At 37.7% G+C, this 72,089-nt stretch overlaps 3 protein-coding genes across 4 annotated transcripts; 1 reads left to right on the top strand and 2 right to left on the bottom strand.

Moving 5' to 3' along the window:
• Positions 1-7,488: 7,488 nt before the first annotated feature.
• LOC125178429 lies at positions 7,489-11,796 on the bottom strand. The gene is made up of 4 exons (XM_047882146.1): positions 11,661-11,796; positions 11,128-11,283; positions 10,195-10,374; positions 7,489-9,648 (listed from the first exon to the last, which is right to left on the bottom strand). Exons 1-4 carry the CDS (start codon positions 11,794-11,796, stop codon positions 9,413-9,415), a joined length of 708 nt encoding a protein of 235 aa, XP_047738102.1. The 3' UTR covers positions 7,489-9,412.
• Positions 11,797-23,021: 11,225 nt separating this feature from the next.
• LOC108664799 (snake venom 5'-nucleotidase) lies at positions 23,022-57,037 on the top strand. The gene is made up of 11 exons (XM_018151492.2): positions 23,022-23,562; positions 29,445-29,595; positions 30,124-30,321; positions 40,095-40,296; positions 41,114-41,311; positions 49,190-49,353; positions 49,735-49,834; positions 50,492-50,653; positions 50,789-50,992; positions 51,236-51,343; positions 54,850-57,037. Exons 1-11 carry the CDS (start codon positions 23,324-23,326, stop codon positions 55,590-55,592), a joined length of 2,469 nt encoding a protein of 822 aa, XP_018006981.2. The 5' UTR covers positions 23,022-23,323; the 3' UTR covers positions 55,593-57,037.
• Positions 56,766-70,085, bottom strand: LOC108664797 (transcription factor E2F4). 2 transcript variants are annotated; one of them, XM_018151490.2, is made up of 10 exons: positions 69,752-70,085; positions 65,428-65,649; positions 64,848-65,006; positions 63,722-63,850; positions 62,852-62,966; positions 62,361-62,467; positions 61,268-61,382; positions 59,492-59,629; positions 58,803-58,868; positions 56,766-58,522 (listed from the first exon to the last, which is right to left on the bottom strand). In XM_018151490.2, exons 1-10 carry the CDS (start codon positions 69,857-69,859, stop codon positions 58,380-58,382), a joined length of 1,302 nt encoding a protein of 433 aa, XP_018006979.1. In that variant the 5' UTR covers positions 69,860-70,085; the 3' UTR covers positions 56,766-58,379. The 2 variants fall into 2 exon arrangements, with proteins under 2 accessions (XP_018006979.1, XP_018006980.1); XM_018151491.2 differs by having other exon boundaries at positions 62,361-62,461.
• Positions 70,086-72,089: the final 2,004 nt, after the last annotated feature.

Genomic DNA, 72,089 nt, shown 5'->3' with positions numbered 1-72,089 from the left:
TATTTATAGCTTTTAGAAATGGATACGCGTGATATTTACATAGTTGAGGAAGAAGTAAAATCAAGAAAGTCGATGCTTAGCGTACACGGGCAGTTTTTTCTGAGAAGTATTACATATTAAATGACAGCAGGAATATGTGCGACTAAAACTTGTTGTACATATAAGCTCAGCGGCGACAGCGTATTTTTAGCGCTGCGATAAATGGGGCGTAAACCCCATTAGCTCAGTGCACCCCATTAGCAGGGTGCACCCCATTAGCTCAGTGCACCCCATTAGCTGAGCGCACCCCATTAGCTCAGCGCACCCCATTAGCTCAGTGCACCCATTAGCTGGGCTTACCCCATTAGCTGGGCGCACCCCATTAGCTGGGCGCACCCCATTAGCTGGGCGCACCCCATTAGCTGGGCGCAGGTACGGTTCAAATATAGACGCAAGTTGATGGTAGGCCCACTTAAGGTTAGCTAGGTTATTGAAAGCAACCGCACAATTATCCATGTAAGACAACTGATAAATAAGCTTTTTGAGATCGCGCAACTTAGGCGCGTCTTTCTGAGAGTCTAAAACAAGAATTTTGTAAAGAGCAAGCATCAACAGAGTTGGTGAACACCTTAGCCCAAATGGGAGTCTGGCATTCTTGTAACAAACTAATGAAAAATTGCTTCTCTCTACATTGGCAAACCACAAAAAGAGCAATCTATTTTGATCCACATCTTCCAAGGCAATGTTATTGAATGCCTTTTTTAGGTCAAAGCACAAAATGAATGATTCAAATCGCAAATGGAGAAGAGCTGAAGTGATTTTCTGATTGAGATTGGGGCCACTGTGGATAGCCTGATTATGCGAGACATTGGAGTGACCGGGTTCACACAAATTAGATAGAAATACTACCCTACACTTCGTTGTTTCTCGGTCCATTTTAAATACAGGCATATGTGCCAGGAAATAACATTTGGGATGCTCACTTAGATATTGATCAAAATTGTCTATTCTCTCGATAATGCCTGCCTTCGCCTGTTCTCGAATTGCTTGATCCAGAAGTGCAAGTTTCTCTGGAGATTTACGTAATTTTTTCAAATTTGAAAACAAAATTTTCTCCGCGAGACTACGATTAGTATTTAATCTATCAGCAACTCTGGGATCCCAGAGCAAAGGCATAATTAAGCGGCCATCGGATTGACGTTTTGTATGATCGAGAGCAAATTTTAGCAATTTATCATTCAACTCAAATGAAGTTTCATCGTAAGCTTGCTTATCGACGTTAAGGATATCATTACAACGGGTCTCAAGTATCTCCACATCGGCACGATCTAATTCAGACTCAGTTATTTTATCACATTTAATTACTTCTGCGTCATCGACATCAGAGCCTAAAGCGTGGAGATTGACCGGTACTAGTCATGATTTCTTATTAAAAGCAATGAATGAAGTATCAACCGATGTTGCGGTACTCACGGAATCCCTGTGCGGTAAGCAGGGCAAATCTCGCATAATCTGTCTCACGTCTCCCTTTAGCATGATACCATGGGGAGTCCGAGAGAAGAGCGAGTAACCTTCTGTTCCAAACACCACTTCCGACTCCGGCAAGCAATGTCCACTCTTGGTTCCAAGAATGAACTGCACATTTGTTATACAATCGCTCCCTGAGAGGAGAAAGTCATCAGCCTGTCTCTTATACACATCTAGATGTGTATAAGAGACAGATGTGATATATAATGAAGAGAAGTGTGATATGAGATATATAATGAAGAGAAGTGTGATATGTGATATATAATGAAGAGAAGTGCAATAGTTTTTTTAAACGACGTTCATAGAAGAACATGTGTGCTTGTTGATTTATTCGTTTCTCCATTTCCTGAATGATAAAGTTGTTGACGGATTTAACATGTAAAGTATCAATAAAAAGGCTTTGTTTGCATAGTTTTATATTAATCGTCATACTCGTAAAGTTTCACTGATGTCTTACCGAACCGCGATCAGGTCGTCTAAAAGAGCTTTCTCGGGTTTAAAATTAATAAATTATCTTCGTTTATTTCGTGTAATGTTCTTATAAATACATACTATGTTAGGTGATTCGCTTGCATGGCCGTTGATTTAAATTTGATCTTGATTCATCATTTTTGCCTTTGATGGTTAAAATTGCACTTCGTTGTATGTCACAAAGTTCATTCTTCGTCACGACCACGACAAAAGAGAGTGTTAATAGATTCGAAGATTGCTTGCGCTGAGTGATGACGTTGAAGAAATTATCTTGTGAAAGAGACTCGCAAACAATTATTAATTAGGACGTTTCGGGAAATAAAATTATATTGTAATGATCTATATGACATTGAGCGTAAAATTTTCAGGCTTGCTCGGAAATTCTCTCGACTTTAACTCTCAACGCATCCTTAGAACGTATCCTTGGGTGTGGGTTTAATGCGTTATTTTGTAAATCCATTAATAAATTTCCTGAAAAACATTCGTGAAGAAATAAAGAGCTGTATATTTCCGAAATCTTTTGTATAGTGTTGCATCCTCTACAAAATGGACCCTCAAAAACACAGTTTAAAATTGGCTAGTTATAAGCCTGGAATAACTTTGGAAAAATCGAGCTATATAATCAGAACAGCATGAATCGGGCATAACTCTGCTATAACAACGCATATAAAATTAAATTGATTTAAAGATAACGTTTATTTCTTCTACTTGCGTAAGTAGCAATGACGTCTAGCACGAATTGAGTCGAAATTCGAATAGGAATTTAAACGTTCCTATTCCTAATATAGACAATGGAACTAAATCACGATTATCTTTGAATGAAAAACTTTACTTGTTTCGGATAAAATCTTGAAATTTAAAGGGATTCTATTGCGAAACGCTAATTCTTTCCTCGAAACGGAAATTTATAATCATTTTTTCAATATACGAATAATATTATGCTAAATTTATATTTAAAACCACCTTCAAGGAATGGCCTAATATCAGATTCAAAATTTATTATGAGTTTGCGAAGCGGGTCTGAGGTTCGTGTCAGGTTCACTCAAAACTCTGCGGACTCTGCTACCACACAGTCAAGTATACATCAAGACACATGGTTGCATGAGTGACACAGCAAAGGGAGTTTTGTCAGAGCATTTTATGCAATAAAGCTTTTAAATATCGTTTCTGATAACTTTTTATTGTTTCACCTCAAATGTACACGTTAAAACTGTATGACGCGTCACCCCAAATAAAGCACAGAGTAAGTGGCAATGAGGCTATGACCCGAAAAGCTTTAACTATTCAAAATTACCGAAAAACTAATCTTAGTTTTTTGTTTAAAAGCTAAGATATTTTGTCCAAGTCGTTCTCACATATATTATGAAAATTTCTGATTTAAAAAGATACCACAGAAAATTTTCTTTATACATTTTTTATACGAATAAATTTTTTATGAATACATTTTTTTATAAAAATAGAATCCATAGATTCTTCGCATTTGCAGGAGCTCAGGCTGTTCAAAAAACTTATGTTTCTATAAAAATATTTAGCAACATTTTTTCAATACTGCGCGCTGTACACGGGAATATAGACTTCGAGGATCACGAAAAATTGTCGATTGACGCCAAATTCCGCCTTATTGATCAGAGAAGTACGAAAATCCACGATTGTGGGTGGAAATTTTTCCATCAAAATAACAAAGTCACATCATTACAGGCCTTGCACTGTTTTTGGTTGTTATCAGTTTGAGAAAATTCTGCATACAAAGCTGGAAGAAGAATTTTCGGTTGGAATCTAGAAAAAATATGCAAATAAACTTGAAGTTCATCTATCGCAGAGGTTTCCAAGTGTTTGCACAATGATTGCGCCGTCAGTTAAGCATGGTGTAATAAGCATGTTCTTTCTTTCACAAATATTTTCCACATATGCTCACATATTTATTTATTCTATCATCCCATCACAAGCTTCGGTAAATTTATTTCTTACTCCCATTGGTAATTTGATTTTAGTTTGAGAACAACTGATGCACTGGGTGGACGTCTGGATTTTAATCCCATGACTTTAAGGAATCATAAACGTTTGCGCTAAGTTTGTTTGAAAGTTAAGATCCACTACAAAATCTATTTTAAGTTTGTGATCAATGGCAATAATTATTTTCAAAGTCACAAATTGAACAGAGGAGGAAATATTCCCCCAACGAAATAAGAACTCGTCTTGTTGAAAATGTGCCTTTATTCTTAAGATCAAAATATTCCGGTTGTCCGATTGGTTATAACTTAACAGCCTATTATCTTTAACTTGAAGTTTGAAGTTGACACCATATAGTTTAAAACCAAATTCGTTAATTAATATACAGTTGGGAATTTGGAGCCAGATTCATAAATTTCAATTAATGTTAGATGTATTAATCGCGGAAACCCTGCTACCACTATCAGTACTAATCATTTTTACATTCCGAGCAAAGAACCATCTACCCGGCCACAACGTCACGAAAATACGTCTGCGTCTAAACCAGTGGTTCCCAAAGTGGGCGATATCGCCCCCCTAGGGGCGGTGGAAAGATTTTGGGGGGCGATAAGGAAGAAGAGGGCGGTTGGGGGGCGATAGGGGGCGGCAAGTCGAAGTCAGAAGTTTGAACGTTTCTTTGACGATTTGTACACAACACGTGAAGCACATTATGACTCCCAGCGATGGTTTTTTCACCAAGATCTGTTTTTTAACCTCTCCTGGGTTTACGTCTCGGACAAATTAACGGCCGAACTCGTAGCCAATTTCCAAATTCAATGATCAAGGAATATCTCTCAAACTAATAAGCTCGATGGAACTTGGTACACGTATTCATAAGGACCGAACGGTAATGTTTAGCTCCTGAAATTTTTTTGAATAATTTGCCTTCATTTGTATTTGTCATAGTTATATGACAATACGGGCCGAAATTCACAGTGATCAAGGAATTTCTTTCAAACTACCGAACGGATTCGAATGAAATTTTGAATTTAAAGTCCTAACTACCGGACGGTAATGTTTGGCTCGGAAAAATTTTTTCGATTGTGCCTTCGTTCGCTAGTTTTTAGCGTATTTTCGCATTTATAGAAAAAGCGGCGCTATTGTGCTCGTCTTGTCCGTCTGTCCGCCCGTCTGTCTGTCCGTGACTTCATGTTTTCGTCGACGAGAAAATGCGCTCTCTGTCACTCACTGCAGTGAATACTGAGTTATATATTCTTCTTCATTTCAATTTCATTCGCGATTTTAAACAGCAATACGTGCTTAAATTCGCAGTAATCAAGAAATTTCTTCCAAACTGCTGAACATATTTGAACGAAATTTAGTACCTAACTTCAGCAACGGTGATGTATAGCTCGTTTCAATTTTTTCGATTTTGCCTTCGTTTGCGAGTTATACGGCTATACGTAAAGGGCTCTTGCATGGTTAAACCGGGCGGTAGAAAAGCTGGTCGTTTCTCCTATATTTGAATAATTCGCGAACGAAAGCAAAATAGAAAAATTGTCACGAGCTAAACATCACCGTTGGGAGGTTGGGTATACAAAGTTTCGTTGAAATCTGTTCAGTAGTTTAGAAGAAATTTCTTGATCGCCGCGAATTTGAGCCACAAACTTCCCGTCGATACGGGCCGAATATATGGAAGTGTGAAATCAAGATTGACGGCGAAATGAAAAAAATTGCAAACGAAGGTGAAATAAAAAAAATTATAAGCTAAAAAATCACCGCTTGGTGGTTTGGAATGCATATTCAAAATTTCGTTAAAATCTGTTCAGGAGTTGGGAAGAAATTCTTTGATCATTTCGAACTTTGGCCTGTATCGCAATATAACTCACGAATGAAGGCGAAATTTAAAAAATTTTCACGTGCTAAACATCACCATTAGGTCCTAATGAATACGTATTCCAATTTTCATTGAGCTGCGTTCATTAGTTTGGGAGATATTACTTGATAAATAATTGAATTTGGATATTGGTATTGAGACCGGCCACGAGTCCGGCCGCAAATTTGCCCGAGACGTCCTAGGTTTCTAGTGCTGAAACAGTTAAAACAGCTGAAAAACAAATTGGTTCACTCAATGAGTTCTATTTGTGAAATACACATTTGTGTTTAACCTCTATCTTTTAAAATTGCAGAGTACTAAATTTCAAGAAAGAGGCGCATTTTTTATATGTGTCTGTGGGGGGCGCTAGAAATTCAATAGGGAGCCAAAGGGGGCGCCAGCCTGAAAAAGTTTGGGAACCACTGGTCTAAACAATCAGTCTCTAGCAACAGATGCTGAGGTCAACAAGTGCCTCCATGCAGTCATTTCCGATTTGTCACGTTCGACTCCTTTGCCACTAAACATCTTGGCCAGTCCCTATGAAGAGATAGGGAGTTCGGTGGAGTGACTGGCGGCGGGATGACGGAGGCCTTCTACGTTGCTACCTTCGGCGCTACCGTCTTTGACATCTATCGTTCGGACTAACGGCGGTGGAAGTGTGACGCGACAGCAATGACCGCACGGCAAAGATCCGATGGACGTCTGAGGTGGTGGCAGGTGATAGTCGCGCATTACCTTGTTACTCTTAGAGTCTAATCCGGCACCAACACCTCCACTTGCTCCTTAAGAACCTACATTTTACCGGAGGATTTGAAGAATGAACATACTCCAAATTCCCAAATGACTATTATCAATTTCGTATTATTACCTGATTCTTAATGTTACCTAATTCTTGTCGTTACCTAAATCTTACAATTACCTTATACGTACTATTGCCTAGCTCGTACTATTGAACTATTACCTAAACTATCATTTACCCAAGTAGCCATTACCTTAATTGTTACCTTAACGTTTTACCGACTAGCTCCAGTGCTTGTGCTCTTTCTTACCTAACTTTAAAGCCTTACCTTACCAGCTAGCAATGTAGCACTGAGCTTATTACCTAGTATCATTACCTCGAGAAAATATTTCTCTCCCCAAGATATTGAACGGTTTCCATTACCTCGTGTACTTGTCATTACTTATGTATATTTTCTGATTTAATCAAGGTTTAATATTCGGGTTCAAAATTCTTACCAATTCAAGTTGTTTTGCGTCTCTCATTATTTTATTATTTGACAGTTGCGCTTCATCCTCCTTTTCGGAACCGCGGGTGGCGGAGGGTCGGGGGGAGCGCCACCGACAGGCTTGACACGTTGTCCTCGCCGACCGTCATTTTCACTATAGCTTCATTCGTCCGTTGAATAAACATTCTTTGAATTGAAACTTGATTTATCCCCACTTGCCATAGTCGTCGAAACGTCTTGCATGGTTTACAAAGCAACATGGTCTTTGAAATACAATAATAGCTTTTCTGCCAATGTCTTATTATTTTTTGACATTTTTATGTAGGTAATGAACCTATATGTTTGAAATGTGAACCTTGTGTCCAGCAGCAAATTGAAAAGTAAAAAAAATTGACGTTGAAATTCAATTTATTAATGAATAAATAATAAAAGAATATATGAAATAAATAATTAACTGATATACAGGAATAAGAAGTCGATGAAATTTATCTTTGCTATTCTCCCAACAAATAACATGGTAAAGCTATGTCTGCAGTATTTATAATAATATTGGGAGGTATAATGATATATTAGTTTACATTATAAATGGGTTCGCTGGCAAAGTATTCAAGACACGAACCATGACTGAAACTTTGGTACTTGCCTGTGCGGTAATCGACGTGCAAGGTCACCTCAACGATCGACATATGTCATGTCTGCACACTGATCGACATGTCATGTCTGCACGCTGATCGACATGTCATGTCTGCACACTGATCGACATGTCATGTCTGCACACTGATCGACATATGTCATGTCTGCACACTGATCGACATGTCATGTCTGCACACATAATTGGTCTGTTCATTCCAATGCATCGGGCAAGTCTCAAGTGTTCCAAGCAGTTGATAAATATTTCGTGTATACTTCGCCTGATCGCACTGTGAAATACTTGAGAAAATCCGGCTTTGCATTTGTGTTGTGAGGCAATTCCTCACTCATAGAAAGGTGCGATTAATTGAAACATGTGATTATCAAAATGTCTGGAAACGGACTCCTGTCAAAATTGTGCATATAGAATTAATATTTTAAGACGAACAATACTTAGTGCTAATCTAAATAAAAATACTGCTATGCAACACTAACGTATATAGATATTACGTATATATAACGTAATAATGCTAAGCAACATTAACGTCTTTATATTTAGAGCGTGTATAATTTTAATACGATATTTTTCGTATGATGCCGAACGCTCGTTTTTCTACGGAAATTGTCAAGATCCTACTACACTGAATTGTATAAACATTTTAATTGTGATTCCTTGATTATAATAACTATCAATATTATAGCTTATTATCAAAATAAGGAATTCCTTGCGATACATATAACATGAATAAGCATAAGACAGACGAAAATAATTTGAATTTACAGCGAAATGTTGATTTAATTAATCAATAAAATCCGACTAAATGATGTTGGATTAAGTTTATACTCCATAAAATTGCCAATGAGCTCGTCATAAGCAACGGCCTATATGTTATGCACTTTTTGCTCACCCAAGGATCATTTCCAATCATAGGACAAATTATTCCTAAACCGAATTACTTTGATACCTGTGAAATGGGTTATCGCAATCATAAAACACACAAAAACAAATCTATATGCTCCAACTAAATTATAAACACGGGAGTAATTGGGAGATAACGGTAAGATAGTAGCGAGATGAAACTAAATTCTTCATGATATCGCTCTGTATAAGAAAACTTCGACTGATGTTATAATGAGACATCATAAATATAAGGTCGATTTTCAAAATTCAATATTCTGAAATTTCCAGAATTTATTAATTATCTACTCATGTATCGGAGATATTCACTGCAAAATAAGCAAAAAGTGCCTGATAATTACTAGAATTGGGAAGAAAAAAACCTCACGAAGCAAGTATTTTGCTTTGCTTTTTCTTGAGCCACCACGGTCCGTTTCAAGTAGTTGGTGTTGTGCCAGATACATTTTGGCAATGAGTTATAAATACAAATGTTGAATTCCGACCTTTGCCGAGACATAAATCTTCAAACACTCCCGAAATGGCATCCTATAATTTGCAAATAAATTCTATTTATTTAGTAAAATGCTGATTAACTATTAAAATACAAAGAGTTATCTGATTAATGTCACAATAAGTCATCAATTTCATTTCCCGCGTTGGAGATTGGTTGCAGTAACAGCATTAACATATTAATATATTTTTCGCAAGGACTGACAAAACCAGAAAGACATGTACCGACACGCTCCAATTCAAACTTTCTTGCCTGTCTTCGAAACCCGCTCTGTTTGTAAATTCAAGTCGCGACAAAATATATGTACCCTATTAGAGATTCACAAACGGCAGAAATGGCTGCTTCACTCAATCAAGCTACTGTCCTCAGTTTTGCTTACACAAAAACTGCATTTGACCTGCACACGACGTATCGGCCACATCGTAGAAGAATCCAGTAGAGGGACGGAAATATAGCATGGCGCAGTCGGTATTTTCATTTGGATCTCTCGGGTTCCAGTAGGGCGATGGGTGAGTGGCTTCGATGGTTCCGCCTCCGAACCATTTCCAAGTTGTGCTGTTCCCAAGTCGAGTCAAGCCAATCCAAAATTTATTCGGTGGGACTGTAAAAAATTACTATCATTGAACTAAGAATCGAAATTTGACTCAACTATCTACCCAATGACATTTGCGTCAGTATTGATTGAGACCTATTTTTTAGTACGAGTGCAAAAGACATCATTGGTAAGGCACTGCCCTTGTATGGTCGAAAGGTGATTAGGCATAACGTACATTAATTTGTGAGTGTTCATCCGTGCTCTCCGAGTATTACAAAATTTTATAAATAAAATTTCGCACAATGGGTGCACATGCTTAGAATATATAAAAAAGGTTTGCTCGCGGAAATTTCGCAAGAATGCTTAGTTAAAAATACAGCAAAACAATTAAATTCTTCTTTTTATATTTAGATCGTATCATTTCAATTCAAAACGAATTGGAGGGATAAAATCGTTCGCTAATATCAAATATTCATAATAATTTAATGAATGAAATAAACCTTATGAAAAATCTGTCAGCAGGCGAAATCAGGTATTCAATTACGATCCCTCCGGAAATTTTCGCTAGGAAAAGGACCCTAATCTACGTGCTCACAACCTATCATAACTCACCAACAAATGTTTTCTTAAGGTAGTTCCGCATGGCGTTGAAGTCGATGAGGAAGTTGGCGGTGAAGAGTTGGGAGTCGGAGGGACAGGACGCGGCGGCGGCGGTGAAGTTCAGTGCGGCGGTGGAGACGTAAATGCAGCCCACGTTGTCCACAAGCGTGAAGCCAGGCAGGCATACCAGGCCTCGTTCCCAAATATAAATTGTGTTGAAAATTACTACCTAGTTTTCATTTTTATGCATGTGTGCCAGAACCAGTATATGAATTGAGTTGAAATTAGTTTTCGGCCAATTTACAGCTGAAAATATACATAAGTAAAATCTGTCAGTAATCATGAGTTTAAACAAATAAAAGAGGAATCTTTTATTGTTTGATCTAAAAATCTGACGATTTGTACTAAAAGATGGATAGAGAAACTAGAAATGGAGAAAATTTGATATTATAATGCTGAACGCTCTAGGTTGTGTAAAACTTAGTTAATTAGTTGCATCAAGTGCATCGTGCATCAAGTGGCCCAAATGAGGGCGGATGAACGATAATCAGAGGCGAAGATCCATCGTGGCCTGAGACTGCTATGTCCCAAACAAATACTAAGAGGTACTAAGGCTACTAAGTTCAGAAAATGAATGGGCGCGTAAAATATTAATATAACTGTTTTGCCAAATGTGTGATTTATTATTTAATAATTAAGTTTATGTAAAGATTGATTTAATTTTAGAACTTGAGTGCAGTTTTGCTTTCCATTGCTCAACACACATCACGAGACAATATTCAAACGAGCGGGGATTGTGTAAATTAGTCGGACTGGCAAATTTAACCTAAAGTTATGTTCATGTCCAAAGTGAATAACATGAAGCTAAAAGAAAATTTGTTAAAGTTACAACTGACATGCTCGAGTTTAGAATTTTTGAATATATTTTTATGAAACTATATTTACGTTTGTAGAAAACCTTGCTATCGGGAGCAGGAACCGTAAGATTGGTGGTGGCGTCAGCGACGGTTTCGTCAGTGAAGGAGCAGTGGAAGTGGCGTGGTGGCTGACGCCTGATGGCCACCGCGACGCATGCGTCCCGGCACAGCGCGCGACACTCGCCTGGAAAGGTAAATACTTTTGCACAATTATTCTTCCCTCCAACTTTTGTTCATGAGAAGTTGCCATATGTTTCAAAATTACGTATAATTTCAGCGTTTTCTATGAAAATTAAATGCTATTTGATGTTCCAATGCGTGTCTTAAACACGCCGTGCTTTCCCAAGTTCAACAACTGTCATCAATTTTGACTACACACTTTTCATCAGTTAACGGTCAATGGGAATGTATTTTAAGAAGTTTCAACTTTTTGGATCTCACAATTTATCATAGGCTAATGTTTTTCTCTATAAAGCAAGACGAGTACTAAAACAAAACAAATAAGAAAACAAAGCGAATACTTTTTCATGCTATTTATAAATATCATCTAATTAAACTCACACGGACGCTGCACGACCGCGCTGCTCGAGATCGCAGTTGCGGCAATTTCCGCGCCCATGAAAGTCCTGAACGTATAAGCTGAGCCCTCCTCGATGCTGCAGCAGACGCACAGCAGCGCCCCGAGCGCCGCAAGCATTGTCTTGGGTCTGGAATCATATAGTCATATATAAATGAACGAAATGATTGACTTAATTGGGTCTGGGATCATATAGTCATATATAAATGAACGAGGTGATTGTCTTGGGTCTGGGATCATATAGTCATATATAAATGAACGAAATGATTGACTTGGGTCCGGTTTCATGGTCATTGGCAAATCTAGAATGAGAGCTCATTTCAGTGGCGAACATGCAATAGCTGATCATCCCGCAAAAATATTAGTGTAGTGCTGCAGTTGCGAAACAAAAACGGATAGTAATATATCAAATTATATTGTGTTTAATACTTTGTTAAGGTACTCGTTTAGAATTATGGGAATTTTTGACCTCAATGTCACTCATAATATTCACTGTTGTGATATTTTATATCCACATGTCCAATGAAATGGCTGACACTCTCTCATGTTTTGTTAAATAAATTAGTTACTTACATTAATTAATTACAACTAAATATAGTGTAATTGTTCTTAATCAAAATTTGTTATTAATTGATATTTTTTGACTGGCCACCTTGAAAAATATCTAGAAAATGAGGTTGAGTGACTGCGGCCTTTCAGTCACGACCTCTCACTCATTGAATATTCTATAAGCTGATCGACGACACGAAGCATATCTGATTCTTTTGCACCTCATAGCACGAGTTTGACATTCCGAAGGTAATTCTATGCTTGGGTATACGTGCGGTGATATTATTTGATTGCTTATACCGAATATTGTATGCGAATTTAAGAGAAAAAATACCTCGAACATTCGCTCATTTTACCTATGAATTTGATAAAGCAGCGAAATCGTCGGTTCTAATAAATTTGCTCGTGGTGACGAAGCAACGTAAAGGAATGAGGTGTAAAATTTATATAACCTGACTTGACAGAATGATGAACAGACTTAAGTGGAACAGAAAAACTGTCGATAAGCTAATTTATGGAAAATTTGGAGTGCGTATCGTCTCAACACGCAATTTAAAATTGTTTTTGTCAAATAATCCAACGGATCTGAAACCATCACGTCATTTTTGAAAATAAATACCTCAGAAACCAGCTATCAATAAAGGATACGGGAATATTTGATCATCCCCAGTCCTTTTATTAACGAGTAACGTTCAATTTTTATACATTCTCAAACCAGCCAATAAAATTAATAATCGCGGCCGTTCAATAACAAGCGATAATTTACTTTTCTTGTATTCTCGTCTTTTTTTGCGTAGATTGTGACATTCGCCAGTCAATACCTTTCATGGCCTCGCGTTGGACCTATAGACACACGTTTAAAATACTCGCTTTACAAACTGTGATTAACACACACTTTATTATGTGAACATATGCAAACATTAGAATGATATCGGCAACATATATAGGCTGCGTGATCACTAGCAGCTGAGGGCATGAATGTAACGCACGACAGATATGTATTTGCTGAATTGCAGTTAGGTATTTACTCAGACTTTTTTAGATCAATGTTCTTAGATGTTGTTGGTTCAATTATTCGGCTGTGGCAAACACGATCGAGCAAATAGGAGAATTAAAATAAAATATTGCTTTGGACTATACCAACATTGTTTTAAGTTAAAGTGAAGGAGAAACTTGGAAAAAAAATATATTCAACACCTATTTTCGACACTTCATGGCCTATTAATCGTTCTACCGTCAATGACGCATAATTAAGCCGCCATCGTTTTTCTACTTCTCCTAACTTGCGCGCTTGTAGTGAAACCGATATAATATTGATCAGAGATAATATTGGTTGTAAGTTTCCACAGATAAAGAAGTAATAAAAACGATGTTTTATTAGACTATAAAGTTCATTCTAATATTTTGTAATAATGATACATCGATTCTTGGAGGATGGCGACATAAATTGAGACCTCGACGGTAACTTGGTTTAAGTGAAGTCCAGAAAATTAGTTTTGTATTAAAATTTCTTATTAGTTTGTATCAATATATCGAACAAAAATATTTTTCGTTGGCGTTGGTAGATCGAAAATCAAGTTACCGAAAGACGTTTTTAATATGTTAATAATGTTTCGAATGTCTCAACATTTATTATCAAGATGCATGATGCATTGCACGTGCACTAAAATTCGAATCGACATAAGTACAAAATCATATACGATACTACTCAAAATTGAGATTTAGATCGAAAAAAATTATGAAAAGGTGAAGATGCTCAATTAAGAGGTTCATGAAAACGAAATAATAAATATTATATAGGAACGAATATTTATGTTAGCGAGAACTATTATCCATTCAAATTAAATTAATATAGGCCGCCCAACGGTAAATTTAATTTTTCCTAACATAGTTGTCCCAACGGTAAATTTAGTTTTTCCTAACATAGTTGTATTCCTATATAAGAGTGTCTTTATAGTCTTTGATGTTTTCAATTAAAATCCTGCGCTCATGAAAAACTTAACATTTGTAGCGATAGGATGAATCTAAATACACGGTTTTCATAACACCATAATAATTTCTTTTGGAATTTAAATAACTAATAATTAACACAAATTTTACACTTAAGATTCAGGGGTCCGGAATGTGGGATCAAGCGCTGTTGTGTTTAGGACGGGAGTGATCATGACTGCGAGGGGCCGAGGGCGAGCTGTTGACAGCTGATATGGTGACAACGGAATGTCAAACCCAGTGCTGGGTGATGTGTGGTCTACGTAGGCTTAGGGAAGAGGCGAATTGTGCTCAGCGTTATGCTGTTGTGTATAGGACGCTGTTGAGAGCGTAATTTCGAGTCAGATAGGTTGTTGGGAGCATATCTTCTATAATGCCGTTACGTATGATGCTGGAATTTAGCTTTAACATCAATTGACTTTGGTCACACGTTTCTTAAAATGTCATATTTGAATACTGGAATATGTATTGAGGAATAAGCAACTCAATAATCATTTTAAAATTTTAGCACTAAAGTGAAATTATGCTGAATCATATACGTCTAAGTTTATGTATGAAGGCTTTGTAGCAACTCTAGAAATTGTGTGATTGGAAAATCCCTGACAAAGATTCGTTTGCCATGTGCGCAGATGAAAAATAAAAATCTTGAGGCCAATTCTCAAAACGTTGTTTTCCATGCCACCCTAATAACCTCGGAATTGTTCGCACGGGACGATATGCACCTAAAGTACATTTCACTGATAGCGACGACGGCGTGATTAAAGTTTACAAATCTCTTCGTCATTAATATGAAATTGTTCTAGATTAACTTGGGGAAAGAGGAAGAAATTAGTGAAGTAAATTGGCAATTTCGAATTTTTGTGCATATACATACATTCACTTGTGTTTTTAATAATATACTTTAAACGCTTAATTCTTAATCAACTAATATTATTACGAGAAAAATTATTCAAAAATGAGTTGCCAATTCACAAATTATATGGAAAATTAGAATTAGGCTTTGGTCGGTATTCGTACTTTAAACATTATTTGCACTAATCGAAAATAATATTTAGCAAAAATAGAGTAATTACATTTACAAATAAAATTTTCCTGATGATGACTGAGAAGGATATTCTGCTTATATAATTCGTCCGCTGTTGAACTCATTCATAGTTCGACTAAAAACAGCCTCTAAATAGCGCATGAATTGAACGTCTGACTGACAACCGCCACCGCAGTAACGACAAAACCAAAGCCAAAATTTTTCATTAATGTGACGCAAAAGTTTATTTATAATTTAGCTGATTTTTCAGTACTTCGTACTCCCGTACTCTTGGTGCGTCTTGAATTGAATATTTTTGAATTATATCCGTTGAACTTCTGATACTTGGATGATACGCCGTTGTCATTTTGAGCACGAGTGCAAACTTATTTATAGATTGCGGAATTGGGACTTATATTGAATAAGTGATTGATTCATCTCATTTCATTACATCACTCCATCTGTACATATTACATATTTTTCTAGATATGAGCGTTGAATCTCTGAAAAGTGACGCGGTCATTGCTACTTCAAGCACTACTAACGAGTGCTAAATTTTGATGTGAAGTGCGGATTGGTGATTTATGTTGAACAAGTTATTGATTCATCTTATTTCCTCACTCTGTGTATTACATATTTTTCGAGATAAGAGCGTTGTCCCTCTGAGAAGTGACGCCTCATTGCTGAGTGTTGTGTTAAGTCATGATGTGGAGCTAGTGCATGCGGAGTGGTGATTCATGTTGAACAAGATCGATTCATCATATTTCATCACTCCGTCTTCTCTGTGTTAGAGGCTTTCGTAGCCATAAACGTTGAACCTCCTAAACCTAGATGCAGTAATGAGTATAGTCGTGTCGCTATGAGTATACTCGTGTTTGAAGCAATACACCTGATCGAGTGATATGTGTAGAACTAGGAGTGTAGATCTGCGGCAGTATCAGCGCTTTATTTTTTCTACGTAACCGCGCCGAGCTGCTCCATTACATAAGTTGGGAGATATAAACACAACATCCAAAGTCTTACACTGCCCTGGGTAGTGCTCATTCGGTGCCAAGTGTTGCCGTACAATCCTTAGTATCCTTAGTATTTGTTTGGGACATAGCAGTCCCAGGCCACGATGGATCGCCGCCTCTGATTATCGTTCATCCGCCCTCATTTGGGCCACCTGATGCACGATGCTGTTGCTTGCTTCTCGCCGCTGGTAGTGGTGCAGCGAAGGTAATTGTTCTGTTTTTGTTGTAGTATTTGTAAAATAAAAAAATGTGATTTCTATTGATTTTCTAGTGATTCTAAAATGCTTGATATCTATTATGGCAGAGACTACTTACCCATTTTATTTAATTTTACAAATACTACAGCAATTTCAGCTTTTAAGAATTTCTCTAATTGGGTTTGAGACTTGTGGCGTCAGAAGCACCTCCCAGACTGTCCTCCGTGAAAGATGTCCTTCTTTGAATTTCAAATAACGGTTCCGCCCACGGTCATTCTGTCGTGCAACCTAAGCGCAAATCAAATAAAATTTTAATTTATTAAAATTTGAAATAAAATTGAATAATAAATTATCAGATTGGCGTTAAAAAAATTTTCCTCCCAGCTAAGTAATATGCTACGATTGTTTCGAATCCTGCAGCCTTGATATGCGATTCGATGCACTTGATGGAGGTGATATATGAAACTCTTACATTCAAGCTCAAATTTATATTGTAATTAATTAATTAAAACACTTGGTTAAGTTCAGGCTTGAACGAGAGAAGCCACAACTTGCCACAGATCGATGCTCGCACTTGAGGTTGTGGTCATGCTGAACATTTAAGCTTATGTGAGCGTAGAAGATTAGGCCATTAGGCCTGTAGCCGATTCTAAACATCGTATAATTTTCACAGCTTTTTGCGGGTCTCAAACACCAACTCACTGCTACAATATTTACTGTGCTCAACTGCAGGCTACCTCACCGATTGCGACCAGAACTTTTCAGAGTTGGCTGCTGGTATATAACCCGCCACTCGCTGCACCTATTTTGATGCTCCGAACTACTCTGCCGTCAATTGTCTAATTATCTCATTTGAGACAAATCTCAACAGTTTCTCGCACATTTAATTTTAATATATTCGGTTTGGTCAAGGCGCATATGGACTTAGTCGGGGGTTGGACTAGACCTCGAACTTCGCAACGGTCGAGGGATAAAATAACGAGACTGGAGATGAAAGTTTTGGATTCGAAACCAAATGCGTTGCAAAAATTGTGTAACGAACTCATCAACAGCTTGGTTAGGATCTTGAAATTCAACAGTTTGGCCAAGCACTTACTTTTCATCGCTTGCTTGATCAAGCTCTTACTTTTCATCCATTGCATGGTCAAGCTCTTACGTCTCATCGATTGCTTGGTCAAGCTCTTACTTTTCATCCATATTGCTTGGTCAAGCTCTATACNTACACATCTAGATGTGTATAAGAGACAGGTCAAGCTCTATAGTTTTCATCCATTGCTTGGTCAAGCTCTTACTTTTCATCCATATTGCTTGGTCAAGCTTTATAGTTTTCATCCATTGCTTGGTCAAGCTCTTATTTTTCATCCATATTGCTTAGTCAAGCTCTATAGTTTTCATCCATTGCTCGATCAAGCTCTTACTTTTCATCAGGAGCCTGGTCAGCTCTTTTATTTTTGAGCAGCTTATTCTGCAGTTTTGTGATTGTTTCTGTTTCTCACGTAAAAGTTAACAATTGACAAGCTTTCCCGTCAAATAAAAATTAGTCTTACTTTTTATTCAATCATAACAAAAATGAGACAAATAAAGTTTTCTCAGATCCGTATTTTATTATATTCCTCAAAAATAATTTATGAATATTTTTTACCTGAAGTAATTCAGGCATCATAGAGTTTATATGTCAAAATTGCCTAAAATTATTAAACATCTCACAAAAAGCCGATCCAAAATATCTGGCAACTCTTTATCAGAGGAAAACACCGCACTTCTTGCAGTTGCTATTATACCTGAAGTGAAAGTGAGGTTCGTCGATGTGCTCTTGTTCCGGAGCGGAATTTTCGGTCCGCATCAAACGTTTACGGTCACTCCATATTTGGAAGGACCTCTTTACTGGGGCGTGGCTTTTACAACAAACTTGCCTGCAGTACAGAATTTTACGGCGCTATGAATCATGAACTTTTCATTGGTGCATAATGCGTAACATTCATGTTTGTTTTCTGCATGAAATATTGGGATACATTCTGAATTTGAAATTATAAAAATTACTTTTGATCATTTCGGTCAGTAGCTTTAAAATAATATATATAGTAAAATATCTGTATATCTCTTCCCTGACTTTCAAAAATGATCAACTTCAAAAGTGGGAACAATTTTTTGTAGTTGTCTCCTATAATTTACTAATCGAGCATTGCAATTTTCAATATCCATTTTCTTTCAATAGTATTATAGAGGAAGCTGCGAAATATCTTGCTTCAATTAAATTATCAGTTTGTAGCTATAGATTTTCAAAGGACTTTTCTACTTTCGCTCTATGCAACTAAAGGTTTGAAAGCATGACAAGCATCAGACAATCCGGAGTTCATAATCTTTTTTGTAAGGTGGCATATTTCATGTGTGAACTTTCATCTTGTATTCAAGATTTTCGAATTGCCTATAAAAATATTTTTCGATCTGTGTGTGGGAGCCTCTTTTTTAAAACGTTATTTATCTTTTTATATCATCTCAATTTATCGTTATATCATCTTAGGTATAACATATCTTTATATTATTGGTTAATAATAAAATCAGGTTGACACTCGTTATCCCTCTCAAAAATAAAATGTTTAGTCCTTTTGACACAGTATCGGATAAATATCAAAAGCATAGTAGTGAATACTCTATGATTTCTACATAATCACCCTCGTTAAGTGTCTCATTCACAAATGTAATCATTGTAATTAACCCCTGTTGTGACGTAAACCGGCAAACCGAAAAATATTAATTAAAAACTATATCTCTGATATAAAAAAAATTGGTTTGAAATAATAGTTTTAATCTTAGAAGAATGTTTTCACTCTAATAACTCGAGTCGTTTGGCTCCGTCTTTTATTTGCCGGATAACCTTTTTATTAAATGAACAATTAAAGAAATGACGAACTTCATTTCCGAGGAAATATTAATAAATATTATTCTGCCGACCAATGGAAGTACAACTTTAAATAAATATCCCTAGTCGCTTATTTACTGAGTGCTTCCATGACGAAGCACGTGTTTTTTTACAGTAAATTTGAAGGTTATAATCACTTTTATCAATTATCTTCGTATATTGTACGAATGCAGTTTTATTTTCTTCGAGTATACGGTACACATTTTCTTGTTATCTACAAATCCTGAAAGCACCATCATGGCACGAAGAAAACTTCCACCTAAAATGCTGTCATGAGGAATGATGAAAGAGTTATCTCAAAAAGCAAACTCTTCAACAGTACAAATATAAATACTCATTCATAACGCACGTACAGCACTGAAAGTCGCAATTTCTTAGTTTTTAATAATGCGAAATTTATGCGAGCGACCAAATACAATGACGTCACTCGTCAATGCAGATTAATCTCGATTGATAATTTCTATACACAAATTTTGGCACAGGAAATACTGTAAACCTCTGACATTCACCAGTGGTCGTCCGAGAATATAGAGATCTGGAGTCAACTTAGGAAGAGCTAACTAAGGGCCCCATACACGCGTCGTATTCGATTAATGGACATTAAGAGCATCTCATCCACCAGAGATGGCTAACGCAACGGTCTCAAATCTCGTTCCAAGATAAGAACTAGAGAACTAGGAATGCGTCAGGTACGCGAATGGGCGCGCACGTCTTGAGAGAGAGTAAACTCACGAACTGAATAAGTGAAAGGACCGAACTGCTTATTCAGCTTGCAAATTATTACGAGAAAGAATGAATCTAAGCCACGGATGGATTTGTCGCATTTCACGCTCGAGAGGCTCCATTGTTATCTAAGCAGCACACGTGGCCCTGCCTGCACTCTCTCCGCGCCCAGCCAATTCGTCTCAAGTTCAATATTCGCTCGCACGAGGTTGGCGGTTCACGATTGTGATCAAGCGCGGGGCTATTTAATTTTTAGCTATATGCGTTTGAGGATATAGCAGCTTTGTCATTCTTATTTTTACTTTTTTATATCAAGCATTTAAATTTATTATTTCCTCAGAGCTTTATTGAAAACCAATGACACTGCAAATTGGACTAGTTTGTGTGATTTTATGGCTCAGTACTTATAATCTCAGGAAACTGCCCACACCCACAGCTGAGCTGAAGTCTTGTAAGGCCTGCACCTTGTTTATTTATTGGACCGGCATAGGTTAAGCGGCTTGAAAAATGAACTTTGGCTAGACCCATTGCTTTAAACCTCACATTTGATTAGGTGTAGATTTCGGATAGATTTGGTAGAAGTCGGAGAAATATATCATTTAGACATGCATAATGACTGAGCCACCGACAAACTGAAAATGTATAATTAAAGATTCTGTACGTCGCATATTTTCGTCTCAAACTCTATGAGCCTTGATTGAATGTAAAATAAATTAGCTTTCTAATAATGAGCCCTAGTGCAAGGTTCTTGTAAGCTGTTTTTGGAAAATTCTTTTTCGCTTTCAGAATGGAAATGACAAAATTTTAAATTCCATGAAGAAATGAAGAATTTCAAAGTGTTAAGAGGGGCATTTTGAAAATTTCCAGCACAAAAATTTTCCCTTTACTATGCCAACGAATTTAAATTATAAAATGACCGGCTAGGCAACGTCACACTCTAGAAATGAAGACGTCGTTTCGTAATGTATTGGTTATGAGAGAGCGTTGTTCTCACAAGACATTGTCACATTGGCGGAGTCTTGCAGGTGCGACCAATCGTCCTCGCGAAAACTTTGCATTGTTACTCCAACATTGTACACCATCACAAACTAGGAAGAGATCAAATCACAAGCCTAGCGAATTTCGTGAAAATTTGAGGTCAAGTTCATTGTTATGAAATCACTTTCAGAGCCTTAGTTGTAATTCGAAGGCGTCTCCTGCAAATGCCCAAGTATGGGTACATAATATGAATCGGGCGACTGATTGCCTTCTGTGGCCGCGACACTATCATTACAATTGTTGTCATGCAGTATTATAAGCAGTGTTTTCTGTATTAAGTATTAATGCGTACTGCTCTCCAGAATTCATTTAACTTTATTTTAATCAAGTCAAGTTCAAGAGCAAACGCAGTGGGTGCACGCAAAACAAACATTAGCACAAGATCATACATTCATACATAGATACTAAAATCCCAGAAAATATATCATTGCCCTTTAAGAACCGAACTCAGCTCTAGATGGAAAATTCTTGAGCTACCTTAAAATAATTCAATGTAATAGCTAGGGTACATTATATTATCTTCAATATTTTTAATGGGATCAGAAAGGAAATTTTGTATGGTGAGTATGGTGAATGTACATCTATTATATTTTTGTTGTGGCAGCAAAAGCTTCAACACACCAACAACCTGACATTAAGAAGTATTTCGTCGAGATATAACATAAGCTAAATAAATTCCTGTATATTTTCAAACACGGTGTCGGAAGAAAACATTCTCAGAACAAAAGTGTTGTTTGTTCGAGATAAACTATTCTACACCCTCACTAGAATAAAAACCAGTCTTCCTCCATCGATAAATTAATTTTTTTTACTTTTCAATTCAAATCTTTTAGAATGTATAACTGACTAAACACAATAAATTTTAAATTGAAAAAATATCATGGAACATTTGATGGTAGCTTATAAATTCTAACACTTTATATGCGAATAATAAATTGCTCCAATATCTTCACATTTCGAGGAACAAAGATAATTTTATATAACTATTCGATGATGATATGATACCCTTAATTAAAAACACACGCATATCTATCATTTTGTTGTATTTCGTATAAAATTACTAACGAAAAAATATAACTCAGTACTTACTGCAGTGAGTGACAGAAAGCGCATTTTCTCGTCGACGAAACGTGAAGTCTCGGACGGGCAGACAGACGGACGGACGGACGGACGGAGACGGACGGACATGGCGAGCACAATAGTGCATTTTTTCCATAAATGAGAAAATGCGCTAAAAAAGAAAACAAAATGCTTTTCGACTTGTTTCGACCCGCATATAAATTCTTATTTTCTATACTAATTAAAATTTTATCGATGAGATATTCTCCACATCCAGAATACCAGGTTGATATCGTTCTCTATAGCAGGCCTGAACCTCATTAAATGGTGATGAAAAAATGTGAACTACGGGGAAAAATGAATATTTCATCAGAGTTTGTCGAAAATATCGGAAAATGCATGAAAAATGTCTGTTTTCATCTTCATGCATAATATACGAATATATGCCATGTATATATTTCGATGGTGTTCATAACGCCAAGCAAACCACTGGTCATACTAACAAAAACCTAATATTCTATACATATTTTGTAATATATATATAATATTAGAATTTTATAGAATTATTATAATATTAATTATACACATTTAATGACTATTTAAAATAATGAAATCAAAATCACACTCATCTCTGGCAGCAAAATAATATGCGACTAGAATCATCTAATGGAAAATTACAATTGCTGTTACCTATGGCCTTTAGGCAAGACTTAGCTCTGTAAAGGTTGACTTTGAATTTACGCCACACAGGACGCTGAGTTGCCAACTCGTTGCAGGCTTGCAGGCGGTTCAGTGGTTGTTCGTTGAACTGAGGGTCAGTCGCGTGTTGAGCGTTGAGCTGAGTGGACGTGTGCTGGGCTTGCTGAACCTGAGATCACTGAGCTGCCGGGTTTCGCGGTGTAGAATTTTAAGACATTCGATCGATAAATTCGTTTCGATCATAGAGCATCAGTGATAAAATAACATCCATCATGAACATGGTATCATGTGTGAATAATTTAATCAATATTGATTGAACTAGTCCAATTTTTAATACATACTATGCCTCCAAGAACAATCTGATGTAAAAACATTCACAACATTCCTCCAAATTAAAATCGCATATAAAAATAAGTTAAGAAGGACATTCCAAACAATGTACATTTCATCTCCCCTCGACCCGAGGACACATTCAGTCCCAAAAATCTTCGTCGTAATCATTGTACTGGCAGTCAACATGGGCCCCAGCGCGGGCCAGACGTCCGGCGAGGAGTTCACGCTGAGCATCCTACACGTCAACGACGTGCACGCGCGCTTTGAGCAGACCAACGTGTACTCGGGCCGCTGCACGCCCGGCGACGAGGAAAACAACCGGTGCTACGGCGGCTTCGCCAGGTCAGTGATAACAAGACCAGAGAACAACAGGTGCTACGGCGGCTTCGCCAGGTCAGTGATAACAAGACAAGAGAACAACAGGTGCTACGGCGGCTTCGCCAGGTCAGTGATAACAAGACCAGAGAACAACAGGTGCTACGGCGGCTTCGCCAGGTCAGTGATAACAAGACGAGGAGAATAACAGGTGTTACGGCGGCTTCGCCAGGTCAGTGATAACAAGACCAGAGAACAACAGGTGCTACGGCGGCTTTTACGGCGGCTTCGCCAGGTCAGTGATAACAAGACCAGAGAACAACAGGTGCTACGGCGGCTAACCCAGGTCAGTGATAAGTCTTTCAATCAAGGCAACTCATTCAGTTCTTCATCTCCGTAAAATAAGAGAGATAAAATAATTTCGTTAATGCTTGCGCATTACTAATTGAATTTATATATTAAAGAGTTTATACCGCAGGCATAAACTCTAATAAACTCTATATTTATTACCTTTTCTCTTTAGAAACTTTTCTCAGACCTAGTTTATGAAAATGCGGCAGTAATTAACATATTTCAGAAACGGTAGAATTCAGTAATTAAGATTATTTTTTAACGGTAGAATTCGAAATGTATAAATTTAATAATAAATTTCTACGAAATTATGGTTTAACAGCGAAGACGGTGATATTAGACAGTTATTTTATCTAATTAATGAATTATTGACCTGAGGAGATCTCATATATTTCGATGCTGTCGCGTAGAGTTGTGGCCAATCAAGGACCGCGTGGGTGGCTGAGCTATAATTCTACACCCGTAATTAAAAAAAATGCTACCATACGAATAACGTATGTACCAAGGACTACTACACACAGGACATGCATAGCCTATGTCCAGCCTCTGCTAGCAGAGGCGATCGCCTACACTATGAAAATGCTGTTGTTTTTTATTTAAATATTTTTTTTATCAGTGTATGAAGGCAGGAAAATGGTACCTACTTTGCTTAGTACAAAATTTTGAACTTCAAAACTGGCAAAAAGTCTATGGTTCTGACCAAGGACTACTACACACATTGTAATACTATTGTATGAAACAATTATGGGCATATCATTTGTTGATGCCACTAAAACACCAGCATTTTCATAGTGTAGGCGATCGCCTCTGCTAGCAGAGGCTGGACATAGGCTATGCATGTCCTGTGTGTAGTAGTCCTTGGTATGTACATAATTATGTAGCTCAACAGTATCATGCTTTCTTTCAGAATTATATAATTTTCGATAATTCTGATATCAGGCCCCTTCGTAGGTAAGGTGTCATCAAAGATAAAATTCATAGCAATATGCAAGCTCTACTATCTGACTATATTTTGCTGTAAATATCAACGTCAAATTCTGGTACGATGCGGCTGGAACATAACATTTTTAGGACTATTTCTCAGTCTCTATTAACATAACGACTATAATCCTACTTGCAGGAATTCGTACCAATTAATAGGCTCGCTTTAAATTAACAATAAGTTGATTCATATATTAATTGAGTGCAATGTTCTGTAAAGTGACGTTTCGTGGCAGTGTTATTGCTTTATAGGCGCTCGATACTGCACAGCTGCATGGAGGCTCAAAGCTGCTGTCAGTCGTGTCTTAAAATGCTGATTCTGCACATTCCTTGGAGAAAACAAGAATTCTGCGCGTCAATTAGAAAAACTGTTGAAACTCCATAACAAGTAGGCAAATGATTCCCACACACACCGGGAGTATTTCACTCATGAAACTCCGTTCAGCTGCTATTATCGGCTTGTCGTTTATGAAATAAACAAAGACTTTCCTGTTGACTGTATACTATTCGACATTCTCATCTATGTGCTTGTAACTCCCAAATTCTTATTATCGGAGAACAACATAAAAGACAGCAATTAAGATAGTAAATGCCATGAGACGCAAATGCATCTGAAATTCATTTATTAATGCTAAAATGTACGTTAATAAATTAAAATTTTGAAGAGATGTAATCCCAGGATTAAAGTGAAGCTAAAACCGACTAAGCGCAGCAGCTCCCATGAGGAGTTGGCAATACCCTAGGGGCGAAAAAGAAGTCTTATTTTCTATAACAGGCTATTGACTCACATTATTTGTGTATTTTATTTACCAATATAATGTATTAGAATTTTTACGGCTTTCACTGCGTGTGTAAACGCAATATTTCAAGCGTGCCGTATGGGTGCAGGCCCGGAAGTTTATTCAAGTCCCAAAAATATCAACATTAGATTTACATCTCGGTATTGACTCCATTCTGTTAACATTCAAGTGTAAACAAGGGCTAGTTGTTCGATGAATGTTGTAATTCAGGAGGGCGTGAATTGTTATTTATCGCAGCTTCATGCTGCATGTACCATTTACATGTCCAAAATAATTAACTACAATTATTCAGAATTCTGACTACATTTTCTAATTTGCTATTGCTAAAATCGTTAGAAATTCGAAAACCAAGAAAATTCGACTAAACTCCATAGTCTTCATAGAAAAAATTTCGGAGTCCAGCTCCATCGTCAGCTCGAAATTTCTAGAATGCAAGTTGTAACAAGTATACCTGCATTCTAGAATTTTTCGAACTCACGATGGAGACGGATTCTGAAACGTTTCCTGTATAGATATGATTAACTTTTGTGAAATTTTCTATGCATTTAAGTTTCTAGTAAATTTGCGATTCAAGCAAACGAGGGACATTAATATTTGCCAAAATCGTTAGTTAGCCATTTGGCAAGCGCCTGTTAGTTAGCCATTTGGCATATAATAAAATTATTACAGTACAATAACTGGAAGGTTGAAAATGACAAAAAGCTGCATGCCTACATGACTAAAAAATTAATTCTTCCATTTTCGTATTGCGGATTTCCTGGAATACATTGTTATGTATCGATATTTCCCGTTAAAATAATGTAAATTCGAGTAATTTCAATGCGGGAAATTGCGAAGTATTTGAACCGACCATTTCGTCTCAGTATTCTCCAAGATTTCCACTACAAGTTGGAAATAATACATAACAAATACATAACACTAACACACAAGCCCATATTTATTTTAATATGAATAGATTATAGAGTAAATGCCAAGATTTACTGTTTCGGCCAGTGTTTTTAAATATAAGAGCTCCATTCTGCGTATAAATTGCAAAATAGGCCCACAATGAATTTGATTTTGAATAAAAATTTCCAAGTTGCCATTTTCAGGTATTGTACGTAAATCATAAGTTTTATTTGATTCTTGTGTAAATAACAAAATTGTTCTTGATTCGCATGGTATAAGTTAGGTAGCTACAAATTAGAAGAGAAAGAACTTGATAATTATGTATTGAAATGACATAATTTCACATGTTTGGCAAAAAACAATACGCACCAAATCTCTTGATACGCAGACAACGTTCTTATTCAAAGTTGTTATCGTGCGACGCGTCAATTGCTGCGAGTTGTTTGAGGAAAAGATGCAAATGCAACTCACCGCTTTCATTTCCATAACATTATATGCATAACAATATTTGAGCAGCTACACATAGACTATGATGGCTATTTCATAATACAGGGTTATTCTAAATGATGAACAAAATTTAATAAATTCGTAATTATTCGAGTATCAATTAGCAAAGGATAATTTATACACCAATGGAAATATAAAAATTGAAAATTTTGTTTACATATAAACTCGTATAAATGTACGGCAAACATCCAAACGGGAGCCTTTTGAATCAGTCACTTTCGAAGCTTTGGGCCTTGGACGCATAGGAAATGCAGATCTGGCTCTACACTTCTGGCCGCCGAGATCACCTGATCTCACCCCATGTGACTATTTCTTATGGGGTTACGTCAAGGAAGCTGTTTACGTCCCGCCTCTACCAGCAACTCTGTTTACGTCCCGCCTCTACCAGCAACTCTGTTTACGTCCCGCCTCTACCAGCAACTCTGGTTGATCTGAAGAATCGTATCACTACTACGGTGCACGTAGTAACAGAAGATATGCTTTCTCGTGTGTGGGACGAGCTAGTGTGGCTCCCGTTTAGATGTTTGCCGCGCAGTACAAAAGGGACATATTGAACATTACTTAAAAAGTAAAAAAATTGATTCTTTCTCTTTTCATTGGTTTATAAATTGTTCATTTCAAGATATGCCTTAATAAATCCGAATTTAATAAATTGAGTTCATCATTTGTAATAACCCTGTATTATATTCGCATATACGAGTAGAGCAGCTTAATATTATTGGCACTAGGTTCTGATATGATCATATTTGTATTCTCGTGTCACGCGGGAAAAGTACATTACCACAGGTGTTTCAGGAAGGGAAAACCGGCGCCTCGCGCATTAGCACGCTTTCTATGATACCCGATCTCCGAACGGAAGTTTCCGCTTCGTTCGGGGAACCCCGCATCAATCGGGATTTATTTCGGGAATTGTTCAACGGAATGTTGTAAAATTGAGTGCGTTCTGATGAAGTAGTTGTATGCTAGCCTGGTCGTATCCACTAAACTGCATTGTGAGAGGTATGTGCGCACTCAACACTTCTGCGTTTTTCAGTATTAACGTTATTTGAATGTGCAAATTATTGTGCTTGATCTGGTTTTATCGAATCAACTCTGCTAGGCAATTAAACTTGATAGAGACAGAACAAATCGGTACAATCTATTTAAATTGAATGTTTAATAAAGTTTAACTTGTCACATCCTGGAACATTTTTACCAATAATTGATCTGTGGTCGTACATATACTGTTCTCTGCCAAGGGACTAAAGATTGCACTCGCCTGAACAATCCGTTATTTTACACACATCTCACTGACTTGCACTTCCATATGTCCACGAAAATTGTGTGTCCCCAATCAAAGATTTAATGTATCTGTTATTGTTAACTTGTTACGCTTATTTTTAGGTGTAATACGTGGGCTAGTCTTACCCATTATCAACCAAATTAAATATATGTGTGAAAAACCCTCAATATTGTGTTTACGATGAATACATTATTTCTATGGATTGGTATGACTTAGGTGGAAAATAAGAATTGCCAATCTCAACCAGTTTGTTATTCGCCAGGTATCTAAAATTGAAACCATCATCCAACAAACCAATTAAGTCTCCTTAAACGCCAGTACTATAATTATCAGAAACTGTAAACAAGAGGGGCACGAAAACTTTAAATAGAACAGACCTACCACTTCCGCTCTATAATAGAATCGTAACCTTTTACATTATTATTCATTACAAAGTTAAATGAAGGTTTGGCAACGCTTATCATTAAGATTTTGGGATTATTACATAAGTAATAATGTTGAGCACTTCATGGATGGAACCTGGAAATTATTAATTGAATTCAGAGTGAGTTTAATATCAAAGTCCTAAGCAATCCTGAAGTTTGTGTGTTTAAAGCTGGGATCTCGTCCTGGAAAACGACTTTCATTCTGCCCGATGATGAACAATTTTTATTCGACACGTCGTATCAATTACATAAAATTTCCCTTGAGCACTTCACGTTAGATTGTTCAATCCTTACTAAAAGTGTAATGGGCAAAATATGAACAATTTGTTGACTAATGTTATACTCCGGTCTTCCATTCAACTTAAACATTCAACTTGAAGATATGAATTTTAATGCAACCTGTGAATATTAGATAGCCCTATCTAAGATGAAATCTGATCACGCACACATTGGCTTTTCTGGGGATTGATTACATGAGATCGATTTAAATATATTTGATGCATGTTATATAGTTGAACTGCGCGCAAGTTTAATGGACTTCTAATCGAGCAGGATTCAACGAAACATAGCTAAATGCAATGTCTTTACTTTTACAGCCATTTTTATTAGCTGGGCACAAATGTTCTCGTTCGGCGTCAATGGGTTAATTAATTAAATGGACTTCTAATCGAGCAGGATTCACTCGGCGGTGAAGAAGCTGCGGGCTGAGCTGCCGCACACGCTCTTCCTGGCGGCGGGTGACTACTTCCAGGGCACCGTGTGGTACTCCATCCACCGCTACAAAGCCATGGCACACTTCCTTAACATCCTCAACCACGACGCTATGGTAAATACGATTCAAATAATCACTTCATAACTCATTCACATGCACATAACTTAAGTATTAACCAACTTAAAAATGTTATTTATATTAACCAACTTAAAAATGTTATTTATTATTATAATTTTTTAATATGTTATCTGCAAACTTATAAAAAAGAAGTTCCAGCAGGTATTTGTATTTGTAAATTTATATTCTCACGGAAATTGAGAAGATTCCCAAGCTGTTAATCTTTCACTGCGTTGAACGTATGCGGACGCAGAATAAAAAAACTTTTAAAATCGAATATTTAACATTTTTTATTACATGATATCATTTTGTCTACGTAGCCAGGATATGATCAGTAACTTTGATCGCTGTGAAATAAATGTTCATCATTCACTCATCTTTAATTGCTTCTAGAAAATCGAATGTACCTAAATAGGTCAGATTTTCACTAAAGCTTTATTTGATAATTTACACTAGATTCAAGTGTCATAACTGCTTAACATTTTGCTCAGTAACTGATGCATTCCAATTCCAAACGTCGCGCAGTCACTCGGCAACCACGAGTTCGACGACGGCATCCCGAACCTCGTACACTTCCTAGAGAACGCCTCCTTCCCGGTGCTGGCCGCTAACATCGATGATGCGCGCGAGCCCACGATGCAGGGCAAGTACGCTAAGTCGGTCGTCATCGAGAGGGGAGGCAGGCTCATCGGCATTGTCGGCTACGTCACCACTGAAACTCTGGTGAGTTGCATTTCTTAAACTTACTGAAAATTATTCATTATTTCTTTACATTGACGGAGTGAAACAATTTGGTAGACGATTCTTGGTATCTAATGACCCCTCAAATGATTCAAATTTAAATTCTGCAATCACTGGAAATTTTAGTATCGGTCGGCATCCCCGCATGTTCGAATCACAACTATTATACAATTGGCGCGAACGTTCGACATTTCTTATCAAATTCCGGATTCACAAAGTTTCAAATATTAATTCACAAAATGTTCCAGTTGAGCTTTCATGCGAATAAGCGAAGCAGAGCAAAGCCGTGACTACATTCAATGATGTGCTGAACAAAATATTTTTTTCTGGCTTGATATCGATTTTTTAGCAATTATATGATTGAAAAAGTAATGTATTTGACACAACACATGCTATGTTACTGCAAGCACGAGCACAGGCCCAGCTAAACGTACTTATACAAAAGCTCAATGAGCAAAGGATACGCAGTTCTCTTAGTCTGTTATAAAAGATGAGAGTAACACCCATTCTATCCATACCTAAGAGTGTACTATTTTGTTGATGTTGAGATTATAGTATCGTTTTCCTTTAATTATAAGTAAGATAATTGGCAAATTTTGTATGCAAATAGCGGAGCTTTGAGGCACCACCCGAGCAAAGAATTTTTTGCAGATGAATTCAATAATACATTTGTCCCCGTTCCGTTCAAATTTGTTCGCGTTTTTGACAAAAATTTTGATTCGCATTGAAGCCGACGCAAAGATTTGCGCAGCGCCTGCTGATTCATTGAAACTAATGAGATCTTTCGCAACTTTTGTTCATTAATACTCCTAAACAACAACATTCTTAATTTCAACAATATCATTGGGTTCATCACCAACACTCAAAATGACGTCAAATCTAAATTCCACACCGCGGTGGGAAAGGCGTAACGCTTGCGTGGACTCGTACCTTTGACATGCCGCACGAAGGCACCTTTCACCGCGCGTATTCACTCAACCAAATTTGACATGCAACTTGACGCAACCAGTGCCCGACACCGTGCCCCACTCGTTGGCGTCAGCTGTGTATGTTACGAATTGTCTTCTTGCGACCATAGTTACGAATTCCACTTTTGGAAATACGAAATGTGTGTCAACTGTTTATTTCTTATTAAAAGCGTTCGTCTTCAATAACATATTATTATAGCATGTTCATACGGAGATGTAATTGCGACACGAATAGGAACAATTTTAGTTCCTTGTCGACTCCACCTACTGGGCGATGTTATTGTAGAAAGTTCATTGTTATCTAGGCACCAGCTCTCTCTGGTTAAATATTGGAATATTGAAGTTATTCGGAAAAATAAGTGTGCAGATGAATGCATTTCAGTGCTAAGTGTAGTAAAATGCAAACTTTTAATAACCATTTGATTATAACAATGACTTGAGTGAGCGAGCCCTTATCTAACTTCTATATCAACTAGCACCTGTTATCACCAGAATATTGCGCTCTCAATGACAGCCCAACTTCTGTCTGTACTCGAGCGTTCTTGTGAAGGCTTTGGGAGATGTCTGACGCTGAATAGCAGTACCGGCCATAAATGTTACGACTTAATTTTGTTTTATCAGCACACGTGACGTGGGACGAATACGAACGATGCGTATATACGATATACTCATTTACGTAGGCCTACTGTTCAGGTGTTTTCAGGAGGCTGTGTGCGTAGTGTGTAAAACGGTAGCAAGCTGAGCCGCCTCGTTAATTAACTGATTTCCTGCCTTTTTAGGGCATTTTCTCATTTATGGAAAAAATGCACTATTGTGCTCGCCATGTCCGTCTGTCTGTCTGTCCGTCCGTCCGTGACATCAAATTTTCGGCGACGAGAAAATGCGCTCTCTGTCACTCACTGCAGTGAGTACTGAGTTATATTTTTTGCTATTGTAGATTATTGCCATCTGAATACACAATTAGAGTAGGAAAAGCATACATTCTTTTCTACTCATTACTATTTTTTTCTAAAATTCGCTATTTTATGGTTGTCTCCAAATATGATCATGGCACATGCCACCTACTTTAGATGCCATTCTTGAAAACATTCCAAGTGCAAACATACATTTGAATGTATGTGCATTCGTTTCTTGCATTTCTTGCACGCGCTCATTTCCTATTTTTATTATTTTCTGTTAGTTCGATGTAGTGAGCACTGGATTTTGTGATGTCAATTGCGAAACGTTTATTGATGATGGAGGAAAAGACATCCTCCTATAGTATTCTATGGATCAGATATTGAAGACGAAGCCAGTTATGATCTATTAACCAGCTTTTTGTAATCCCGAATTGTGAAATTGGGCCATTTCCTAGGCAATATAGGGGGGCATGGGCATTCACCAGAGCTACATCAATGGCATTGACAAACATAGGGGAGTACCACTTTTTCTCTCTTATCCTGATTCTTTTTTTTTTGAACCTTCCACCTTGAGTTGAGAACCTTGAACATCTTTCTCCTCAGTCCAACTTCATCGCTTCACCTGGCAAACAGGGTCGACGGTATCGTAGGTACATAGCAGCCTGACACAACTTTTGTCGCACCCGGCAACTGCCGAAATTTTATTCCGCGAATCAAATCTGAAATCATATGTTCCTCTGTCTTCTTTCTTCAAACTTTGTCTGGAGTATTATAAGGCACCAAAATAAATAAATCATTTTCAGGACTAGAGACCTGAAGCCCACTCACGCTTGAGTCATCTCTTGTTGATTTTCTGTACAGTAACAATATAATACGATACAAAACAATATAATTAATTATAATACAGTTTAATAAAACATAACAATATTTTGCAGTACTGTTTTGCGTAACGACGTATTATATTGCATGCTGCTTAACTCAAAGCCTCATATTGGCTGACCACAAATAAATTTATTCAGATTGCATAGAGCCCTTATATTGATTCTTTGGATCGTTGATGTTCAAATTTTATGAGAAATTTTCTCAACTCGTTCTTGAGGATTGTCCTCAACTTCATCGTCAGAACCAAGAGAATGCTTCTATGTTGTTTTCTATTTATTTCAAAGAAAGGGACGTATCATCTTGCAAAAGGCAACATGAAAGACTTATTCAATTTCTAGTCCGTAACAGCCATTAGCACCAAATGACGCTTGACAAACTCGAATCTAATATATCTAACCTAATTATAGTGATGGAAAAAAGTGCTGAAAAAAGCGTTTAATGCTCGCCAAAAAACATTAATTCGTCACCACTAACGCTAGCCTCAACATTAAATGTCTTGCTTCGTCTTAAAAAATATAACTCAGCACTCACTGCAGTGAGTGACAGAGAGCGCATTATCTCGTCGACGAAAATGTGAAGTCACGGACGGACGGACAGACGGACGTGGCGAGCACAATAGCGCCTTTTTTCCATAAATGAGAAAATGCGCTAAAAACACGTTTTTTCTCTTACATGAACAATGGCAACTGCAGCGGAACAATGAACACTTTGTGCTCAAGACAATGCACGCACACGGCCTGATTATGTATCCTCGTACCTGCAGAATCCTGAAGTGCTTAATCCTCAATCGCATATATATTTATATATATGGGATATATATTTATTTCAGCAACTTACAGGTGGCATAGCTGGGTATTTGTGATATAATAGATGATCCCCATTTGAGGAACATTGTAGTTGATTTGTTAAAAAGGCGAAAAATTTACCGCCAATAATTCATAATTGCTATTAAACGCGATTCCTATATATATTTTGTGAAATCATATAGTAAATGCATTGCTAATGGATAAAAAACTGATGGAAAATTATGAACACTGAACAGAAAATGTTTAAACAATGCGAGAATAAATTCAATTAAATGCGACGAAAGTACTGCATGAAGATGAAATGCAGCAAACATTTCGGGATGTGATTAGAATAAAAAAAAATATAACTCAGTACTCACTGCAGTGAGTGACAGAGAGCGCATTTTCTCGTCGACGAAAACTTGAAATCACGGACGGACGGACAGACGCACTGACAGACAGACAGACAGACGGACATAGCGAGCACAATAGTGCATTTTTCCCATAAATCAGAAAATGCGCTAAGAAGGCATGGGGGTTAGATGGACTTGTAAAGTAATCAATATATTAGGGAGCGCCGCCTTAATTTTTCTGTCGTGTTAATCAATGCATTGACATCTGTGCCATTTTTACCTTCAACAGTTGTTAAATATCTCTTAAATATATAACATTATTGACATGTTCCACTGTGTCCCAGGTCACACTGTACTCCAATTTCCCTAGCCTCGCCTCGATTGCCGCCCTCTTCTATACAAGAATAGTCTAATAGGTTTCTTCTGGAGGTGAAATTTTTATATAAAATATAAATATTGAGTCCTAGACGCTACATAAAATTGAATATTTAATTATATTAGTGTATAATACTAAATTGCTTATTCACATTTTACACTCAAATCTGCTAATGAGGTTGGGTAACTAATGCTGCTCCAAACTCAGGAGCAGCATTTGCGAAAACAAAATTTGCGATATTTGAACTGCATTTTCTTGTATCCGTTTTTTTTTTGTATTCATGACAATGGCAACGAGCTTATCGCGCCGAACACAGACTCAAGGTCGAGCGTCCGGCTGTGGCCGAATTAAGCGCGTCGTGCATACATGTACACAATCGAGTCGTACAAGACCGTTAACATGAACATGTGTAGGCAGCTTCGATAGCTCTATTTAAATCACGTATTCATTTGTAAAGAGATACAATTTAATTGACATGCCGCTGCTTTCGTCGCTCTCATCCTCATTTGAAACGCTGGCCTTATTTGTATTAATTTTCACGGTGACCAAATAGAATGAAAGAAGATGATCGATGATGATAATAATAATAATAATAATAATAATATTAATAGTAATAATAATAAAACAATAAAAAGTTACAATAACAATAGAAATAAACCGTGTCACCGTTTTTATTATAGGCCATGTTGGCCTGTCACCGATTTTCTCCGCCCGATCTCGCAAATTTCAACCAGAAATATTTCTCTGTTCTCGAACCCTCAACTCGCTGCTCCGTTCTAGGTGATCTGAGTCACCCGCCCTTCGCCAAATCAGGTTGCAAATCTTTAATCGACGAGTGTTGGAATTAAGAATTTGATTGCAGCTGTTTGCGATGTTGCCTTTCCTTGCCAGTGTCTGGTTTCTAATAGAGTAATCATTCAGAACCAACATTGATATCTAGGAACATATATTAAAAACATTATTTAAAAAATAAATGAATATAAGAATATTATCAAAAAAATTTAATTATGTGGTTAAATTTAAAAATATTATGTGCCAAGTGCGAGTTGAAAAGTGTGCCAAGTACGAGCATAAACAGCAGCGAGGGATATTGATGCAGCGTATATTGATCTTGAGCATATTAAATCCTTGACTGGAACAAATTCAAACTCTATGCCCATGTATTCTTCTCAGTGTTCTTGAGGCCAAGTTCTCATTCGGAGAAACACTTATCTTCCTTGCGAGGGACACTTGAATGCATGTCAGGCAGAAGTCACAAATGAACTGCGTAAGCACCACCTACTCCAGTAATAAGGCAGGATAATGTTCTTTATGGTTGATTTACAAAAATGAATGCCACAAATCAACTCTGCCAAGATCATCATTTCACCATTATCGCTAATGTGTCTTCATTATTTCCCATGAGTCAAGTCTGAAGTCGTGTGCATCTTTTTTATTTTACCTTTGCAACTAATTTCCTGTAGCATCTGCACTTCTCTAGGAGAGAAAAATGTAAAAAAAAATAAAAGTTAGAGTGCAGTCTACCATCTTGCTTGCATTGATCTATAAAAGTGTTAGAGGCCAAGGTTAAGTCCAGTGCACGGACTCTAATTTTGTTGCGATGAAACTTCATTCGGATAAAAACGTTACTTCTGTACCAGATACCCTGACTAACTGTTATCGTTTTCTTGGTACAGTCAACTTAACAGGCTGGATGCTCATAACTGTCGAAGATAAAACTCTTATATTAAAAGCACCCAGGCGTGTTCCTATTAAGAGATATGACCATGAAAAAAGTTGAGTGCTTGCACTTTAATTTACTGGGGTCGAACAATTTTTCCACGACTACTTTTTCTCTGCTGGTGCAAGTTTGCATAAACGAAAATTACCTTCGATCATCAAAGGATATCATCGTAAATTTGAACCTAGTCATATTGCTGTCGACCTAAGTTTTTATGGGACATGATAACCTAATTGCTCTTGATAATAATAACAGAATGATTACTTATTAATTTCACTGCGCATAAATTTACAATAGATACGTTTTTTAAGTATCTATATATATGTGTTAAATAAATAATTATATATAAGTTTAATTATATATGAGTTTTTTAAGATATATTTTAAGCTGAGTCGTCTTGATAAAGCTAAAAGATAATCATTTCCTCACATCCAATGCAATTATTCTGCCTAATAATATTATTAAATATTATTATTATAATATTATTCTCAGTTGTTGCTCCTTGCATGTTCTTTGGCGCGTCTGGCCTGAGAGGTGAGCAAGGAGCAAGTTTATGAATTAAACGTCCGTCGCTCTGCATGCATGGGTTTGAAAAGGGAAACGCACTGAATTTTTTGCTGAGCATTCCATTTTTAATGCAAGGTTGCAAGACTCGATCAGAGCTTCGGAGAGAGCAACGAAATATTTTTTTAAGATCTACACAGATGATTATTGATCTCATAACACACGAACTTGCTTGAATTTATTCAAAACATTGAGGAATGCCTCAGCCCATCCTTTGAATATTTATGTTCCCTATTCGTTTTAATGTTTTACGATCAGAAAAAGATTTACGATGTCAAATCGTAATATCTTAATGTCACGAAAGATTTACGATCAGATTAGTTTTGATCAGATGTCGAGTAGACGGATGGTCTACAGAGTTCCGTATATGTCATTTGACCTAGCGACAGTAAACATTCCTGTCAATAAATAATTAAAATGTTAATTTTTCATCTTAATAGCTGAAGAATAAATTAGAATTTTATTGTGAATCTCTGAATTTGATCCCTGTATCATTTGGAAACCCTGCATAATATTGTGTATTGAATCACTCTAGGAAATAAGATAACGAGTATACTGTACATGATATTTGAATATTATCTTGATGAAGTTTGTGCTTTTTATATTAGTTCCACCTCATTGAATGTTTTTTTAGGATGCATGTGGTGTCATTCACGGAAAAATTATAGAGGAAATTCAGTTTTCCTTCCTTCTTAGAAGATCGACTTGTTCTTGCTGCTTTGACGCAATCCCAGATCGTTGGAAAGTTGTATGCCTGCAAACGATCTTGGGTGAATGAAGGCTGAAGCTGTCACTTGAACAAAGGTTGAGGGGTCAAAGAATCTACAAAGTCGACAGAATCGACATAGATAATTTTATTTTTTTTTCATATTCTTTCATTTTCTCGCAATTTAAAGCTCGAATTGCTTTCCCTAAATTACTTTAAGCATCCGCAAGTTTCTCTCCAATTATGGATCTTAAACGCAAAATAATTTTCCGTAAAAGCCGCTGCAAGGATACTCGGAACACGGCTGGGAATTCTGCTGCATCGAGTTTGTTTGCGCGCTGCCTTTCCCGTCCTACTTCAAACGGATTTCGTTTATATGTTTTTTTTTTTGTAAATTGTGACCTCTGGAAAAGTAGGTTTGTTTTAACTTCGATGAGATGGAATTTGAGCTCACTCGGCATTGAACAGACGAAAGCGCATTTTGTTTTATTCGCTCTATTACTCTGTGGCAAATTATGACAGTGTGATACGAATTATTTTGACGACTCTGCAGCCAAAGCCGCCACTATAACTAAAAACCCATTTAAACTTCGTCCTGTCCGTGCATATAACTTTAATCGAATTACATTTCTTGCTATTTTTAAATTATTGTGAATGCGCAGCGATGGCCTCCACTAACACATTTAACTGCGATTCACAGACCGTGCGTGTCATGCTCATGACATGTTGGCTTTCTTTAATTGTCGTCTTCTGCTGAGGCTAGAATTTTAATTAATGTGCTTTGATGACAATGTTTTAAAGCATATTGCAGTGATTGCCATCGGATGATTACTATGGGCAAATATTCCTATTTTTCCCCGATTTACTTTTTTCTCGTGTTCTTTTTTTAACGTTTGGGCAAGCCTGAATCAAAAGCATCAATTGTTTGCAGCTTTGGCAATTAAATTTCACGTAAGCGCACATTTTGCAAGGGAAAACAAATTGATAAGAAAGAAACTAAATTTGCAAATAAATTTATCAGTAAAGACAATTTATTTGAAGGCTTGCGAATGTCTTGTTAGGACCTATAGGTGTCTCTCACCAGACTGGCCAGCTCTCGATACTCATGATAATTTACAGCTATCTGTAATTATGGGGCTGTGCAAGTCTCGTTGCCAACGTGAATTTCTTGTTCTCGATACATACGAGACTTTCCAGCTCCCGTCGCATATAAAATTTTACTGTCCCCGATACACACAAGCGAAAAGCGATAAGATTCCCAGCGATTGTTTTAATTAAACGATGAAAAATAAACAACAACTTATGCACAACAAAATCTCGTTCGTAGTTGCCGTCCAGCTCGTACAGTCCTACTACCGTAAAGCCGATTAGAGCGTGAAGCCGCTTTTTGCTTATCGTGCCCTGAAGCATCAGTGCAGGAATCGCTCGCTCTGAGGCTCATGTAATTGCACGGCCGCTGCCGCTACCACGCCGCCCTCCACGTGATTACTGTACACGGCGTGAGCCACATGTGGTGCCCGCGTGGTTGTGTGGCTGTGTTGCTGTGTGAACCACCCGTGTTAAACGCGTGCTTGTTTGGCCTCCACTTGATCAAAGTTGCCAGCACGCAAACTTAACTGGATTGTCTGGATTCCGAGCAGCTGTTGCTACCTGGAGGGCTGATACGTGTATATTGCTCTGCTCAGTTATGCATCGTTTCTATACTGCAATGCTCACTACATATATTGGTATTACAAAACAGGTCCAAGATTAGGACCGAATTTTGATTTCAAGACGTCAAAATGTCAGAATTAAAACACTGGAAATACAGAATAACAATATATTATCTATATATCGATAATCTAATTGCAATCGACGGTTTTTATTTCACAGTCGTCCATGCTACTTGATAATAGTAGTTTTGTAGAATTCGAGCGTCAAAGATAATTTTTAGAATTCAAGGCAACATGATTTTTCTGTCATATTACCTTATTTTATTTGTGTTCATTTACGTCTCATTGTTTTTTCCTCATTCACAATTGGTAAGAAAACTTCTCTTCGAAAGACTTGGTGATTATATTCCCATTTACCACACTTCAAGAGGTTTTACTCATTCACTATTTCCCATTATTAAACTCCTGACAATTTCAATTTGTATTTAATTTTAATAAAAATTTGGAATATATTGACTCGAACAGTATACCGGTTCTCTGGTTTTTATAAACAAAGCATATATTTCCAACTCGTCGTCGACCAAATTACAGATTACATGCCCACCTCCACACAGAGACTTCGCGTACAAACAGAGTAGATCGTCGGTCCGTCCTCAGGCGCTTCGCGGACTCGCTGAGTCAGCTTTTTCGCTCGCTCGCAACCCGAATACAGTGCAGTCAAGGGATGTCAATAGTTCACAACCAAATACACTGCTGCTCTTAAGTTAAGTACGTAGTATTAAAAAAGCGATATAGGTTACAATTTTTAGTTGTACCGTTAACGTGAATATCGTGATTGGGCCCTAAACAGCGGATCGCAGACACCGGAAAGCTGGACATTACGGACGAGATCACAGCGGTGCGGCGCGAGGCGCGGCGCCTCAAGAGCGAAGGCGTCGACATCATCGTCGGCCTCGGACACGCGGGCTACCGCAAGGACGTGGAGCTCGCCAGGCACGTCGTCGAGCTCGACGTCGTCGTCGGCGGTCACACCAACACCTTCCTCTACACGGGTACGGGGCGTGACGAAATAATATCCTGTGGCAAAGCTGACATTCAGTAGTGGAGCTGACATTCAGAAACGAAGCTGACATTCAGTGAAGAAGGTGACATTCAGTGACGAAGAAGACATTCAGTGACGTAGCTGACATTCAGTAGTGGAGCTGACATTCAGAGACGAAGCTGACATTCAGTGACGTAGCTGACATTCAGTAGTGGAGCTGACATTCAGAGACAAAGCTGACATTCAGTGAAGAAGGTGACATTCAGTGACGAAAAGGACATTCAGTGACGTAGCTGACATTCAGTAGTGAAGCTGACATTCAGTGAAGAAGATGACATTCAGTGACGAAGCTGACATTCAGAGACGAAGCTGACATTCAGTGACAAAGCTGACGCCTAACATCTAGTCCGTTGGTGAAGGACTGGGCAGGCTGTTCGGTGTTGGTAAACTATCTTTTCACGGATACATTATTCCTGGACAATGTTACTAGTGTCACAATGTTACTAGTGTCACAATGTTACTAGTGTCCCAATGTTGTGTCACAATGTTACTCGTGTCACAATGTTACTCGTGTCACAATGTTACTCGTGTCACAATGTTACTAGTGTCACAATGTTACTTGCGTCACAATCATGTACCTCGAGTTGTTTTAATTAGACCAAGGATCAACCCAATTGATATCTGCCTTAGCAAAAATACCTGCAGTTCATCAGCGCAGATCGGCCTTCTGTAATAATTAACAAACATCCACACCTTTATGCAGTTGCTGACCTCTCGATGTAGGTGATGGTTGCAGTAATTAACACACACCCACATCTTGCCTGCAGGTGCTGACCCCTCGACGGAGGTGAGCGTGGACCAGTACCCCAGCGTGGTGACGCAGGCGGGGGGCAGGCAAGTCCCAGTGGTGCAGGCGTACGCGTTCGGCAAGTACCTGGGGAGGCTGGACGTGACATTTGACGACCGGGGGGAGGTGGTGCGCTGGACCGGCAACCCTATACTTCTGGATAACTCCATTGAGAGAGGCGAGTTATACTTATATTCTATAGGCCCTACATGCAGTGTGCAATACGTACCGAACAATCTCAGTCGTTGTTAATTTTGTGGATAACTCCATTGAGAGAGGCGAGTTATACATATATTGTAGGCACAACAGTGTTCAATACCGGACAATCTCAGTCGTTGTTAATTTTATTGATAACTCCATTGAGCGAGGCGAGTTATACTTATATTGTAGGCACAACAGTGTTCAATGCAAGTCATGCAATCTCAGTCGTTGTTACTTTTTATGGCCTATCATTAAGCGTTCATTTTATTTAAAATGAAGAAAATTTAGTCGAAGCATCATATTTTTATTAAAAATAATGATTTTTATCTGATTATATATAACTTGAGAATTAGGATTGTTTATTGATTTATATCTACTGATTATTATTAGTTTTTCACCAATACATTTGTATATCTTGCATGAATTATGTTTATTGCTAATATTATCATCCAATAATATTGTATTATCCTTGTATATGATTTTTTCAAATTTATCCCATACTTCAGCTGATTTTAATGCATTTCAGCTCTCTTTTCCTTCTCTGAATTGGCTGCTCGAATGCGCACTTCTTTGATTCGTTTGCTCTTATACGTATAACATATATGAACAAACTGTATGAAACTGCAACTGTATAAACCTTGCCGGCTCGTGTGTACAGCTTCTCTGCATTTATCACGCTGCTCATAATAACATTGCATTAACATCTGATGGCTCAAGCTTGACAGCGAACTGTGACGGAAATGCTAGTGGAAAATACTTGATGTTATTTGGTCGTCAATTGTGCCTTATTTAGAAAACATTATGCAAGTCTGGAAGCTTACTTCCACGTGTATGATTCCGGTTCTTTCTTACTTATTCTTTACTGTTTAACATTAGAGCTATGAATGAAGAAGGTTAAGAACCGGAACACAACTCTATAAGATTTATAAATATATTTATTGGTAACAACAACGATGGCACCCTATACACTGTTAGAAAAATGACCGTTAACGGTATTACCGGCGTTTCAGTGGCCGGTCGGCACGTGAAAGGAAACATCGTTTCACCGTTTTTATTCCAATTTAAAACCAGAAATCCGTAAAACATTTGATAAAAACGGCGGAACAGTTTATTTTCACGGGGCGACCGGCCACTAGGATGCCGGTGGGACCGTTTTTTCACCGTTTTTTCTAACAGTGTAGACAATTTGAGCGATTACAATAGTTCCTTTAAGTATGCTGGATACCCTATTAGACTAACTCCGCAGAAACAAATATCTAAGTCCGAGATCCGAATGCGTCAGCTCGGGTTAACAAAAATCTCTGAAAAACAGATTAAATAAAATGACCTCTATTGTGACCGAACAATGCTGATGCCATGGAATAATAGTAAACGTATTCAGGAAAACTGATATTTGTAATACTTCTCGGTCAGAGCTTTTTTGACGCAATTTCTATGCTACAAAACTTCTATAAAGGATTGGTTATACAAAGCGTTTTTAAATCGGCCTGTGTTACAGTAAAATTGTCGTTTTTTCAGGGGTAAATTTCGATGCGTCCGTCAGAACAATAAAAGGGAAAAGGAAGAGTTCGGCGACACGCGTGAACGAATTGAAGTTGAAGTTTGACTTCCAACGAGGTTGGTTGAGCGGTGCCCTAGCATACAGGGTGCCCTAGCATACAGGGTGCCCTAGCATACTCGACCCTGATGCATGAATTTCATGCCCCCGTACACATGCTTGCAGCTACATAGGCCCGCTGGTGTCAGCATATTTTACTGTTAACACAAATGCCGAATTGCGAAAAGCAATCTCGCCGTATTCACTGTTGCGGTACCCCACTCGTAACATCTCGCTGTTCTGCTACAATGCATTACTCTTACTCCTTTCCAGAGTATACCATCTATGTAGACAATGATGTAATTCGGCTAACATTATGACGTAAACAGAAGTGGGAAAAACTTTGTTTCGGAAAGTTTTCAAATAATTGGCATACAAGGCTGTTACCTGAAACTGAAATTAAAGATGTCTTAGTAGCTAAAGCTGTACCATGCGTGAAGTTTTCCAGCAAACGAAAGCTGTCCGGGAAAACGTTACCTACTTCTGCTTCCGCCGCAAGTTCAGCAGAAAAAAGGCAGCTTCACGCCTGCCTTTTGTTTACTAAAACGGGTCACTTTTTACCCAGCGGTCAGGGCTGAACCGAAGTGCAACAAGTGTTTTACGTTTAAGTGGATAGTACGTGCGTAAAGTTCCTATGTCAGATTTAATTCTTTCATGGTCTCTAAGAAGAAATAGTTTATACACATTATAAGGTCACTCTCGAATAAGAGACTGAATACATGGGTCCGGGATCCGGAACTTACTTGAGTGCAAGCCAGCTTACAGGAATCTTTCGGCAAGTATTCAGTGCCTGAAGTATTTTTTCGTGAGAAAATTTTATAACTTGTTGAAGAAAACTTTCTTACGAGTTTCAATACCCAATTAAAGATAACAAGCGCTCCTACATAGATTCAAACTAGTGTCAAATGTTGTAAAGCTTATTTGCACGGGCATGTAGCACGGGCTTCAATTGAATGGGAGCAGCAAGCAGTGCTCCCATTCAGCAATAATGCCAGTGCCGAGAGTAAAATGTTCTATTTTTATACCCCGAGCCTGAACTGTTTCCAGAGCGATTATAATTTTCTAAATTAAAAAAATGACCAGCAAGGCCAGGTTGCTCCAGAAGCTGGAAGTGCCCCGCGGATTGTGTTTTGTGGCCGGTCGGCCTTAGTTAACTAAATGCCAGATTTAAGACGGAAAGGGGCTGTCTAATTCTGACCATGACTTGGAATTTTTTGTTCCTCGATAATGTGATCCCGAGAAGTGTCAGAAATACGCCACGGCAATTCAGTTCGCTGGACGACCACTTCATGTCATAACGTGCGAGTACATTGAGCGGAATTAGTTTTGCACGTATACGCAGTGGAGCCCGCTACACGTACTGTATATGACATTTCTTCAGGCGTCGCTTGTTATGTGCATGGATTTTACTCGTCTAACTTTCTTATGTGGCGTCTGAACGAGTAGGGCGACTGTAGAAAGACAGTCGTCTTGGTTAGCTGGACGTAAATAAGATAATGTATTTGAAGCCGGAGTAACCTGATAGAAATAAGCTTTGGAAATTTTATTCCTTATTAAGTATTTTACTCATTCATAAATTTTTGCTTACTGTTTCGACGTAAAAAGATTTTATTCCTTCGAGTCCGGTCAGTTCACCAGAATTCGTCATTGTCGGAATTAGCAGACATTTTTCGGTAAACGTACCGGCTAGCATAGGCGCCCGCAACTACCGGTTAGGCGAAATACCAACTCGCGCCTGGGGAGACAAGCGCCCTAGCTTCCACTTTCAGTTTCAACTCACAGGGCTCGGTGGGAAAGTGACGCGGCACAAGTAATAGGAAGTTGCTGTATGATTGTTGAATTCATATCCAATGGGGGCGGTCATCATGGTAAATTATGTGAAAATTGAAATTTTAGGACTTAAATATTCCTGATATCTTATATAATACAATTCTGACTGAATGCGGATTTTTTCGTATGTTTTATGAGTTTTGTATTGACTGATAGCTTTAATCCCTAAGTTTTAACAAATTTACTGAGGTAAAAAATTCATTTGATTTTTATCCACGGTGTAAGTTTCGAATTAATAAAGATATTGACATTTTATTCGTCGGATATATATTGTTATTGAAACATTTTTCATAATCCAACTGCCATTAATAATAATTTGCGTGAGGAATCAGTGAACTTTTTCAACGTTCAGAACTATTTTCTTCAATTGTTGGGTGATCTAGCGGCTTAGTGTTGATGCTTGGTTCGGTGGTCTAAAAAATCATAACTTATTCTGAACTTTTGCCTGTTAGTAGTTTTCGAGAACAATCGTGAAAAAAATGCTTGTAGGGACGTTATTCCAGGAAGGAATCGCACGCATTTTTCGAAGGGCGTAAACTCCTATTTATTTTAGCAAGAGCTTTGCGAAAGTGGAAACAAACAAATTTTTTTCTCCTCGCAGCCGCTTTGAGGTCAATTGCCTCCTCTTTGAATGGTCAAAATGTTCACGACTGCTTGATTGTAAGGTGACGTTGGCCGTGCTAAATTAACACGTGATGAAGTTATCTTCATCCATCACCGACAGGATGGCAATCCTGAGATTGGGAGATATCCAGAAAAATTGGTTTTGAATGATCGCGTGTCTATCCAGGAAGTTGGGTCTGGGCATCGGCGAGTGACAGTAGGAATGTTTGGATCATTTCGGTAAAAAACTCGGCCTCGCTGACCGCCAACCCAGTCGTGTGCGTTAGCCGTCCGTATACAGCACCATGGTTTCATTCTGTGCCTAGACCATATATACGTGTGTTCCACTAAGATCTTTTTTTTTTGTTTGATATGATGCATGTAAACGCTCCAAATTGGACTATTGGTGGGATTAGTATTTTTTATTTGGCTAGTTACAGAGCTACAGTATATTTTAGAATATCTTAAAAATCACCATGCATGTCTTGAGGCAAAAAAGCTAAATTGAATTGAAAATTTGGAACGGTAATGCTGCTTGAGTCAGTTTTGCACTCCAAGACATAGTATTGTCTTATTCGCTGGCATTGTTAAAATTTCTGAATATCTTTTACTGTGTGATTAATGAATACTTCTGTCCCTAAAAGAGTACGGTTGCGAAATCATAAATTTATTGCCGCTTCAGAGTTTCTATCGAAACACATCGCGTCTTATTAGTGCGTTGCCGTAACTTCTGAATTATTTCTCTGAATAACCACGATTCCGATAACAATCTTTCTATTTATGACGCAAAAATATGTACTTGAGAAATCAAACATGCGTAAATATATTCTTTATAAATCAATCCAGGAATTCCAATAAAAGAACATATGATTCCATCATAATACACAAAGGTGAGAAAGGGGGCATAAAAATGTTCTATTCAATGCACCGAAATATTGCGGGCAGTTGTGACGCAGGCTACGAAGAACTGAGTAAGAAAATAAACCTTTGCTACAAAGTTAGTCATTCTGACAAGCTAAAGGTCGCATAAAAAAACAATTTTAAAATAAATATCAGGTAGGCAGAAAAGTGACTAATTAAAAAAAAAATAAATGAAGTTTCAGAACAATCTCCACAATTTCTGTCCGTGTTATTTTATCGTGTCTGAGCGATCTCCTAGAATCACATCGCTATTTTTCCTCCATGTGCCGAGACACGTTCGTACCGCTAGAACTTTCCAGGCTTCTTCTTAGAATCTCTTAGCTGCATACGCTGACATGAGGAAAATTCCAAGCTCACTTTCATAATGAGTTTCATTCTTCTTTCCCTCAAGAACTTAACATGTTGACTCCGATTGCTTCATCTTGCACTATTATTTCATTTTTTTGTACTATAGTGAAACATGGTTGCCAGGCGGTCTTTTTTCCGAACAAATTTCGCGATTTAAATTTTTTTCAATTGCGTTGGCCAGCAAAAATTTATGATAGGGGTACTTCCTGATTAAATTTTATAAACTGCATAAAAAATTTATTTTTACCCGGGAACCCACAAATATACTAGTATATATTGAGTTATAGGCCTTTTTTGTTCGCGGACTTGGCCGTTTTTTGTTTGTCTGGCAACCCTAAGTTATGTACCACTACATCATGGAGAAATACACTTCGTGGTACGCTTATATATCACCGCGGAGTCAACGTGATCCCCCAGGTAACACATGCCCAGAGTTCTTTTAGTGACACACTCGATCAAGCCGCACGAGCCGCGATGTGATGTTATTTTCGACCTTGATTTGCAAAGGTTTTGGAGGGTATGACGCCCGCTAAGAAAGGTCGTTGGAAGTTGCTGAATTCCCTGATGGTTTTTTTGTTGGCATCTTCCCAAAATGTCACAGGTGACGATGGAAATATGTATTGAATAGAGCAAGGTCTTAGCTGCCTAACGGCCTTCAAGCATACATCCAAAACGGGAACTGATATGATACATAGAAGCCTTGCAAAATACTTGAATTTATTCTAGTGTTTTCATATTTATGTGCATTTTACGATGTTTGTGAGCACAATTTATTGATTATTTCGATTAGGTGATGACAATGAACCGTTAATCTTCAAGGGTGAAAAAGGTTAACTTGATAAAATTTTTCATACTTATTTTCATTTTTTCCGACCATTGTATCCTTTCAACAGGTACTTTTTAACGATAAAGAACTGTTTCTCTATGTGGGAGGGTTCCGTCCTATAGCTCAGAGCAAGGGTTCATGGGAGGGTTCCGTCCTATAACTCAGAGCGCGGGTTCATGGGAGGGTTCCGTCCTATTGTCCTATAGCTCAGAGCAAGGGTTCATGGGAGGGTTCCGTCCTATAGCTCAGAGCACGGGTTCATGGGAGGGTTCCATGTTGACAGAGCCCTGCTCGACTCCTCTCAAATATCGAGCGAGATGTTTTCTCTGGTGGTGCACAAAACTAATGTCCTCACCCTCCTTTTATATTGAAGATAATGCTAAAATGTTTCGGATTAAGTGCACAGGTTGATATATTAGTTAATTACTTAGTAATAAACTTAGAGGAAAATTTTTCTTGATTGTATTGTTTATTACCATGCTACCATAGTTTGAAGCCATCAAAATTCGTTAAAAGTTATTTCCTAATTATTGGAAAAAAATCCACGACCTTCTACACTCAAAATTGACTTTCTTCTTAATTTTTAAATATTTTTAAACTTTTGGCACGAATAATATAAATCGAATAGGACATATTTCGCACTGTGTATAAATTCGAATTTCAAACGTAATATCAATCTATGTACTGATTGTTCAGAGAAATATTCAAATGGAATAGAATAGAATGGAATTGTCGGCACTGAAGAAATAGGCCCATGGCCTGTTGCCGATTCTTGCACTTTTCGCGACCTTATTCTACAAGGGTTCCGGCCTTTTGAACCCGATCTTTGCTTAACTGACAATTGATTGAGATAGCTGCTGGACTTATTGCCTGGTCCATAATTTGCTAGGCATTTTAAGACTGAACATATGCTCCTGCATAGCTTCGTCTAGTCTTATTGCCTGGTCCGTAATTTGCTGGGCATTTTAAGACTGAACATATGCTCCTGCATAGCTTCGTCTAGTCTGTTTTTGAAGGCGTTCGTACTCGATCGGAGCGTCAGCGATGCTATCAGGGAGGCTGTTCCACATGTCGGTGACTCGAAGCGATAAAGCCCGATTTCCTATGGACAAAATAAAATTATTAATTTCGCGAACGCATCACATATTAATATTGAAGAAGCTCAGCACTCGGGAGTCTAAAAAAGCCAATTTATCTTACCACTGCCTGCAACTAGACAGAAATATCACTTTTTATTTCAACATTTCCTGGAAGAAAGCTAGGGCTATAACCCTGCTAGCTAGCAAAGCTCAGAGCGGCGAGCAATTTCGAGGGTAATTGCAATTAAGTTGGAGATTTAGCTTCAGCGAAGGAATGTAACGCTTGATCGCTCCAAAGCCCCAATAGGGCACATTTAAGCTTGCTTTCGCATCAGTGCTAATAAACATGCATGCATTAGAGAACGTTCGAACATTTGCTTTAGCTTTCTATCGCACTGCTGATTAGGGTGCCAGTTAAACAAGTTTCACTTTCTGTTTCTGCCCACTTCTTCCTAGTGTGATATTTTTGCGTTATTTAGAACGTTTTTTTACGAACCTCAACCGACACGGCTGAAAGCTCTTCAGGCTGTCGTCATAAACACTATCAATATGATCTTAATTTGCAGGATATATCCTGAAAAATTATTGAATTTAATCTTAGCATTCATGTGGAATTTTGAAAATAATCTTGCTGTTCTGGTTTTCTTTCAGATCCCTTCATCCTCTCAGAGTTGGTGCCCTGGAAGATCCAAATGAACGCAATAGTGACGGAAGAAATTGGCAAGACTTTCGTGTTTCTGGACGGCAACCGCCTGTCCTGCCGCATGAAGGAGTGCAACCTGGGCAACCTCGAGACCGACGCGGTCATCCATCTGGTCAGTGAACTTGGGGTGTCGACCATTTTAAGCGGTGAAATGAGCGGTGTTACTCGTTGCTGAAATCACCTACATTTTTCGAGTGAACGGCCGCACTTTTTCGTCTGTCTCATGTGTCCGAATAATTTTTAACTATAAGGAGCAACTTTTTGCTACTAAAGCTTTTCGATGGAGATTATCATTAATTGGATGCACACTCTAACTTAAAAAAATGCCCTTCAATTAAAAAAATACAAATGCCCTTGAAACTATGCCCAATGCCCTTCATTTAAAACAATGTCTTGAAGAATGCCAAGAAAGGCTGTATATTAAAAAAAATTTCCTTATCTTGAAGAATGTCAAGAAAGGCTGTATATTAAAAAAAATTTCCTTATCTTGAAGAATGCCAAGTTTCCGGACGACCTGGAGTGGGCTAGGACGAGCCTGGCCGTCATCAACGGCGGCGGCATCCGCAGTTCCATTGACGAGCGAGCATCAAACGGTAAGCTTGACTGGACTTGACTATTATTAATATGAATTTGTAATTTGTCTATAATGAGTAATACATCGCCGCAGTCGTGCAAGCTGGTGAGGAGGGGTCTTATTGAAGTACTCAGCCCTTTTATAGAGATGGTGCTTCCGCCCAAGGATAGCTCTTCTCCTAGTGACGCGCAAACTGTAAACTCGATTGCAATCACCCACCAGGTAAGGTCTCAGTGCCCCAGTGGACTTAAAACTAACGAGTCATCTGATAAACATACGAAGATTTCCATCCACAAGCTATCAAATTAGTTCACTTCTCATTATATTTCAATATGGCGTCAAAAATTGGCTTAATGTAATTTACCCGTCCTGTGGTCCTCAACATATTTGCGTAACAAGATTGCTAAGTAAATAAATGCTGCACATACGAAAACCCAGGGAACTATTTCTGCTTCAGATTAAAATATTTCCCTGTAATTTTCCAATCAACAGCTTTTTCAAATGAAATCTGGCAAATAAACACTAATTTTTCATCTACTAACTGATTTAAATTTTGTATGGATCACAGTCAAAGACAGCTGAAATCAACGATTAAATGTGTGCTGACGTCAGACCCCATAAATATATTGACAGGAAGTTTCAAGGAGCATTAGTTTTAGTGTGTCGTATGCCGCAGGAACTATCACTATGGAGGACATCCTGACGGTGGCGCCCTTCCAGAACACCATCGACATCGTGGAGCTGCGAGGGCGCCACGTTCGGGAGATGTTCGAACATTCCGTTGCGACCTACGATCCCATGGCGCTTGACCCCGGCGGCAGATTCCTGCAAGTATCAGGTCTGATATCTCGGTGACCCATAGTTAACGATCAAAAGTGCCATTCAAAGATCGAAGAAATTACGACGAGGAAGATTGCGTACAGCAGAAATAAAGAGTAAACGCGCGCTTGATTAATACGAGTATTTATGGCAGGGTTCGTGGTGGTGTTCGACATCAACCAGCCCCCGGGGTCCCGAGTCGTGCGACTGCAGGCCCGCTGCGTGTCGTGCCGAGTGCCAGTCATGGAGGACGTACAAGACGACCAAGTCTACAAGATTGCAATGCCCTCTTTTATTGCAAACGGTGGCGACGGATATACAGTCATACAAGACGAGAAAATTCAACATCATCTTACAGGTGAGCATCGAAACTAGGAACCAAATTCGTGGCACCCAGTACAAGATTAGTGCGCGTTGGATGTCGGCTAGATTATGTCAGGTTTTTCAAAATATCAATGTGTTATTATTTAAAAAGAACGTTTTAGAATGGACATTTATTTACCATTATTTATTTATTGATATCACCTCGCCTTTGACATATGAATCATGTTTTTATGACAGGCCTTGTATATCAATGCAAACCTCAACCCATAAATTTCAGGTCTACTAGACACGGACATCTACTCGCAGTACATCCAGATGGTGTCACCGATATACCAGGGTCTCGAAAACAGAATATTGTTCGTCGATTCGACCAAAGTTTGTTCGGGTACGCCATGTCTTGTGGCTCAGCCGACTGCAGTAGACTACGTTCTGGCGACGAAAGACAAGCCATTCATACTCGAATCTGTCCGACCACCTAACTCAAGTGGACTACCAACTTCATCTCGAGGGCTGCTTGCGGGTTGCATTCTGATCATCTTTCTAGAGCGTTTTAGATGATCTTACTGGATCTCATGTATCGGCCATTATTAACTTTTATAATACCTGAGACACATAATTATAGTTTCCCGTTTATAGTCGTGTAAATACGTCGGCTCTTAGAGCCGTTAAAGGTGCATGGGATGTGACGATTCTCTGCATGGCGAGATAACAAGCTCTATTTTATCTCTAGATAACAAGCTCTATATTAACGGCTTTATTTGCAGCCCTTGTGGTTCATCAAGCCAGAAGACGGGCACAATTTATTGCGCGTAGTTTAATAGAGAAGCTTTATTTTACATAAATATATATGTACAATGGTACCTGTGAATTCAAGACAATTTTCTCTTTATTACGCTGACTAGACTGTTTCATGCAACGATTTTTTCCCGGCTACAAAGCGAACAAAATTGCTGAATTCTTCGACGATATTTTGAATTTAGCATTTAGTTTGAAACTCGCGTTCTGATTGATTGACGGCTCGATTTCAACGGTTTCGTTCCTTCTTTACCTTGTAAGATAATTATTTGATGTTGGCATTCAAATTATGATTATTTTCATTATTTATTTCAGTTACTGGTATTGAAGATTGACTAATACGGTTGAGAACTGTGCTGTACAGTTGACTAGTAATAAGTGAGTTTTCAACTTTTTAAATTATTCAACGTATTTCATCAAACACTTTTTCCGTATAGACTTTTAAGTGAAAACATCGGAAAAACTGTTGATGTTTCATTCGAGAAGGTAAGAATGTAATTGTGTGGAATGCATCAAAGTTACGAAATTAATATCATTTATTTATCACAAAGAAAATGGAGTTAGAGGGTAATTCATTATTCAGTGTATTCGCTTCGCAGTTATGCTTTAAACATACCACTTTGATTTACGAGTTTTGTTTTGGCAAAACTTGATGCTGCATCAGTCACTAGACGTTGAGTTGTTCTGTACAGTGATATTGACAACTGGTATATTTCCATACCAGATTTCACGGATCTGGAACGTTGAGATGGTGTCTGGTGTGGATATTGTTGATCTGGTATAATTGCTAAATCTGGTATATTTATGGTATGTTCGGACTTCCCCAAACACGAAATTATGTTTTAGTTGTTGTTTGTATGAGGAATTATGTTAAAAAATCCTTATCTTGCGGGATACCACCCCAAAATATTGCCGAACTGAACCATATATCAACTAAAATAAATTTAAGAAAGTCAATTTTGAAATTTGAATCCATTAGCATGACCGAATTTCTTTCTTTTCAATTTGAATTTTAAATTCAATCTTTTCTGAATTTGATCATACTAAAAGGAATCCTCAAAAACGTTTGCAATTAAGTTTAACTGATTGGCATTATTTGCGAACTGCAGTTTTTAATGCAGTTTTTGTAACAAAATAATATAAGTAAAATGCATTAATTGTTAGGATTAGAGATGCACACTAGCAAAATTTGCTAGTGATCCATTTATGATATTGAGATAGTAAACTATGCAAAATAGTTATGAAAATAAACTAATCTAATCAAGCCAATATAATTTACATGTAAAATACCCTATAATATGCTAGCAAATATCAGAAAAATTTGATAACGATGTCACTTGTCTATTTGCCAGTAAAATGCACCAGGCATATATACTTATATGTAAGAATTTATAATTTAAAAAGTAGTTAAAACATATTGGTAGAATATCCTTTTCCCTCTCTTCAACAATTATCATGCAACTTATAGAAATGAACTGCAGTAAGTTTAACCTCTGATGTAGAACTTCCATCAGGCAGATGTTTTTGTACAAAAAAAAAGTTGGTATATTTCTGGTATGTTGAGCTGGTAATCTGGTATACTCAGCTAAAAAGATAGTGACAACGCTGCAGCTATAATGCAAATGTTTAAATTTGTGTTATTGCTCACAATTTAGATGGATAAATGTTGGATATAACTTACTTGATAAAATTAATGCCATCTGTACCTGTTATTTCAATAGTACGGCATCATATTTTTTCGCGCTCATAAAAATTTATTCGCTAATAATTTAAATTACAACTTTTTTTTCACAAAACAGTCTGCTTCTCAAAACCTCCACTTTTTATAATTCTAAAAATAGTTGAGCCGTATAGTCCAAACGATCGGACTATTAAGTACGTTATCGGACACACCGTATTATCAAAACAAACAAATAAATATTTGTTTGTTCTCTAAATCTAAAATGCTTATGTAAATATAATTCACTTACATTTACCCCTTCAGTGGTTCACTTTCCATACTTCATTTTGTTATTTGCCGAAACAATATATATTTCCAACTGGGATTGTATTTTTGTTCATATTTGGGCTGCATGAAGATTTTGAAAATCTTGGCCAAGAAGCTTTTTAAGAACATCCTATATTGTGTGATGAGGCTAATTTCCTTTTATTGAATTTCCTTATGATCAAATGAATGGCTAAACGTCTATGTTGTAGCTGGAATAATGAAACTTGTCCGCTAAAGAACAATTGAAATTTTCTTTTGTATATAATTTTTTTCATAGAATAGTTTCTAAATTTTGTACAGCCATGCCCTATGTTAATTCGTTCATCAGTTCTTCAGCACGGGTACTTCAAACTCCGCCATACGCAACATTAATATTTCATTCACGATTCGTTCATGCCTCAATAGCCTTCACTCTGAGGCAGCCCTTACAATATTTTAGCTTGGAATTTCCCCAATTGTACATACTCCACCGAAGTAATTCCCTACTGTATATGGCTAAATCCCTCCGGTTTAAATGTTTCTTCATTTTTGCAAGAGGACAATTTCTTCCATGGAATTTTCAGAAGCCGTATACTTCACTAGAGAATATGAAGCTGAATTTTCTTCTGTACGAAAATAATACACTTCTATTTGAGGCATTCTTTCGGTGTCATTTTCCTGCATTCCTTCCATTGCCCTGAACGCTGGCCAGCAGCGAACGACGTCGGGACGATGACACTCAATTGATGACGCGATGTGAGGTCTAATATCTTCACCCCCCATCGATGAGTATTGAATAATCATTCTTTTTAAAATATACTTTTCATAACTAAAGCACAGTGCAATAAGAATTGCTAGGTCTCCAACACTGATAAAAGGTAACCGAGCTCCTGAATAAAATATAGATATTCTAGCACTTAAAGTATCTATGCTTATTATTAATTAATTTTGGTGTTCATTTCATTCGAAACTGCTTGGAAAAATTTGTTATCAATTTTGTGAAATGTAGCATGTTTTTTTCAAGTTAATTCATCTTGAATCTACACGAAAAAAAGTTACGATTACCAATATGTTCGGTGATAATATTTCTACGACCATCACTTTAAACTAAAATATTTTATTTGATTTAGACGCTGACAAGCCCCAGTCACCGCCCATTGCCACGGACGGTCAGCGGCCGCTGGTGGCAGGCGGCCCGGAGACTCCGGCCTCCGGCCCAGCGCCCGGTCCGGCCCACAACCCTTTCCTGATCGAACCCCAGCAGATGATAAACGAGATGATGACGCGCCACGACAACTACTTCAGGAAATACTACGAGAAGAAACTCAAGAAGGAAAAGAAACGACTACTCGCCGAGCAGATTAACTTGAAAGCTGCTTCACTAAAGTTGCAGGAAAGATTCAAGGAAATCAAACTGCACGAGCTCAACGTCAAGCTGCACGAGCGTATACTGCAGAGCTTCGATAGCTTGCAGAACAGTGACTTTGCCGTTGCTGTCACGGAAACTCCAGCCACAGGCGAAGAATTGGTTGTGCCTCGAATATTTGTGTCTGCAGCTAACGGAGGAAACGCCATAGAAAGTATTGGATTTTTGGCACCAGGTTTCAACGTTTCTCTGCCGCGAGCTCGGCTGCAAATCGGTAGCGCAGTCGTTCTTCCGACTGCAGTGACGGGCACCAACGGTCCCGGGGTGGCTTCTGCAGTGTCCCCTGCCCGCGTGTTCAATATATTTCAAAAATTTTCCCCTGCAGTTGTCAAGTCTAAGCAAGTGGTGACTTTATTGAACGCCACAAAAAACGTCAATCAAATCAATCCGACCTCGCATGGATTTGAATTCGATGCTGTAAATTTTGGTGAGCGATTGAACGGATAGCATCGCGCAAGTTCGGCACTCCATTAAGCCGGACGTATATCATAGATTCATTATTACGCAATTAAACTAATGTTATCTAATGTTCCTAACCGTTGAAAATTTTATCAATATTCTATAATTCGAGAAAATTCAGTTCAACCTGAATAAAGTAATCTTGTGTATCCGAGGCTGTATAAAAACCTTTCTAAGGAGCCTGTGCTTCATTACGTTATAATAGAAACGCCAAAGAATCTTGGTCTCACTTGTAGATGCTTCCGTTTCCAAGTTCTCCGGATAGCCGCAATAATTCACTACTAATAATTATAATTTAGCTATAGGTTTCATGCATTAGATTATAAAACTTGCAGCTAAAGAATCAATTATTGTAAGGGAGAACTTTGAAATATCATAAATGAAGAATTTTAAGCTAACGGCGGCTAAAACTTCTTGTCAATTTTTGGTTAGTCTAATAAGGAACGATTGAGAGCGTAATTTGAAGTCGTCGGCACCGACATCACAGCGCCCAAGCTTAGCAATACCGTCAAAGCGAGGATATGAGAACGACCGTCGTGACGATATAGCGCTAAAATGAGCATACTAACTGGTATTTACCGGACACCATTAACAATTGCGATGTAATATACTTTGTGTGAGTGATCGTAAATGAGATGTGCGAGCAATTACGCCACACATCGCAATTTATTCACTATCAAATAAATTCTACAATAAAATCCAATCTTCGTCCTAATGATGCGATTGCTGTCAATATATAATTCAACCCTCTACCAGTCTATCGCCTGACACCAGTAACCGGAGCAATATTGTCACAAGCCTACTTCTCAAAAAGGATAAGTTGTATAAAGCGCAAAATGACTTGCACTGATGGTTGCCGCCACGTCTGACAACTTTAAAATGTTCTCTGTCGCGTACAAACGCTCTCAGGTTGCTGCACGCAATAGTTTCCGTATAATTTAAATTGAAAGTTATGTTCCCGGAGAGTGACGTACGGCAGTAGAGGGTCTTATGCAATGGAAAGAATGTAACGTAATTATTTTGCCAGGCATGTCCGCAATTTTCCTAGTTCAGGCATGAATAGTTGGTTCAGGCATGAATAGAATAGAATAGTTCAGGCATGAATAGAATACATTTAGCCCATGTCGGACATGATGGAAGGGGAAAATGTGTTTCTGCAACATTTACTAACGTAATTTAATCAACAAATTAAGTTTATATACATCAACAATACACTTAGCTTACTTTGTACACTTCAACTGATCTGATATAGACCAGATAATCAAAAGTACTAAGGAATAACTTAGACAGTACGTGTCATGAGATCTTTTAGGAGTGCAGCCCGCTAAAACGATGGAAAATCTATAATGTTCTATTCATAAATCAAATAAAATGTATTGGCTTAGCTCCATAAGAATTTGACAATGAATGAAGAAGAACAAGAATAAAGGAAGCTTCACACAAACTTATGTTTTCAAACCTCAATGAAAGTGACTAATATTTAGAAACCCAACAACGATTTCTAAAATTTATTTTGTATAGCCACAAAAAGAGCGATAAGCGACTTACTGTAGAAGTTACCAGCAGTAATTAATACAGCCCGGATTTGGGACCAAAAAAAACAAAGTCATGGAAGATGAGACACATGCTACGAATGCGGCGAGATTGTAAATGATATCGCACCACAAATAATGGTAGAAGAACGACGGGTCACACCAAGATACAAACCAAGAGGGAAAAATCTAAAAAATTGGCATGTCGAATTCTTCCCACACTAATTACACATGAAATAATCAAGAAATAAGGGAAATAGCAACGAAAATAGTGGAACGATCGGATAATGGAGCTAAGTTGAAAGCAAAAGCTTAGTTCGCTGGCAACTCAAAATCAAAGAAAGCTGAATGGAAATTAGAGGCTACAAGAGACCAATTGAAAATCAGAAAATTGACATGAAAGCACCCATTTCAGGCTTTGCAGTCCACGAGAAATCGTTTAAAATCTATAAATAAGAAGCCAAATTCGTTCTAGCAATTTCGACTACATAAAAAAGTACATCACTGGTAACTATTTTCTTTAAAGAAAAAACGCTATCAACTTGAAACTTCACAAGAATACCATTACTTGTTTCGTGCTTTATCAATTACGCTCGACTTGAGAACAAGAAAGCTTTTCATATCCAAAACTCAATACTACGTACAATGAAAGAAAGGAGATCTATTTCTTGAACACACACAATTTTTATTAAAACTTGAGTCAGCGGTCAATGAAGTGGGGCGGTATGAAATATATCGTTCAAAGCAAATGTCAGCAGACATCTTGACTTGACTATCGTAGTGAAGCAGGAGACAGATGCGAATTGTTCAAATAAATTAAGCAATTGCTTAAAACAAAACAATCTTTGGTGAGATTAACGAGCACAGATATGCGCTACAAACATAAATTTGAAAGAAGCTCATGGCGGTTCAAGAAAACGCGAATCTACAAAAATCCAGTCAGTCGCGGCGATGTTTTCGTTGTGTGCAGCCAGGAATTGAAATGAATTAAGATATTCACAAATGTCGCTATAACTTGAAAACAAGAGGTTTACCTTCCAGCAAAATGCTCTCTTCTTGATAACAGCTCCATGATTATACAACTCAAATTATCTACCCTAATTCACATGAGTAGACATCTTTAAAATTTTTGCCATACAAATTGTAACCGGAACGCTATCCGCGCGATAATGACTTCAATTCAAGCTAAGAAATTTGCGTAGTGTTCCTCTAATGTTAAGGTGAAAACTAAAGATTATATTTGTCATTCGCACGTCTGCGCAGTCATGAAGGAAGGCAGGCTGTAGGTGTCGTCGAAGAGGTCAGCGAGGCCTTCCGTCGGGTCCAGGGTGAAGAGGTAGTCTCGGTCCGAGGCTGGCGGGCTCAGCGTGATCAGCGGCGTGAAGGCTGCAAAGTTGCCGTCATTATCAGACATGCTAATGTGCATGGGTAAACAAAACGCTATGCACCACCAAATGCGCGTGAAATACTCCCAGTAGTGCAGTAGCACCATTACAGTCGATGTAATGAAATATTTCCTATTATAATAAACAAACACACCAGCCATAGATCAAGCCGAAATTCAAACAAAAACATATATTAACTATTTCAATTCTCATGCTAACAGGAAGACAGACTCGGAGAAAATTATTCAATACAATATCCTTAGTTAACATAATTCACTTACGGTCAACTCCATCCGAGCCCAAGTATTCGTCGAGAATATCACTGCTGACGTTGGGCATGGCAGGATCTGGGAACACAACGAAAGTGGATGTCACTGTCATGCAACCTTGTGGTGCATGCCAACAACTTGTTATGAAATTTGGCCTGTGTTTCCGGACTTCATTTAATATATCACTTAATTCTACAACTTCTTGATCATGATGAACATGATTTTTTACAGACTGAAACCTAGTAACGGCTGAATAATAAGGAAAAAAAAAAGAGTCAGAAAACCTCTTAAAAAGTATACGTTTCCAATGCTCACTCATGTTTTCATTGATGAAGTTTCAAATGAACTAAAGAGAGTGGGGAATTCAGATATCATGAAAGCGTAGGAAATTTGCCTCCATAGAGTTGCTAACTAGATATAGGTAAACTATATACATCCACTCTCAGTGACGGCAAGACTGTAATTTCAGACGTGACTCAAGACAGGTTGGGACGTGCAGGGTTTGTAATCACGCAACGACAGATCAAGGCATCAAGTCGAAACTCGAGGACATAATTCGCTCGGCCGACACAGCGAGCTTCCAATGAAAAATCTCTACACCAGAAATGCAATTGAACTAATTCTATCAAGTAGTTAGGCCTGCGTGAGGTTAATCGAAGATTCATCATATTTAGCAAAACAAGGAATATTGTTTGTACTACCGATGCCAGTAGAGGACAGAGGGGAGGCAGGGGCCGTTGGCGGCAGAAGGTTGCCCATGTCGTCCGGGCAGACAGGCGAGACGACGTCTTCCACCGCAGGCAGCAACTCGCTCGCTCTCGGACGCACGCTTAAGGATTCTGCGTACAAATTACCAAAGAAATATCAGTTACATAATAAGTCTTAAACTTTACTTAACTTGAAATTGGTCTGAAAGTATTGCAATGAGTGTTGATCCTAATATGAGGAGGCTTCCAAAAGTTTGTGGAAAATGGACACACCGATCCTGTGCGAACATCTTATAGCGTGCTTTCATATGAACCCTTAAATTAATGTTGCAAAAGCGGGGCGCCATTTTAAATGCAGCAACCGTTCAAGTAACATGGCAAGGTAAAGGCCAGGTCAAACATCAACTTCATGGTGAAGCTTAGGTGGAAGAACAGCCAAATCATTGACTCTCAGGAACAAGTTTATGGTTACCGACAGAGCCTCAAAGAAACCTTCAAAGTGACTAGTAGTTCCAGAACAGGAAGAAATGAGAATGAGCGGGATTCCGCATTAGTTTGTGTGGAAAACATTGATGCCGTTCGTGATCTCAAAGTAAAAGATAGACAAATTAACACCGAATCAGTAGCAGACACACTCGATATATCTATGGGTTCCGCACACAAAATTCCAATGGGCAGTTTGAGACTGAGCAAACTCTCCGCTCTGTGCGTTCCGAGGAAAAAACTCAATGAAAGCTGTGGGTGCACAGGGGGAGGGGGGGGGGAAGTCGGCCAGTCAGAGAAAATTCTGAGTGCTCAAAACGTCAGGTTACGGACACTTTCTTCTCGGATGCAGAGGGGATCTTGATATAGAAAAAGATTATGAGGAAGATATCCAAGAAGGCTGCACAAAAACGCCCTGGGAAGCAACATCGGCACATACTTTTCCACCAGGACAATGCAGCCCCAAATGATGCTAGGCATACAAGAGCTGCGCTATGCGCATTTCCATGGGAAATAATTCGGCATCTACCTTATAGACTCGACCTATTCCCATCTGACTTCTTTTTATTTGTAAAGCTTAAAAAGTCATTGAAAGGTATCCAGCTTCCATCAGTTAAAGCAGTAAAAAGTGCTGCCATAACATGGTTCAAATAGTATTACTCTCAGTTCAACAAAGATGGACTTAAAGGCAGGTGTCAGCGTTCAGAGAAATAAATTATCCTAGATAGAGCATATGTTGAAAAATAAAACCTAATGACTTCGTCTGCTCTTTCAAACAGTTGTTTTTCCATGAACTTTTTGAATCCCCCCCCTCATATGGCCACTTCCTGATGTAATATCAATTCATACATAAAACTTGAAATCAGCAAGAGAATGTCCTTTCTGAAATTTTTCTAGGAGTGTAGAGATGGCATTCCGTCCAAATTTGTCACACATCAAACTTTAAAGTACGATTTGTTTCAATGCCGGTGGTGACTTCAGTCTCCGGCTTTAGTGCTTAAGATCCCCAGGTAACACGAACCCTGAGTTCGTCTAGGAACACTGACCTGAGACCAAGCTGGAAGAACTTTTGACCACATTTTTGACGGATACCATGCACCACCCACCAGCTCCACCGAGATATGATTTTAGCTCAAGGCTGGAACCCACGGCTAGCCTGTCTCATCTCCGTACTGCCATCACTGGGCAAACAGAGGCGCTAAAAACTGCGCTACGGCGTCGAACGAATCCATTGGCTTTAGAGCTTCAAGACAAGACACACACAAGCAGCCAAATGAGAGTACACACCAGCAGCTACAGAGGCCTCGGACAGCCGTCGCTTGGAGCGTCTGCTGGCAGTCATGAGGGACTCGGTGGCACTGCTCACGCCGGACGCCGCCTTCCGCGCCAAGCGGCGAGGACTCTGCCAAGATCAATAATATAGTCAGTCACACATTACACAAGAAGTGATTGAACTTGTACCAATAAAAAGAACAATTATAACAGAGCCACGATGCCTTATTACGATGCATGCACCGCGTGACAGTAAAAAATCCATCAGATCTTACTCTTCAATTTAATCAAGAGAAAGCAAAGAATGAATCATAGATAATAAGGGCAAACTTAATTGTTAATTGTTCAAGTTGAAGCCCCCATAGCAAGATCAAACCAATTACTTCAGGTTCTTCCTTTTATTTTTACAGTGGCCTAGATGAAAAAATCTATTGCCTCTTCAGGGTATGGAAAAAATGTTCATTAAGTGTTACATTTTTGAGTACTCAACAACTCAAAATTAGCAAAGTTTGACAAGGAAGCCTGGTAGACTGCTGTCATCAGGCCGGGAGTCCTAACTAAATTCAAAACCAATGCCTTGGATTGGCTGGCTAGCTTGAAAAATAATGGGTTGAAGGTGGAAATTAATTTTTTGACAGTTCTAGGGCAGGCTTTCTTACATACATGATAATAAATTCATAAAAATCATCAAAGTGTTATTCTCTGAGGAGACCATTTTACGCACTTATGACTTATAGTAATACACGAATAGTGAAATTAATTCCTTATCGGTGACTGTGTTTGACAGTTACTGTCTAGGCTAAAAAAAGGTTACTGTCTATCTTATTATTCGAGAAGGTTAGTCCTTAACTATACTTTCTGAATATTTATGAACTTACCTGGTTTCATTTACATCTATTAATGTTATATATGCACATGAAACAAGCATGTAAACATTTTCAGAGTAAAACTACTTCGTTGTTTGTAACTCAATGCAGCCAGTTGTGGTGGTGTGTTGACATAACTCAGATAACTATAAACTTAATTACAGGGCCAAAATAATAATAACAAAAAAAGAACAGGACGCTTGCATCTAATCAACATGGATATTTCGGAACGTATTCCTTACCTTATTGACAGCTTCTTCCTTAGCTTCCTGCGCCATGACGGTGACTCCTAATCTGGAAGCATCGCGAACTGGGCGATCACTGGATTGCTGATCCTGGCTATCTGCATCTGTCAAGAAGTCTTATTCTGTCAAAACAATCATGGAATATCGTACACTATTGCCGTTGAAGTTACATTAAATTTATTTTAAGCATATCGATCAAAGACAAACTATGACAGATGCAAAACGAATCCCCTTCCTAGGAATGTAGGTAACTGCATTACTAGAACTATATAACAAAATTTAAATGTTTAAATCTTTAAAATATAAATACACTACACCAATACTTGAACACCTTCTTTCTTCTTGTCCTGGAGCCAAAGTTTATTACTTTTAATCTACAGAATTACCGGAACTAAAGGCATAAATGTCAAAGAATATTGAGGAGCCTTTTCATTACAGCACGTCACGGTTATTTTTGTGATAAAAAGAAAATATTCTTGAAAACTCACCCAAAGAAGATGCATTGATGAAGCTCAGCTCTCCTGCAGCCTGCCCAGCAGAACCTATCCCCTGCATACTGAGACGCTGTCTCTTCATCCCCCGGCAGCTTTTGCTTGACACGAACTGCAGGCAGGCAACTTAGTCATCACACAACATAAACTGTTTTGAATGACAAATATATTATGAATTTAAAACTGTGAAAGCAGCCAATAAATCCATAAATTAAACAATACATATTAGAAATAAGGTGTATATATATAAAAAAATTTCACTCCGAGTGGAAGGGTTATCATGTCACTGGACATTCCTCTACAACTTAATTTTGTCAGGTGTCTTCAAAAGTACAATGCTCCCCAATGGCCTCAGTTTCCAATTAATTGCTCAAAGGACATTACTATTTTTCAAATAAACTTTAAACATATATTTCCAATTCACCTGATGTTCGAACTCACAAGTTTCCTTCACATCCAATATAAATTTTTTATTATTTAAAATAAACACAATTAACAATATTGCCTAATCAAACTGCAAAATTATGGCATGTTACAATTCACAAATAAATATATATAACATGAATCCAATCAATGCAGTGCAATTCATAATAACTCAAGATACGAGAGCTTCAACTAAAATCTAATTAAACCACCAAGGCAGTCTTGAAAAAAGCATCTATTAAATTATAATGACGTACATGTTCAATACAAAAACATTACAAACAAAAATACAATGAAAATCAATACAAAACAGATAACTATTTCTATCTACCACAATCTAGTACTATCAACTTTCAGACACACTGGAACTACAAAATCAGGTAAATAGTTTTCTCATAGGAATGACAAACTTTGCTTAAATTTAATCATGACAAGAAGACTTGCATCAAGTGTTTCTGCAGATGTTTTGCCACTGTTGTTCTCCAGCATGAGCACTTTAATGGGACCCGTCTCACTCTTCAACGAAACCTGGTACTTCTTTGCTTTCTGACCTGCAGCTGACAGACTCGACTCCTGGATAAAAACATCATAAGCATAAATAAACGGAGAAATGATGCATAAAAAGCAACCAAAGTCAATAAAGAGCTCAAAGATCCAAATCTATCAAAAATTAAGAATTTTAAACTCATTTCTTTAATTATTTAACAGAACAGCAAAACAATAGAAAATCATAGACAACATTTTTTGCTATCAATAACACACACTAAAAGTTAATTTCCTCAAACCTACTGAGACTTTTCAATTCTCATTTGACAACATGAATATATAGTGGACTCATAGAAATTAATATATTTTACAACTAAAAATATAAAGCAAATAAATAAATATGTTTACAGCCTTTCTAAGATGCTTCATGGAATGATAAAAAAAAAATCAATAATTCAGATAAATAGAAAATTGAGATAAGAAAAATATATATATAAATATAAAGAGAATAAAATCAATAGGTATATAAATACAGGGTGCGGCGTGGGAACTTACTCTTTTAAAAAAATCACAAAGTAAAAAGTATTAAAGATAGCGTTTTAATTCTTTCTTTTTTACTTACTCTCTCGACATTTTCTGGCGTCCTAGTGGTTTTGGAAGGACCTGGTTTTTGTTTCCACACACTGCCTGTATTCATAAAAGTATTCACCCACTGAACGATTGATGTACGACCAGGAACACGACCAGTGGGCGCGACATTAAACTGCCTCCTAAACGCACGCTGGGTTGCAATGATAGACCGGCCACTAGAAAAGTACACAGAGACTGCGAACGCGCGCTCCTCTCTCGACCACTGCATGGTCGCAACTGAACTGAGTGGACGAAAAACTTCATAGCCCGCGCACCATATTGCGCATGGCGCCACCTTCCTAGGACTAATGGCCGCCACGTGGCGCGCAATTCAAATAAGTAAGTTCCCGCGCCGCACCCTGTACAAACAGCAAAGCAGAATGTTGACAAAAGCAGTTATCTATATATATAACTATTGGACTCAACTAAATTTTCAAGCAACTAAAAAAATTACCTTAGATGGCAAGAAAACCTCCATCTTTGTGGCAGGTGGCGCCTGCACAACAACTACAGCCTGGTCAGGAAACCAGCTCAAGATGTCCTGCTGACTGACGTAGGCCAGCTTTGTGTTCTCGCTGTCTTGGCTGACATTGCTGATGCTTTGCTCAATGTACTGTGGGATCATTATTCTATTAATAAACAGAATTTTTACACTGAAATCATTCAAGTATGTATGGTTGTAGCATCAATAGATCAATTGATAAGAACTCCATGTTTAATATCAACAACTAGAGTGCAAACACTTTGGTTTGAAATTAGAATGATATATACACAACTTTCTTAGTTAAACAAGCAAATGAATGCCATGAACAAAATCATACAATATTTTAAAAATTCCGTAACTTACACTTCATCATTTTATTAACAATCAATTTAAAAACATTTTGGTCTGAATTAACAATGAAAAAAAATTTTTACACTGATTACTACATAGAACCTTGTGAAACCAGATCTTGAAAAAACAACCAAAGAACAATTTATAAACATGATGGTTCAATTCTTGAACTGTTATCAACCTGAAAAAACTCTTCTACCTTTTTGTGTTCTTCCAACATTTTTTCATGCTCCTCCAGCTCTTGCAGCTCTCTCTTGAGCTTCATGACCATGTCAGAATACTCTTGTGTATTGGTGCCTGGACCTCCACCCTTCCAGATGATGCAGTTCTTGCTGCGCTTCTCAATGAGGCCAATCCCTTCCAGCACATTTGTGATGTCATAGATGCGTCGTTTCTGCGGCACGGCCAATAACTCGGCTGCCTGTAAATAATTAATTTTAGCATATTTTAGATTTTAGATGCAACTGATGATGGATGTATGACAGTCTAGAAACAAACATAATTTATTTATGCAATAGTAGCTTGGTATCTCAAAGGTTTAAAAATTCACTGCAGAGCCAATGAATTGACTACAGACAGTGGTCAAGGCATTGACAGACATTGACTGCAGACTATGGTGAAAGAAAAAGGTTCTACAGCATGTATATAATCCAAGCTGGGTTCACTAAATAAAATTTATTGATAAAAATACCTTCAAAATTAATTATTTATTGAACTGCATCATTTATTTTCAATGCAGTATATCAATCAGCTTGCACCTCCATTAATATCAAAAATTTCATAAAAAATTCTTCGTTTTATTGTGGAATTTGACAACTAATGAGAGTTTTGATGACTAATTAAAGATTTTGTTTCTTTCATTCTCAATTCATCAATCTTATTTGATATATTCTTGGAATTGGCAACATTATCTTTGGACTTGGGATCTACTTGGGCTTTGGTGATTACGTTTTGATTATAATTTGCTACTGTCGTAAGTTATAGAAGTCACATCACACATTCCACCAAATTCTGAATCACTTGAATTTTTGTAGTAGGTACTGTATATCATTGAGCAACTTTGGTGTTTACTATTTCATTTTGGGTACATGATAGTAAAAATAATAATTATGAATTGGCACACTCAGACGATTAGTAAATGTAATGTACCGGTATTTGATTTTTAGTTAACTACAACAAATATGGCAACATAGGTAGGTATAAGTGAATTGCACTTTTGTTTAAGTAGGTAAGCTACAACTTAGAACACGTCTGGGTATGATTGGTTAAATTTGTAGATAGCTTCTGCAGCGGAATCCCCGAAAATGATTTTGAATGCTACTGTCAACCGGGGTAATAAGGGCTGGGCAGTTTAAATCAGGACAGTCATCCCACATTTTGTAGAAATGTTATAGCAACTAAACAAATCAAAATATTCCAAAACTAAAAACAGTTCAATTTAATCATTGCTAAACAGTATCATTGTTTCCCCATCATTTTTTCATAATTTTCCTATCAATTTTTCATCATTTCCCCATCATTTTTCATTATTTTCCTATCATTTAACCATCATTATTCCAACATTTTCTCATCATTTTCCCCATCATTAGTCCATAATTTTTCCAAAATTTTCCCCCATCACTTACCTAGCATTTTCCCATTATTTCATTGTCATTATGCCATCATTATCATATTCTCATTATTTTCCCATCATTTTCAGAGCATTTTTGTGTCATTTTATCAGAATTTATCATAATTTCCCATCATTTATCTATCACATCATTTATTCATTTTTCATTCATCATTTACATATTTGCTATTTCTTTATCATTTTGTACACTTTCTTTATCATTTATTTATCAAAATTGACTTTATTCTGTTCACTTCTACCTTTTGTTTAATTTACCTAATACTAGGGTAAACGCGGTATATTCCGACACATTAAGGACGCATCGAGAAATGAAAAACTATAAAAAATATCCGTATGCATTACTCGAGTTCTGTTTGCTTTATTTGACTCGCAAAACACCATACTATGCGCCAGCAACGATGAAACGTCACAAAATGTTGCCATATTTATTTAAAAGCCTTTAGAATGCAAACCTACCAAATCCCTATATTCCGACACTGTGTGTGGCAATATTTGGCACGTGGTGAGTCGTATTGCGTCAGCGCTTCAAATTTAACTGATACGTAATGCCAACATCCACGTGTTCAAATTCCGTTCACTGTGTGAGCTGTATTGGGATACAACACGGCTTTTAATTAGAACACTAACGAATATTGAACACTACTTAATTACGTTTTAATTAACAGATAGGGTAAACGCCGTATATTCCGACACATTAAGGATGCATCGAGAAATGAAAAACTATAAAAAAAACCGTATGCGTTACGCAAGTTCTGTTGCCTTCACATGACTCTCAAAACACTTCACTACGCGTCAGCAACAATGAAACGTCACAAAATGTTGCCATATTTATTAAAAAGCCTTTAGAATGGAAACCTACCAAATCCCCATATTCCGTCACTTTGTGTGGCAATATTCGACACGTGGTGAGTCGTATTGCGTCAGCGCTTCAAATTTAATTGATACGTATTGCCGACCTCCACGTGTTCGAATTCCGTTTGCTGTGTGAGCTGTATTGGGATACAACACGGCTTTGAATTAGAACAAATTCCGTTTGCTGTGTGAGCTGTATTGGGATACAACACGGCTTTGAATTAGAACACTAACGAATATTGAACACTACTTAATTATGTTTTAATAAACAGCTATCAGGCTTTTAATTAAGCAAATTTCAATTTTTGTACAAAGCTTGGAACGATCTGTGTGTGTCCAATTCAAGTTGTGTCGGAATTAGTTTTCATGTGTCTAAACCCATTTCTCAACTTAATCATCTATTAATTTATTTACGACTTGAAATCAGCGAATACAAGTATACTTAAAGGATTCCTAATATATTCACAGATGTATTTAAAAGTCTCAAACCATAATATTCTTCCTATAAAAACAGTTATTCACTATTTGGTAGAGCAAGGTCAACTGTCAAATTTGACACATTTTTCGATGATCTCACCAGGTGGCATGCATTGTCTCTCTTTGGATCTCAATATTTTCCCACTAGATGGCCAAGACCTAGTGTTTTTGCAGTATTTCGACACGCAAATGTATGACGTCATCATTTCAACCATCAATGAACGCATGGAACTAAAACAAAGCTTAATATAAAGGAAAAGCTGGAGAGGTGACGGAATTACCTACGATGTCGGAATATACCGCGTTTACCTTATTAGGCTTTCAATTAAGCAAATTTCAATTTTTGTACAAAGCTTGGAACGATATGTGTGTGTCCAATTCAAGTTGTGTCGGAATTAGTTTTCATGTGTCTAAACCCATTTCTCAACTTAATCATCTATTAATTTATTTACGACTTGAAATCAGCGAATACAAGTATACTTAAAGGATTCCTAATATATTCACAGATGTATTTAAAAGTCTCAAACCATAATATTCTTCCTATAAAAACAGTTATTCACTATTTGGTAGAGCAAGGTCAACTGTCAAATTTGACACATTTTTCGATGATCTCACCAGGTGGCATGCATTGCATGCATTGTCTCTCTTTGGATCTCAATATTTTCCCACTAGATGGCCAAGACCTAGTGTTTTGGCAGTATTTTGATGCGCAAATGTATGACGTCACCATTTCAACCATCAACAAACGCATGGAATTAAAACAAAGCTTAATATAAAGGAAAAGCTGGAGAGGTGACGGAATTACCCACGATGTCGGAATATACCGCGTTTACCGGGTATATTTCTACAAATCAGTTCAACTGATTCTAAAAAATTTCTGGTTTGTCAGAAATTGTCACTATGCCCTATACCCTTTCAAATCTATCAGCAGGCACACTAACTTTTTCCCACCCTCCTGCACTCAAAGTCTCAAGTTCTCAACCAAAATGTTTTACTTCAGTTAGAATGGATAGCCTACAACAAGAGCTTTCTAATGGTGCTAAAAACTTTGAAATTGGCTCATAGGAAACCTAGATATGATAGTTTTTCCAATGTCAGAAATTGGTCCATTAAGGAGACTTAATTTAATAAAGGAAAAAATCCATATCTTTTCCACTTTTACTTGTATTACACTCATATTTTTCTCTTTTCAACCATATAATTTTCATTAAGATCAGAGGAAAAAAAATTTTTGTGCACATACTACAAATTGGCAACGAAATTCAGTTTTTTTTTATCCTGAATTCTTACTGATTAACACAACCCTGTAGTGTAGAATAAATGGCAATTAATAGTTTGTATTCAAATTCAGTTAGGTACCTTGATCACTGATCTATAATACCGATTACCGAAAAAGGTGGAAATACAATTCTCACAGCCTCAAGTTTCTTCTGTTCTGTCATCTGTGACGTTCGAGAGTATCGAAAGCTTATGATATCGAGATGGCCAACGGATTTAGTGGTCACTTTGAAAGTTTCATCATTAGAAACAACTATTTAATAAATTAACATTCAAATATACTTACTGATTTAATATCCAACACGCCATCTTCTGCATCTTGCAAAAGAGAAACAAACTTAGAGGTCAAAAGCCCCAAAGATTTTTCTTGTCTACTAGCAGCGGGATCTGCCATGTTTACATTTTCAAAAATTCCAGCAATTTTGAGAGTACCTTAATTCATTGAGATTGATATTAAAAACTTATTTGCCTTTATTCATTCAGTGAAAAAAACGCTTTAGTGTCTTAGGAATTACTCAAATGTAATCTCTTAATTTATTGAGGGTAAACAATGACTAAAATTTTTAAAAAGACTTTAGCTGTTCAACCGAAAAATCTTAGCATGTTACTATCGAGATGAATGGAACATCACGCACGTGGTGTAACTGTTATCCATATCCGTCTCGGACAATTTTACGGCCGCAGTCTCACGGCCGGTCTCCGAGGAATATCTCCCAATTCTATTGCCCAGATCTATATTCCAAATTAATGAACGCAGCTCGAGGAAACTTGGTACGCGTATTCATTAGGGACTAACGGCGATGCTTAGCTCGTGAAAATTTTCTCCACTTCACCTTCATTCGGAGTTAAACGGTGGAACGGGCCGTAATTTACAGTGATCAAGACATTTCTTCTAAACTACCGAACAGAATTGAACGAAACTCTGACTGTGTATTTAAAACCACCCAGCGGTGATGTTTTGCTCGTGGAATTACTTTTATTTCGCCTTCTTTTACGAGATAAACGGCTATACGGGTAAACGACCTGCATTTCAGAGGCCGACTTTATTTGCAACGACCAAAAAATATTTCAATAAATACCGAACGGAACTCAATGTAACTTCGTACCCGTATTTATTAGACCTAAAGTTGATGTTTAGCTCGAGAAAGTTTTTTTGATTTCTCTTCGTTCGCTAGTTATACGGCAAACGTCGAATCCACTGTTGAACGTATTAATAAACATTCATATGCAGAGGATGATAGTGCAAATTCGAACTTTATTGCAGAGGATGATAGTGCAAATTAATGTTTCCACTTTGGCTTCACGAGCTTAACATCACCGTTTGGCGGCTAGGAATGTATATTCAAAATTTTGTTCAAATTTATTCAGTATTTTAAAAGAAATGTCTTGGTCACTGCGAATTTTGACCCGTTTGCTAAATAACTCACGAATGGAGGTGGAATAAAAATAAACTCCGTACAAAGGCAAAATCGAAAAAAATTGCCACGAGTTAAGCAGCACCATTTGGTGGCTAATAATGTAAATTCAAAATTTCGTTCAAATCTGTTCGGTATTTTAGAAGATTGCCATGATTTAAGATTGCCACCAAAGATTGCCATGATTGTCTCTCACCAAAGATTGTCATGATTGTCTCTCACCAAAGATTGTCATGATTGTCTCTCACCAAAGATTGCCATGATTGTCTCTCACCAAAGATTGTCATGATTGCCTCTCACCAAAGATTGCCATGTTTTTGTCTCACCAAAGATACAAAAAAAAAAACAGCGAAAAGAAAACATGTCAAGACAACGTAATGATTATGCAAAATGATCTTGCTAAAACTTTGCGCAAGCACGATTTTAGCACATGTCACTGAAAGTTCTATCAAACGCTTATGGCTACATCGATCTGTCTGATTTTTGGTGGAGAGATGCAGAAAAACATAGGGAACAAATCCTGACCTTACAATTTTTTTTAACTCTATTACTTCTCGAGTTACAGCCATTCAAAGTTGAGTATCTTTTTTTTTGGACACCCTGTGTACGCAAACACTCCCAGTAAAGCCCAAGACGCTACGGACGCAACGTGATGAAAGAAATTAAAGAAATTACCGATCAATGAATAATAAAATTATAATAATCACATCAAGTTTTCAATTGTTTAAATTTGCATAACCTAATCAGTCGATTAGGCACAACATAATTGGAACAGTGAGTTGTGTGTTCGAGACCCGAAACATGCTGTGAAAATTCTGCGATTTCGAGAATCAGCGACTTGATCTAGTGACCTAATCAACGCCTAAGATACTATTAATATTATTATTATTTTTTTAGTATTATTACTGCTATGCTTAGTTCAAACGAGATCGCTTAAACGCTTTAGTCGAAATATTCCGAAACGCCTAACTCCGTCATATCGAAACCTACAAAGATTTGATTAATGACAAAGCTAATAATTCACATTGCGCATTGAAGCCCATTGTTTGAATATTTCTTTGCTCTTCTGTTATTGGAGACCCTAAATAAACGACGGCCTTGTCCATTTCTTGACTTAATGACCATCAACATTACCTTGATCCATATAATGACTTCCATAAATAGTTACCGAACAGTGTATTTTTAATTTCTGATGCAACGTCTTGTTGC

The sequence above is a fragment of the Hyalella azteca genome, unplaced genomic scaffold (genome assembly GCF_000764305.2).
Source record: "Hyalella azteca isolate HAZT.00-mixed unplaced genomic scaffold, Hazt_2.0.2 contig9753, whole genome shotgun sequence".
NCBI lineage: Eukaryota > Metazoa > Arthropoda > Malacostraca > Amphipoda > Hyalellidae > Hyalella > Hyalella azteca.
This window is presented reverse-complemented; position numbering and strand designations above follow the sequence as displayed.

What these genes read in the sequence shown, in the direction of transcription:
- LOC125178429 (XM_047882146.1), bottom strand. Translation starts at nt 11,796, where the DNA reads ATGCTTGCGGCGCTCGGGGCGCTGCTGTGCGTCTGCTGCAGCATCGAG. An exon ending in CGCGGTCGTGCAGCGTCCGT is followed by an intron (nt 11,284 to 11,660) that starts GTGAGTTTAATT and finishes TTACCTTTCCAG; the next exon opens with GCGAGTGTCGCGCGCTGTGC. An exon ending in TAGCAAGGTTTTCTACAAAC is followed by an intron (nt 10,375 to 11,127) that starts GTAAATATAGTT and finishes TTTGGGAACGAG; the next exon opens with GCCTGGTATGCCTGCCTGGC.
- LOC108664799 (XM_018151492.2), top strand. Translation starts at nt 23,324, where the DNA reads ATGTACATTTCATCTCCCCTCGACCCGAGGACACATTCAGTCCCAAAA. An exon ending in TGCTACGGCGGCTTCGCCAG is followed by an intron (nt 23,563 to 29,444) that starts GTCAGTGATAAC and finishes CTAATCGAGCAG; the next exon opens with GATTCACTCGGCGGTGAAGA. An exon ending in ACGTCACCACTGAAACTCTG is followed by an intron (nt 30,322 to 40,094) that starts GTGAGTTGCATT and finishes GGCCCTAAACAG; the next exon opens with CGGATCGCAGACACCGGAAA.
- LOC108664797 (XM_018151490.2), bottom strand. Translation starts at nt 69,859, where the DNA reads ATGGCAGATCCCGCTGCTAGTAGACAAGAAAAATCTTTGGGGCTTTTG. An exon ending in CATCAATGCATCTTCTTTGG is followed by an intron (nt 62,468 to 62,851) that starts GTGAGTTTTCAA and finishes ACTTCTTGACAG; the next exon opens with ATGCAGATAGCCAGGATCAG. An exon ending in TCTGTCCTCTACTGGCATCG is followed by an intron (nt 58,869 to 59,491) that starts GTAGTACAAACA and finishes TTGTGTTCCCAG; the next exon opens with ATCCTGCCATGCCCAACGTC.